The 72,089-nt window shown below is 35.4% G+C and overlaps 2 protein-coding genes across 3 annotated transcripts; one reads left to right on the forward strand and one right to left on the reverse strand.

The window, feature by feature from the left end:
• The first annotated feature begins 2,883 nt into the window (after window positions 1-2,883).
• On the forward strand, window positions 2,884-30,630 carry CLEC2B (C-type lectin domain family 2 member B). Its single transcript, XM_063115756.1, has 4 exons — window positions 2,884-2,962; window positions 26,206-26,360; window positions 29,443-29,546; window positions 30,522-30,630. Exons 1-4 carry the CDS (start codon window positions 2,884-2,886, stop codon window positions 30,628-30,630), a joined length of 447 nt encoding a protein of 148 aa, XP_062971826.1.
• Window positions 30,631-38,920: 8,290 nt separating this feature from the next.
• On the reverse strand, window positions 38,921-59,551 carry LOC134361330 (killer cell lectin-like receptor subfamily F member 1). 2 transcript variants are annotated; one of them, XM_063076366.1, is made up of 6 exons: window positions 59,467-59,551; window positions 52,328-52,426; window positions 51,237-51,389; window positions 41,973-42,112; window positions 41,478-41,590; window positions 38,921-39,029 (listed from the first exon to the last, which is right to left on the reverse strand). In XM_063076366.1, exons 1-6 carry the CDS (start codon window positions 59,549-59,551, stop codon window positions 38,921-38,923), a joined length of 699 nt encoding a protein of 232 aa, XP_062932436.1. The 2 variants fall into 2 exon arrangements, with proteins under 2 accessions (XP_062932436.1, XP_062932437.1); XM_063076367.1 differs by lacking the exon at window positions 51,237-51,389.
• Window positions 59,552-72,089: the final 12,538 nt, after the last annotated feature.

Consider the following 72,089-nt stretch of genomic DNA (forward strand, 5'->3'; position numbering starts at 1 on the left):
CAGTACATGAGTGGAAATAACCTTTTTGGCTATTTATCGATATTGCCTCCAGGACCACTGAGTTTTATCTGACATTTCTATAGCTTCCCGTGCGTCAGTAATCCTTGCTGCCATTATAAATTCAACCCTCCTTACAAAACTTGTGTCCACCTTGTTTCGCGTGGAGCTCTGCCACTTGGCCTCTAGTAGTCCAAGATCTCAACATTCCCAATTCTATCTGTAAATTCAATTCTGTGAGACTATCTCCGACTGTAACCCTTGTCCTGCAGACGAGGAACACGTTCAGCTTCTGAGAGATGCTTATGTCCTTTCACCAGTGCATTCCTTATTGCTTTGGTAAATAAGGTGCCATCTGACATCCCAAGGAACATGGTCATTTCGTGAATTTTCTGTCTTTCTATGTAGTCTATCCACTAAAGCATGCCCACTTCTCGAGTATTTTTATCTTCTCTTCAACTCTGCCACAGCAATTCTGGCTTTTTACTCTGCTCAGCGTGAGCCACTGCTTTCTCCAATATTCTTGGAGTTATTCCAACAGTGTATTAGCACTATCTCACAATACTTCTGCCTAGTTATTAAAGTCTATATCCCAACAGAGGGCTTCAATGTTGATAAAATCTCCCTTCTCCAGCTTTATGTTTCTGTCTTGATCTAGCACTCTCAGAATCCAGTCCCATTGTGTACTCTCCAGGCTATTGTCATTGCACATTGGTTAAGTCCAAGTTCATTCTGTGTATAATCCCTTCTTTCTCTTAAGGTTTAGCACTAAAGCTTAGTTATTGGTCTTATGACCAGGAAGGGAAGAAAAAGATGATTGTAAGGAGGGTGCGTAGTTTCTTTCATGGCAAAGGAACATTTTTTTTTTTTTTAAGTGAAGAGAAAGTATAGACCTTAACAGGGGAGAATATGCCACTTTCTCAGGTTTAGACCATTCAATGTTTAGAAGGTTCTAGGTTGGTTTTTTTTTTTTAATTTTTGAGAAAGATTTTGTGAAAAGAAACTAAGAGTACTAGAGATGGGGTTAAGGAGGGAGGGGGGTTGGGAAGTGATGGGTTGGGCAAAGGACATAAAGAAATACCACAACTTGTAAAAATGAATATGCTAATAATAAATAAAAATTTAAAATTAAAAAAATATTTTGTGAGAAAACACTATACAAATGGTGGAAAGTATTTATAATACATATATCTGACAAAGGAATTTTTCGTATGATTTATATGTGATGGTACAGCCAGTTTTATTTATATATGTACATATCTATGCACACACACACATATATATCTTAAAACTTATAATAAGAAAACAAATAACTCCATAAAATGGGAAAACTATTTAAACAGAGGGGTCACAAAAAAGATAGACAAGTTACCAATGAACACATGAGAAAATGCTCAACATAAAATTAAGAGATGTGTAAATTAAAACCACATTTAGATTCCACTATTTACCTACTAGAATGGTTAAAATTAAAAAGACGGCCATACCAAATATTTCTATTAATGAGGAGCAACTGAAATTGTTCTACATTAATGCTGGGAATGGTACAACCTTTTTGGAAAGCTTTATATGTTTCTAAAATTGAACATATATTTTCTATATAGCATATATATATATAAATATATATACCTATATCTCTATATAGGTATTTCCTCAAAAGATTAAGAAAATACATGTCCACAAAAAGACTTTGGCACAAATGTTTATGTTGACCTTACTCATGAAGGTCAAAAATTGAAAAAGACAAAGCCCAACGGGGTAATGGTTAAACAAATTATTATATATCCATTCAATAAAATATTACTCAATAAAAAGAAACAAACTGCTGACCTGTGCAATAACATGGATGGATGAAATTCAAAAACATTATGCTGAGTGAAAGACAAGAGACCCAAAAGTGTGCACACTATTTTATTTTGCTTATAGAAAATTCAGAAACCAGCAAAGCTCATTTTTATAATACTAAATCAGTGGTTGCCTAGTTCAAAGGGTAGGGGGATGAATTGCAAACCTATATCAGGGCACACTCTGAAGTGATGAAAATATTTTATATTTTGAGTCAAATTTTACATCTGGACTGTTTTTCTCTTAAGAACAAAACTAAATTTCACTCATCCATGATTGCATAATCTCTATATTGTCCTGTATGAACATGCATATCTGATAGTTCTTTGGGTAAAATCTTTTGTTAATCACAAAGGTAGAATACATTCATTTTCTACCAATTGTTTTTGTCTTTTCTCTGTCCCAAAGTGGACATAATTTTTTATCTGTTCTTCTGCATTTTACCTTGCACAATTTCCTTATGGGTAATGACAGAAGTGACCGCCTCTATATGTGAGGCCACCCACATATAGAAATGTTTAAACATATATTTCTTATTCTTTTCACATTTTCTTTATTTTCATTTCTCTGTACTACACTTTCTTCTCTATTCTCATTACCTTTTCTGCTCCCAATTTCTCTGTCAGAACAAATGTGGTGTTAATTCTGAAGCTGCTTGTGGGACATTGTTTGCTTCTCTGGTTTCCTCCCTAATATATTTATTGAGCAAGAATATGAAATCATTGAAAATTCTGATTAGGACAGACTGAAAAGGATCCCTGTTGAGAAAATAAGAACATATGAGTTTGTTCTTCTTCACATTTTAACTTTTAGTTTAACTTCCTTTTTTCTCAGCAAACTTTCCTCCCCCCCCCCCCAAAAAAAATGTGGTAAACCAGAGCATGAGTCACGGGTAGTCAGGTGATTACTTCTTGTGTGAGAAATGCTCAATTTGTTTTATACTTCAAAAGTACCATAACTCTAGTTCAGAGCTGTGCTGTGTAAACTCTAACTCTATTAAAGCTAAATAAAGTTAAACCTTGAAAAGACATTATGGAAGACATGGTGCTCCAGGCCGCTGCCCTAGATGAACTGGAGTCAAGTATTGACATCAGCCTAGGAACTGAGAAAATGAAGCAAGGTAAGGACATTTTCAATTGCTCAGGATGAATGCTATCTATTGAAATTATAAAGCACGTTAAACAAAAGCTTCTGAAGAAAGGAAACTGGTTTTGTTGGTTTCTTTTGTCAAACTATAAAATTCCTTTTTTACAGCACCGATATTTAGATGGTAATTGACTATTTTGTCCAAATAAATTCAGATTTCCTTTATCTTTTTTTAATCGATAACAAAGAGGAGTTAACCATAACTTAAAACCATTCAAGATTTAGTCTCACCTTCACTAAATAGTTCATAAAACAAATGCTGGCAAATATGTTAAACGTGATCCAGATACTCATGTAATGCTCAGAATGTATAGAAAATTTTTTTAAATTAGCCAATTTTTAAAGAGTTTTTAATTTTTTTTATTCAAAATATTTTAGCATTTACTTGTACATGTCTGTGGGGTATAGTGTATTGTTTCAATACATGCACATACTGCACAGTAATTCATTTAGGGTAGATGGCATAGTTTTGTAGCCATTAGTCCAGCATTTCTCCCCAACCCTTCCTTTATTGTGTGGACTCAATATAGACTAGGCTTTAGGAATACTTAACAGGAAGAGCATCTCCCTATCCTACCCTAACCTAAATAATTGCTGATACTCTGATAGCCTGGGAGATGTCTTTAGCAACCCTAAGAAGGATGACAAAAACAAAAAAAGTACAAAGAAAACACACCAAAAACCAAAACGTAAAATAACTAAGTAGCATTGGATGTATTAAATAGCAAGTTTATAGCATGTGATTCAAACTCTAAATCTAACATGAAAATATTTCAGTCATTTCAACAGGGCTCATTTCTAGTCAAAATGTGGTGAAGAGAGGAAAGGATGAAACTAAGATACATTAAATAGAACAATCTATGATTTGGGGAGTATGGTGAGATTTAAGCATTTCTCATTTAATTTAGTTTTAACCTGCCAGTGTATGCTGCAGCCAGAAAAATATTATTGAAGTACATATTAGAATGCATACTTTATTCTCTCCCTCCTCCCTACTTAGTTTAGCCAATTTTATAATTTTTCTGCCTAAAGTTAGTCAAAACAGGGTTGGGGGATATGGGATCGATTATTAGGCAGTCACATGAAAATATCAGCTAACCGAAAGTTTTAAGGATGCTTTCCAGCCATTCATAAAACTAGTGTTATTTAAAACAGTATAAACATATATTTGTGTGTATAAATAAATAACATATAATATATATTACATATGAATATATTATAAAATGACTGACTATTACATATGATGATAATATCAAATATATATTACATATGAATATATTATAAAATGACTGACTATTACATATGATGATAATATCATATATATTACATATGATGATAATATCATATATATCATAAAGGAATTATGAACACCATTTTAATAGTACTAATTTAAGGCAACATGATATAATTCAGTTACTTTTTTGTATACTTTTAAAAATATTTTACTTTGTTTTTCTGCTTATCAGTATTTTATAATTTTTTCTCTAGTTATTAGCTAGAAAAAAATGTTTTATTTGAGTTTAAATTCATTGGTTACCCTGGATCTTTCCTCTTATCTCTACAGAAATGTAGAAAATGGTTAGTTGAGTCAGTGAAGCTTCTCTGTGGGAAAAATAATTGCCATCCTTAGCTGTTGAGATTATAATATATTTGAATACAGAAATATTTTAGGTACGCTGTTAATTAAATAGGTTGCTATTGAACTGCCCTGGGAAGTTGCCCTTTTCTTCCACATCGCTTCTTCAAACATTTATTAGAGCAAGTGGGATTACTTTTCATATATTTTCTATCCATTATTTTAAGTAAGATAGGCCATTTTGATAGCCTTGACTCCAGAAGTATTGTTGTAACAAAATGAAACAAAACAAAACAAAACACAAATCTCCCTGAAATCAATGGCCCTTTCAGGTTTAAAACATCCCAGCTTACTGAAGCGATAGGTCTGAGGGTTGTGGAGGGCTTTCAAAAAGAGGAAATGCCTACGAGGCAAAAGAAAGAAAAAAGAATGTGCACATCCTGACAATATGAGAAGTGATCATTTGCATGTTTGAGTTCAGCAACTTTGAAATTCGTCTTCTGGTATTAGCTTCATAGTGGGAGGCCACTATTTTGCTTTTTGGATATCTCATGTAATTAGTTATATCCCCCTATATAGGTATTTAGGGTCGAATAAGAGAATAAAAATAAAGGAAGGAATAAAAAGATGGGAAATAAAAGCAATTTATACTGAGTGTAGAAAACTACACTTCAGAGCTTAGAAAATAGATTAAATAGAGAATGAACATATAACAGGTATAAATATATACCCACATATTCAGAAGTGCAATAAATGTTCAATTTATTTGTTCCTTAAATAAAATTAAATCCTACTCTAAGTCCTCATCTCGCTGAACAGAGGAGTGACTTACATGTTGACATTTGGTGGTATTGAGGGTGGGGGGTGTTTTGCAGGATATATGAAGTGTCTCAGGTTTTATGAGACACCAAAGCATCAAAATGACCTGACGTCCTCATTTTTCAATGATTTTTTCTAAGAAGACCATGTTGCAAAGTGAATGACCCCTTTCATTACAACAAAACCCTTTCTGTTTCTTTAGCTTTGAATTATACACATCTTCGTTGAAGCTGAGGTAATCTATAAGTAGGATTTAGCATCCCTATGTGCACGACAAAATCTTATGTGCTAAAAACTTGCCAACTTTGCCATGGAAAGGGCAATGACTACCACCAATACATGCACATTATCACTTCTCATATTGCTAGATGTGCACACTCTTCTTTCTTCCTGTTGGCTCATAGATGTGTTCCTCTTTTTGAAATCCCTCTACAACTCTTAGAACCATCACTTCAATAAGCTGGGATGTTTTAAAAACTGAAAGGGCCATTGATTTCAAGGAGGTTCATTTTGTTTTGTTTTGTTGCAACGATCCTTCTGGAGGGAAGGATATCAAAATGGCCTATCTTACTTGAAATAATGGTTAGAAAATATAAAAAACAATTCCACTTGCTATAGCAGTAAATAATCTTCACCTTGTCAACACACACACACACACAATATCGAAAACTAGGACAGCTATAACACAAGAAAAAAGTGACAGCGAAAGCTCCCTTTTATTTAATTCCTGTTATTTCAGATTTACTGAAAACACAGCACATATATATCCTTTAATGAAAACAATAGAGATGGCGCTATTTACTAAATAAAGATATACAGGTTCAAAGGAGGTAAGAAGGTAGAATTATACACTACAAATGTTTGACCAAGATTTTAGAACTGTAATACCTCTAGCACTAATACCCCATTGCACACCATGCCAATTCATGGACAGAAAAATGGAATGTCATAATAATGTATTTTCTTATTTGTTAGCATAAGAAAGAGAACAAGTACTCATATTCTTGATACCTGAGATTTAAAAAAAAATTCATAGAGAATTAAGTAAATAAATAAGGTTATATTAGAAAGGTTATAAAAGCTCATTAGAAAGAGTTTGGACTCAAATTCTAAACTGAGGCATATACAATCCTCAAAAGGATGACAGACATATGTTTTGTTTCTTCTGTTTCTTGACCTTTGCCATGTCGACGGCAGGGTAATTTTGTCCGCCTGAGATCCATCTGTCCGTTTGTGCTTCAGACCACAACCCGAAATTAGTTTTTATTCAGTCGATTATTCCATCCTCCTACCTGCATTGGCCATATAGTCCCTTTACACTGAATCATCCCCAGCAGCATACAAACATTATTATTATAGCTTTTTAGAAGTTCCACACAACCATTCATCTCATTCCAACTCTTCGCTCGCTCACTCCCTGCTCACACGGCAAAATTTCTCTGAGAGTCTGTGCTGACTTCACTCGCCTCTTTCCAAGCAATCTGACTTCTTCTCTGTCACTTTCCGAAACCAAGGACACTAGTGATCTTCATGTGCTCCATTTCATTCCTTCTATTACCACTGCTACCACCCCTGCTGAAGCTAGATTGAGTACAGCTAGAGTATTCTAAAGTCTCTCCACCAAGTAGTCCAGAGAACTTTCAAAGACATAAATTTGGAAATGCCAAACACCTACCTGAAATCATTTTCCATCACACCTAGGAGAAAATCAATTTCCTTCCAGGACTTTCAAGACTCAGCCTCATTTTGCTCCTGTCTAACTGGTCACTGTCCTCAGTACCTCTGATCCAGTCACGCCTGTACTCTGCCATATTCTTTTGAGTTATTTCTGGATTCAACCACTTGCGCTTGCTGATCTTTTGGCTTGAAATGTGATCTCTAGTTTATTTGGCAGAGATGGCCACTGCTCATATTTTAAATCTTAGTTTTAATGTGATTTCTGCAGAGTGGGTCTCATGGCCACCCTTTTTAATCTCTTCTGTCTTACCACTCAGAGCAGCCTGTTCATTGCATTCCTAGCACTTGCTGCAAGCTATCATTTTTAATTAATTTTATCTGTTCATTTTCCATTATTTGTCAGCTCCAAGAGGGCATGAATTGTCTATTTTGTTTACTGTAAAACTAGCATGGAGTAGATGATTAATAAATATGTGTTTGATGATGAACAAACAGATAAATGCAGTGCAGGTTCAAAACTGAAGCAGAGGGCCGAGCCTGTGGCGCACTTGGTAGAGTGCTGCGCTGGGAGCGCGGCGACGCTCCCGCCGCGGGTTCGGATCCTATATAGGACTGACCGGTGCACTCACTGGCTGAGTGCCGGTCACGAAAAAACGACAAAACTGAAGCAGATACTGCAGTTTGTGCCTATTGTGTTTCTTCAAAATTCTACATAGTCCGCAGAAATGCACACTTGATAACGAGATTTAAGAAATTTGGCAGAAACATTACACTGCCTCCCACAGTAGCACACGTGGGGGTGGGAGGTATGTGAATGGGACATATGACTTCCTTGATCCCGGGAGAGACACACACAGGAACCCTGGAGAGTACAGAAACCCAGTACAGCCAAATAGAGTAAGGAAGAAAATTTCCAGCCACCACCAACCCAACTCCCTACTGGACCCAGGAAGAGCCTCTGCATGTAGGAAAGAGGAAAGAGAAACCCTGCTAAGGGGAACCTATTCAAACTGAGGAGCTCCAGTATATCCCCATGTGTCCATCAGGGTCACGAGATGCTAGTGAGGGTGCCAACAATCCAGCCCAGGGTCACTGACTCTAGCCAGTAAGTGACAAGGGACTGAGATGCTTCTCCCAAGAACTTGAGAGTACACCCGTGTCACATCCTCAATGAACTAACACAGGCCACTAACCTCAGCAAGGAATCACTAAGTGTCCCAGTTCCTAGGCCAAGGAGGCACTCACATGAAACTCTGATATTGAATACAGCTGAAATACCCATATGGAGAGTACACTAGTGCTTCTACCTGGAAGTAATACTAAAACACCCTACTCAATGATCAATATAAAACAACTACAGGAGGAAGTCTCCCTCCTCAAAGCCCACTCCAAACTAACAGAAGAAAAACTGCTATATCAGATGACCAGACATCAATGTAAAGATACTATGACACCACAGAAGGAATAAAATAATTTTCAAGTACCAGACCCCATAGAGCAGGAAGCCCTTGAAATGACTGAAAAGGAATTGCAGACAAGAATCTCAAGGAAACTCAAAGAGATATAAGAAGACTCAGTCAGATAGCACAATGAAGTGAGAAAAATGGTCAAGGATATGAAGGAGGAAATCTCTGTAGATTAATACTTTAAAAAAGAATGTAACGGAACTTCCGGAACTGAAGTATTGATTCAACAAAATAAAATGCACAACTGAGAGCCCAAGCAGCAAACTAGAGCAAGCAGAAGAAAAAAAACTCTGATCTTGAAGGCAGTCTTTTTGAAGCAACCCAGGAAGACAAACCAAAGAAAAAGAGTCCAAAAAGTGAAGAAAATCTAAGAGAGCTAGCAGAAAACCTTAAGCATGCAAACATCTGAATCATGGGTGTTTCAGAGGGGAGGAGAAAGGAAAAGACATTGAAAATATATTCAACAAAATAATTTCAGGAAACTACCCAGACATAGGGAGAGACATGGACCTTTAGATGCAGGAGGTTCAAAGATCCCCAATCAGAATCAATTCAAAAGTGTTCTCTCCAAGATAAATTATAGTCAAACTGGCAAAGCTCAAAGACAGAGAAAGAATCCTAAAAACAGCATTAAGTCATGTATTGGGGAGTCCCCATCAGACTAACAACAGACTTCTCAATAGAAACTCTACAAGCCAGAAGAGGATGGGATGATATATTCAAAACACTAAAAGAAAAAATAAAATACCAGCCAAGAATACTACACCTGGCAAGCTATCTTTCAGAAATAAAGGAGAAATACTGTATTTCCCAGACAAACAATAACTGTGGGAGTTCACCACCACATGATGAGCCCTAGAAAAAATCCTTGAGGGAGTCCTGCATGTGAAATCCAAGAAATAATAATTGCTACCATGAATACACAAGAAAGACAAAACCCACTGGTAGAACAAAAAATACAAATGAGAAAAAGAAAGGAACTATATCTTACTGACTCAAAAAACCAACAAACACTGAAGACAAATGATAAAAGAAGAAAGGAACAAAAGATATTTAAAACATCCAAATGAGAATTTATATAATGCCAGGAGTAAGACAATACCTTTCAATAACAACCCTAAATGTAAATGGATAAATTGCCCACCAAAAAGACACAAACAGATTGATTGGGTTAAAAAGCTAGACACAACTATAGGCTATCTTCAAGAGACTCATCTCACTTGTAAAGACACACAGAGACCAATAGCGAAGGGATGGAAAAGCATATACCATGCAAATGAAAACTAAAAATGTGCAGGAGTAGCTATTCTTATATTGCATAATATATACATTAAACCAAAAACCATAAAAAGAGATGAAGAAGGTGATTATATAATAATAAAGTGGTATACAGAGCAAACAGTCATATAATCATAAATATATATGCAACCAACATCAGAGCACACAGATACATACAGCAAATACTATTAGACAAAGCAATAAATGCAAATATGGTAATAGTTAGGGACCTCTCAGCATTGGACAGATTATCTAGGCATCAAATTAACAGAGAAACACAAGATTTAAACTATGCTTTAGTCCAATTGGACTTGGCAGATATTTACAGATCATTTCATCCAACAACTACAGAATTACATTCTTCTCATCAGTACATGAAACATTCTCCAGGATAGAATACATGTTAGGTCACAAATCAAGTCTCGACAAACTTAAAACAATTTCAAGTATCTTTTCAGACTACAAGGCATTAAAACTAGAAATCAAAAACAAATGAAACTCTAGAAACTATACAAATACATGAAAATTAAACAATGTGCTCCTAAATGACCTGTAGGTCAAAGAAAAAATTAAACAGGAAATTAAAAAATGTCTTTAAACTACTGAAAATAAAGATACATCATACCAAAACAAGTGGGATACTGCAAAGGCACTACTAAGAAGTAATTTTCTTGCAACAAATGCTTACATTAAAAGAATAGAAAGATTCTAAATAAACAATCTAATGCTATACCCTAAAGAACTAGGAAAACAAGAACAATCCAATCCCAAAATTAGTAGACAAAAGAAAAATAGTTAAGATCAGAGTAGAAATAAATGAAATAGACACCAAAAAAATTACACAAAAGATTGGTTTTTCAATAAGATAAACAAAATAGACAAACCATTAGCTAGGCCAACTAAAAAAAAGCAGAGAGAAGCCCCAGATAATAAAAATGAAAAATGAGAAAAGAGACATTACAATTGATACCACAGAAATACAAAGCATCATTAGAGACTACTACAAACAACTATATGCTAACAAATTTGAAAACCTGGAAGAAATGGATAAATTTCTGGACACATTCAAAATACCAAGAATGAATCAAAAAAAAAAAAAGAAAGAAAGAAAAGAAAACCCAAACAGACCAATAACAAGCAATGAGAATGAAGCAGTAATCAACAAAGAAAAGCCCAAGACCAGATGGCTTTACTGCTGAATTCTACCAAACATTTAAAGAGGAATTAATACCAATCTTCTTCATACTATTCCAAAAAGTTGAAGCAGAGGTCATTCTTCAAATCTCACTTTATAATGCCAGCATCACCTTAATACCAAAACCAGGCAAAGATACAGGAAAAAAAGAAAACTACAGGCCAATATATTTAGAGGACATAGATGCAAAACTTCTCAACAAAATATTAGCAATCAGAGGAGAGCAACACATCAAAAATTATATGTCATGATCAAGTGGAATTCATCCCAGGAATGCAAGGATGGTTCAACATATGCATGTCAATAAATGTGATACACCCTATCAGCAAAATCAAGGACAAAAACCATATCTTTGTGTCAATAGATGCAGTAAATGCACTGATAAAATTTAACATCCCTTCATGGTAAAGACTGTCAGTAAATTAGGGATAGAAGGAAAGTATCTCAACCCAATAATAGCCATACATGACAAATCCATTGCCAACATTATCCTGAATGTTAAGAACAGGAACCAAACAAGGATGCCCACTCTCATCACTTCTATTTAACATAGTACTGGAGGTACTAGCCAGAGCAATCAGGCAAGAGAAAGAAATAAAGGGCATCCAGATTGGAAATGATGATGTCAAATTGTCTCTGTTTGCAGATGATATGATGCTATAAATAGAAAAACGTAAAAACTCTATTAAAAAAACCCTTAGAGCTGATAAACAATTTCAGTGAGGTTGCAGGATACAAACTCAATATGAAACATCAGTACCATTTTTTACTCCAACAATGAACTGGCAGAAAAAGAAATTGAAAAAAGGATGACCATTTGCAATAGTCACCAAAAGATAAAAAAGAGACAGAATAGCCAGGAATAAATTTAACCAAGGAGGTGAAATATTTCTACAAGAAATATAAATCACTGCTGGAAGAAATTTAAGAGGATACAAAAAGATGGAAAGACATTCCATGTTCATGGATTGGAAAGATTAACATCATGAAAATGTCCATATTACCAAAAGTGATCTACAGATTCAATGCAATCCCCATCAAAATGCCAATAAGCGAGAGAGGCCTGGAGAGCTGCCAGGCCCACGTGCCCTTAGGCACCCACGCTGGAGTAGAAAGGTGCTGCCATGGCACCTCCCCAGCCCAAGCCAATGCACACTGCCCAGAGAGGCCCTAAAGCTGCCAGGCCCACAGGACCCGAGCCACCCACATTGGAACAGGTAGGCATCACTGTGAGAAACCCAGGCCAGTCCCTGTGGCCCAGAGAGGCCCTAGCCTCCTGCCCACAGGCACCAAGGCAGCTGTGCCAAATTGGCAGTCCCAGCAGGATCCTAGCCAGACATGAGGGTTGAAGGAGTGGACCATGAAATCCCCTGCCGCAATGACTAAATACCAAAGGAAAGATACCAGAAATATGAAAGATCAAGATAGTACACCACCAAAGGGTAATAACTCTCAAGCTCTAGATCCTATAGAACAGAAAGTCCTTGAAATGACTGACAAGATATTTTGAGTGATAATTCTAAGGAAACTAAATGAGATACAAGAAAATTCAGTTAAATAACACAATGAAAGGTGAAAAAGTATACAGGACCTGAAAGAAGAAACGTACAAAGAAATCAATGCCCTGAAAAAGAATGTAGCAGAGCTTGTGGAGCTGAAGAATTCATCCAACGAAATAAAAAACACAACAGAGAGTTGAACCAGCAGGCTAGAAAAAGCAGAAGAGAAAATTTCTAACTTGAAGAAGGGCTGTTTGAAATAATACAGGCAGACCAAAAAAAAAAAAAAAAAAAAAAGAATTAAAGAATTAAAAACACTGAAGAAAATCAAAGAGAGATAACAGACAACCTTAAGAGCTCAAATATCCAAATCATGGGTATTCCAGAAGGGGAGGAAAAAAGAAATGGCATTGAAAATTTATTCAATGAAATAATGGCAGAAAACTTCCCAGGAATAGGGAAAGAAACAGATCTTCAGATTCAGGAGGCTCAAAGATCCCCAACATATTCAACCCCAAAAGGTCCTCTCTAAGACATGTTGTAGTCAAATTGGTAAAACTCAAAGACAAAGAGAGAATCTTAAAAGCTGCAAGAGAGAAGCATCAAGTCACCTGTAAGGGAGCCCCAATCAGACTAACATCAGACTTTCATCACAAATTCTAAAAGCCAGAAAGGAATTGGATGATATATTCAAAATACTGAAAGACAGAGATTGCCAGCCAAGAACAGTTTACCCAGCAAGGCTATCCTTCCAAAATGAAGGACAAATAGTGTATTTCTCAGACAAACTAAAACTGCAGGAGCTTACTACCACACGTCCAGCCTTACAAGAAATTCTCAAGGGAGGAATGGGTTGGTACCTGAAAAACAACCACCACTGCCATAAATGATCAAGAAAAAACAAAACACACTAGTAAAATAAAAATGATAACAATAAAGAGAAAAAAGTTTATCTACCACCCCAAGAAATCAACAAATACAGAAGACAAACAGCAAATCAGAAAGAAAGGAACAAAAGATACTTAAGACATCCAAACAAAAATCAATAAAATGCTAGGAGAAAACTAACACTTTTCAATAACAGCTATTAATGTAAAAGGATTAAAATCCCCACCCAAAAGAAGCAGACTGACTGACTGGACTAAAAAGGTAGATCCAACTATATGCTGCCTTCAAGAGACTCAACTCACTGGTAAAGACACACATAGACTATGAGTGAAAGGATGGAAAAAGATATACCATACAAATAGAAATGAAAAACAAGCCAGAGCAGCTATTACTATATTTGATAAAATAGACTTTAAACTAAAAACCATAAAAAGAGATAAAGAAGGCCACTATATAATGATAAAAGGATTTATCCATCAAGAAGACATAACAATCATAAATATATACACAGCCAATGTTAGAGCAGCCAGATTTATAAAGCAAATACTATTAGACCTAAAGAATGAGATAGACACTAATACCATAATAGCAGGGGACCTGAACACCCCACTCTCAATATTGGACAGATCATCGAGGCAAAGAATCAGCAGAGAAACACAAGATCTAAACAGCACTTTAGACCAATTAGACTTAGTAGATATCTACAGAACATTCCATCCAACAGCCTCAGAATATTCATTCTTCTCATCAGCACATGGAACATTCTCCAGGATAGATCACATGTTAGGTCACAAAGTGAGTCTCAACAAATTTTAAAAAAACGGAATTATTCCATGTATTTTTTCAGATCACGATGGATTAAAATTAGAAATAATTAACACTACCTGACTTTAAACTACACTACAAAGCTATTGTAACCAAAACAGCATGGTACTGTCATAAAAACTGACACATGGGTAAATAGAATAAAATAGAGATTCCAGAAATCAACCCACACACCTACAGCCATCTGATCTTTGCCAAAGGCACCAAGTCTACACACTGGGCAAGGGACTGCCTCTTTAGCAAATGGTGCTGGGAAAACTGGATATCAATATGCAGGATAATGAAACTAAACCAATACCTCTCACCATATACCAAAATAAACTCAAAATTGATTAAAGAATTAAATATACACCCTGAAACCATAAAACTACTTAAAGAAAACATAGGGGAAACACTCCAGGAAGTAGGACTGGGCAAAGACTTCATGTACACAACCCCAAAGCACAGGCAACTAAAGGAAAAATAAACAAATGGGATTATATCAAACTAAAAAGCTCTGCACAGCAAAAGAAACAATTAACAGAGTTTAAAGACAACCAACAGTGTGGGAGAAAATATTTGCAAAATATACGTCTGACAAAGGACTAATATCCAGAATGTACAAGAACTCAAGCAACTTTACTGCAAAAAAATAAAGTAACCCAATTAAAAAATGTGCAAAGGAGCTGAATGAGCATTTCTCAAAGGAAGATATACAAATAGCCAACAGACACATAAAAAAATGCTCAACATCACTCAGCATTTGGGAAATGCAAATCAAAACCACACTGAGATACCATCTCACTCCAGTTAGGGTAGCTAATATACAAAAGACTGAAAATGATAAATGCTGGTGAGGTTGTGGAGAAAAATGAACCCTCCTACACTCTTGGTGGGACTGCAAAATGGTGCACCCTTCATGGAAAATGGTATGGAGGTTCCTCAAACAATTGCAGGTAGATCTACCATATGACCCAGCTATCCCACTGCTGGGAATATACCCAGAGGAATGGAAATCATCAGGTCGGAGGGATACCTGTTTGCCAGTGTTTATTGCAGCACTCTTTACAATAGCCAAGAGTTGGAACCAGCCCTAATGTCCGTCATCAGATGAGTGGATATGGAAAATATGGTATATTTACACAATGGAATACTACTCTGCTTTGAAAAAGAATGAAATACTACCATTTGCATCAACATGGATAGACTTGGAAAAAATTATGTTAAGTGAAATAAGTCAGGCACAGAGAGAGAAATACCACATGTTCTCACTTATTTGTGGGAGCTAAAAATAAATACACAAACAAATGGCGGGGTTACAGAAGAAAACACAACAATCACAATTCCTTGAACTTAAGACAAGCAAACAGATATGATGTTGATGGGCAGGAGGAGAAAGAGAAAGGGGGGAGAGAGGATTCAGTAAACTTCTACAAAAATCAACTACATTGTATATTGATAAAATAATAATAATAATAATAATAATAATAATAATAATAAATAAAATTGCACAGGAGACAGAAAAACAACTGGTACCCAGAGCTGGGCAGCTAATAAACAGGTTGAGCAAAAGTTATAACTGCGAAAGAAGCTGTCTCTTAGACTTCACACTAGAGAACACAAGTTTTCTGGCAGGAGGAAATAGTAATAATGCTTAATAGCACCTATCCTAAAAAAAAAAAAAATACCAATGATATTCTTGACAGAAATAGAAAAAACAATCCTCACATTCATACGGAACAACAAAAGACCCTGAACAGCAAAAGCAATCCTAAGCAAAAAAATAAGAGTAAAGTTGAGTCATAACATTACCAGACTTCATATTACATTACGAAACTATAGTAACCAATACAGCATGGTACTGGCATGAAAACAAACACTTGGATCAGTGGAGTAGAATATAGAAACCAGAAATCAACCCACATGCTTACAGCCAACTGATCTTCAACAAAGTCACCAAGAACATACATGGGTAAAGACTGCCTCTGCAATAAACGGTTCTGGGTAAACAACATCCATATGGTAGAAGAATGAAACTAAACCTGTACCTCTAGCCATATGCCCTAATCAAGTCAAAATAGATTAAAGACTTAAATATAAGACCTGAAGCTATGAAACTCCTAAAAGCAAACATAGAGGAAACACTTCAGGATGTAGGTCTGTGCAAAGACTATAAATAAGACCTGGACAGAGTAGTCAAAAAAATGAAAAATAAACAAATGGGATTATATCAAAGTAAAAAGCTTCTGCACAACCAAAGAAACATTTAACAGAGGGAAAAGACAACCTATAGAAAGTGAGAAAATGTTTGAAAACTATGCATTGGACAAGGGATTAATATCCAGATTATACAAAGAAGTGAAACAATTTAAAGTTACACAATTAAAAAATGGGCAAAGGAGCTGAACAGGCGTTTCTCAAAGGAAGATATACAAATGGCCAACAGACACATGAAAAAGTGATCAACATTACTAATTATCATGGAAATGCATATCAAAACCACACTGAGATATCATCTCACCCCAATTATATTGGGTGTTATCAAAAAGACAGAATAACAAATGCAGGCAAGGGTGTGGAGAAAGGGGACCACTTCTGCACTGTTGGTGGGACTGTAATTGGTGCAGTCATTATGAAGAACATTACAGAGTTTCCTCAAACAACTACAGATGGAACTGCCCTATGATCCAGCAATCCCACTGCTGAGTATATAGTCAAAGAAATGGAAATCTTCATGTTGAAGGGATACCTACACTCCCGTGTTTATTGCAGCTCTATTTATAATAGCCAAGAGTTGGAACCAACCCAAATGTCCATCGAGAGATGACTGGATAAGGAAAATGTAGTATATTTACACAATGGAATACTGCTCTGCCATAAAAAAGAATGAAAGTCTGTCAGTCTCATCATCATGAATGAACATAGAAAAAATTATGTTAAGTGAAATAAGCCAGGCAGAGAAAGAGAAATACCACATGTCTTCACTAACAAGTGAGAACTAACAAAATGAACAAAGAAAGATACAATAATCACAATAATTTGTTGAACTTTCAAAAGGAGAGAACAAAACTGAGGTTATCACAGGTGGGGAGGGGGTGGAGGGTTAGTGGGAAATCAGTAAAGGGTCACAAAAATGATTGCATTGTATAATGTTGAATATACTAATTATCCTGATCTGAGCATCACATATTGCACACACGTATTGATATTCAATGCTGTACCCTACAGATATGTACAATCAGTAATGTTTCTTCAACAAAAATAAAATAAAATAAACTTTTTCATTAGTGAGAAAGCAGATATTCTTAGAAACATTCGGTGAGTATTAGGGCATGCCGATGTTTCACCATAAGGAAGGATGCCCTGCGGGGGCAGCTGCAGGCCTGGGGAACTCTACCCTGAAGAGCCATGCAGACTTCTCTGCTTGGATGTGACAGTAGAATACATGGTAACATTTGCAGTGGTTCTAGGAATACCCTGAGAACATTTAATCAAAAGAAAGAAGCAGATTTTTTTTCCATATAACAAAGAGAAAAAGTTTTTTTTGTGTCATCTCCTTGGCAACTATCAGGACAAATTGCCTAAAGAAGTTTGTAAGGTATTGGTTATGAATGCAAATATAGTCTTACTTGTTTCCTAATCCAAATGTATTTATTTTTATTTTTCAGGTTATTTGGACAGATATAAGATTTGTATTTTAGGTGTTATTGTGGTTTTTATTATGATGATGATTACTGCTAGTGCTTGTAGTATTTTAATTTATAAAGGTGAGTAAATTACATCCTTTATTTCTTCACTTTTTTTTTTCTTTTTCAGTTCTTTCTATGGTATGATTCTCTTCTTTTATGTCTTAATCATGATCTTTTCTCAGAATCATTCTCTTCCCATTATTCACGGTATATTTAATGAGTATCAATGAAAGAATTGTTAATAATTGCATGACCGATATAAGGCATCAGGAGATGTAAAAATGATAAAGCAAAATTGTTCACCCTTATAATCCCATATTTCATTCAATACTTCCTTGCCAGTTGTAATCACTATTTTGTCTTCTATTGCCATCGGTTTTATATAAACAAAATTACACAATTTGCATGTATCTTTGCACCTTTTTTCTTTTTTCTTTCAATATAATGCTTGCATGATTTTTGCATGTTATGACATGTAGCAAAAACTCATTAACTTGTTGAAGAAAGAGGATGGAAAAATTTTTATATAAAGTTTCAGAGAGTAAATATTTTAGGCTTCATTAGTCATACAATCTATGGTGCAACTACTCAATGCTGCATTTGTAGTGTAAAAACAGCTATAGAAAATAACTTTAAAAATGAGCATGTTTGTGTTTAAATAAAATTTAACTTGAAAATTTGAATACTATATAATTTTCGTGTATCACAAAATATTGTTTCTCTTTTTCTTTTTTTAAATCTTAGATAGAAAATTTAATTTTATAAAAATGCAAGTTTCACAAAATTAATTTGTGAATGTTTTACTTAGATTGTTCATGTAATTTGATAACACTAATACACATGGAAGAATAAAGGTGCATGAATAGCTAACAAAAAATTAAAGCAGGAGAGTTTACTAGAAGTGGATGGAGAACTGGTTTATTAAACATTACTGATTTCCTGTCTAACACTAGAACAAAAGTGGACTCAAGATTAAATAGATTTTAAGATAAACTGTAAGTAAACTTAAGGTAAAACTATTAATAGAAAAAAAATGCAGGAAAGTGTATTTGTGACCCTTGTCTCTTCTTCCTTTTCTCATTTTGGTTCTTTTCTACTTTCTCTTCCTTTTCATTTTTTTTTTTTTCTTCAAAGAAACATTTTCATTTATTAAAAATATCACATGGCTATCTTATTTATGTCTTCTGGAAGAAGAGCAGATAGTCCCAAATGTTATCTGAAAACTTAATGGTTTTAATGTGCCTCTTTAGATTTTTGGTTTTTTTTTTTAAAGATAATTTATTATACATACATGTGGGATACAACATTGATTTTCAGTAATTGTGTACAACGTGTGACGGTTATATCAGCATAGTTAGCTTATTCGTGATTACGATATGCAATCTTTGTGTCTGTTGTCTAATTCCTCATTAGCCCCAACCTCTCCCCTCCCCTTCCCCTTTCCACCTCTAGTTACCACTATTATTTTCTCTCTTTCTAAAAGTTCAATGTAATACCGTGTCTGTTGTTTCTGTCTGTCTTTCTCTCTTATCTCTCTTTTGCATGATTACTTTTAGTGTTTTTAAATGTATAAATTATTCTTAGCTTGTGGCTGTACAAAGACAGAAAATGGGCTTAATTCGGTCTCAGGCTGGGTTTGCAGAACCTTGCTGTAGTGTGTTTCATACCACCATGTACTAGTCTTTCTACTTGTGATGCACATTTGAATTGTGTCCCATTCTGACTATTGCAAATAGTGTGACTTTGAACATCCTTCTATTTTTAGTCTTTTAATGAATAGTGGATGTCATTTGTGATATACTTATGAGAATTAACAATCCATGGCTCAGCTTTAGCAGATAATACCATAGACAACAGGTAATCCCACCAGAAGGGTATGTGAATGCCAGTTGTTCTGCAACCTTTTCAACATTTTATTGTCAGTTTTATCTATCTTTTGCCATTCTGATGAATGCATGTTGGTACCATGCTGTGGCTCTAATTGACATTTTCCTGATGACCAATATGGTTAAGAACCTTCATATTTACTGTTCGTTTAGGTGCAGTATTCTGTGACAGGCATGTTCAAATATTTTGCCTCTATTTTTGTTTTTTTCTTCTGCTTGATTTATAAGATTTATTTAATATTCTAGATGGGAGTCTTTTGTAGTTTATAGGTATTATAAATATTATCTTCCACTGCAAAGCAAAATTTACCCTTTGCATGATGTTTTTCAATGAACAGAAGTTCTTAATTTTAAGGTAGTGCAATTTATTTTTTATTTTTCTCTATCGTTACAACATTTTGCATACTGGTTAAGAAATTTACTGTACTCCAGAGAAATGAAGAATTACCCTAGTGTTTCTATTATAATCTTTTTATGTTTTTATTTTTCCTCACATTCAGAACTCTATTCCACTTGAAATTTATTTTTATAAATGTTAGGAGATGGGAATTAAAATGCCTTTTTTTACATTCAGATAACATTTCAATATGAAATAATTTATTGGAAAGACCGTACTTTCCCTACTTAACTGCAGTTGGTCCTTAGCCATAAATCAGTTGTGTAAGAAAAAGTCTTTTTTACTGGATTCATACTATATTCTATTGCTTTATTTTATTTATCTTTGTGTTAATATCTTTCGGTCTTAATACTGTAGATTTATAGTAAATCTAGCTATCTGGTAGTTTAAGTCTTTTAACTCTATTTTTCTTCACCAAGTTTGCCTTAGGCATTCTAGATTCTTTAAATTGCAATATAAACTACCTATAATTTTAATTGAGGTAATATTAAATCCATAGTCCATTTTCAGAGAATCATCATCCTAACTACGTTGAATCATACATTTAAAACATTTATTTGGTGCTCTACAATTTCTCTTAGCAATATTTTATAGCTTTCAGAGTAGGTGTCATATATATTCTTCTATGAACTTATTCTTAAATACTCTGCTTTATAATGCAATTGTAAGTGGTATAGTGGTATATTTGTTATATTTATTTTCTATTTAGCTTGTTGCTAGCCTATAGAAGCTATCTATACATATATATGTATGAGGTATCTTCATAAATTTCATGGAAAGTTTCATATTACCTTTTAATTCATTTTTCCATGAACTTTTAAAAGTGACCTCGTGTGTATATATCCATATATCTCACACGTAGCAAACTTGCTATCATTTATGATTTATATTTAATAAATTATCATTATTTTGAACATTCCATGTACACATTCAGATTATCTGCAAATAATCATAGCTTTACTTATTCTCTCGAAAAACTTATGCCTCTTATTTTTTTATTACCTTATTTTAGTGGGTGTAAATTTCAGTACAAGGTTGAATAGAAGCAGTGATAGCTCACATTATTATCTCATTCTTAATATCCTTAAAAATATTTAATATTTCCCCAACAAGTAGGAGTAAAAGGTGACTTAAAATTTTGTGGACAAAAGGAACTAAAAGATAAAAATGAAAAATATAAACTTTATCTCTCAATATAAGCTCTATGAAGTTCAAGACACTTTTGTAAGAGATAATACCAGCCATTTAGTCCATTTATAAAGAACTGAGGGTCCTGGGAATTTACTATGTCAATGAAGTCTTTTTTACATTATTAACTAAAGAAAAATGGGTGCCCTTTAAAGAAATTTTAACATTAGGAAACAAAAAAAAAAAAGGTCAGAAGGAGCCAAGTCAGGACTATATGGTGGACACCTAATGGTTTCCCATCAAAACTCTTGTAAAATTGCCCTTGTTTGATGCAAGGGATAAGCAGGAGGGTTGTAGTGGTGAAGACCTCTCTGGTGAAGTTTTCCCAGGTGTTTTACTACTTCTCCCAAGTGTTCACTACAAAATTTTGGCTAACTTTCATAAAACACTCTCAAAATAAGCAGACGTTGTCATTCTTTGGCCCTCCAGAAAGTCAACAAGCAAAATGCCTTCAGCATCTTAAAAAACTGTTGCCATGACCTTTGCTCTTGACCGATCCACTTTTGCTTGGACTAGACCTCTTCCACCCCTTGGTAGGCATGGCTTTGATCATGCTTTGTTTTCACCATTATATTGGTAAAGACATGTTTCATCCCCTGTCACAAATCTTCAAAGAAATGCTTCAGAATCTTGATCTCATTTGCTTAAAATTTTTATCGAAAGCTCTGTTCTCATCTGCAGCTGATCTGGTCTCAAGTTCTGGCACCCATGGAGCAGAAAGTTTATTCAAGTGAAATTTTTCAGTCACAGTCATGTAACCTGAACCAGTTGAGATGTCTGTGGTGTTGGCTATTGTTTCTGCTGTTAATTGTCAGCCATCTTCAATTAGAGCACAAAGAAAAGTAATTTTTTCCTTACAAATTGATGTAGATGGTCTGTCACCATGGGCTTCAGCTTCACGTCATCTCATCTCTTCTTAAAATGAGTTATCCATTTGTAAACTGCTGATTTCTTTGGGGCATTGTCCCTATAAACATTTTGTAAAGCACCAATGATTTCACCATGTTTTCACTCGAGCTTAACCATAAATTTGATGTTTGTTCTTGCTTCAATTTTAACAGAATTCATGCTGCTCTGAGAGGGGATCTTTTCAAACGGATGTTTTATACTTCTTAGTGCCTCAAACTAAATCCTGTTTGGAAATGTTGTAACAAATCAGTATGGGTTTATTTTGGCACAAAAAAATTTTGCAATCCCTGCATAGTTCTTTTCATAATATGCATTTTCCATAATGTTTTTGAAGACACCCCCCATATTTGTGGACTTTTTTTTTTTTTTTTTTTTTGACCAGTAAGGGGATCGCAACCCTTGGCATGGTGTTGTCCGCACCACGCTCAGCCAGTGAGCACACCGGTCATCCCTACATAGGATCCGAACCCATGGCCTCGGCGCTACCAGCACTGCACTCTCCCGAGTGAGCCATGGGGCCGGCCCAACATTCTTAATCAAATAAAAGGAGCTCCCTTTAATTCCTATATGGCTAAGAAGTTTTCTCCTGAAAGGGGACAAAATGTTATCAAGTGCTTTATTTTGATCTATTGAGATACTTTGTCTCTTTTTTTCTATTAATGTGTTGAATTACACAGATTTTTTAAATGTTAAACTAACCTTTAACTTCTGTGATAGACTCAATTTGATCATAATGCATGGATTTTTTAACATTCTTCAATTAAACGGACCACTATTTTGTTTAAAATATGTACGCATCTGTTCATAAGAGATTGACCTCTAATTTCCCTTTCTTCTAGTACTATTGTCAGGTGGATGTCAAGATTACACTGGTTTCTAAAGCTGACTTGGAAAGTATTCCCTCCTGTTCTATTTTCTGAAAAAAAATTATATCATATTGGTGTTATGTCTTTCCTGAATAATTAGAAGTTTTCATGACTGAAGGACTGGGAGATTTCTTTTTGCAAACTTTTTTAAATTAAGGATTTTTTTTTTTTTTTTTTTTTACTAGATAGAGTATTCAGATATGCTGTTTTTTCTTTGTCAGTCATGCTAACTTATATTCTAGGAATTTGTCTACTTTTTCATTCCTATTATTGCTAATTCATGTTCTTATCTGTCTTTTAATTTTTTTCCTTAGTTTTCCTGGTGGTCTATCTTATTTTAGATTATTCAACAAAAGCCAACTTACGACTTTGTTGAATTTTTCTATTTTACATTAACTTTCTCTTCAGTTGATTTTTGATTTTTTAAAAGTTGTATCATTCTATATTGGTTTTAATTCATCATTCATTAACTTTTTGAAATATGTAATTGTCTTGTTAAAAAGTCTTCCTTCTTTTCTAAGACATAAATTTAGGCCTATAAATGTTCCTCTATGTTTTAAGGGAATGTGCAGCAAATTCAGTTGTATCCCATATGTTTGGATATGGTATATACATATATATATATTTTTTTGTGTTTATATATATATGAACATATGTATATATATATTTCCATACACAAATACAAATATGTACATGAGTATGTGTTTTCAGAAGTGGTATAGATATATAAAATATGAGCATATGATGTGTGTGTGTGTATATATATAAAATATACCAAAAAATATATAACTATTCTTTAGTTCAAAGTATTTTCTACTTCTTATGATGAATTCTTCTTTGACTCACAAGCTATTTAGCATTGCATTGGTTAAATTACAAACTTTGTTGATATTCTAATTTTATTTTTGTTAATGATATATGGTTCAACACTACTGCAGTTAGGTGACATACTCTAAATGTCTTCAATCTTCTAAAATTTGTTGTTACCATTTTATTGTCCTGCATTTTGGTAAATGTTCCATGTGCACTTTAAATGAATGTGTGTTTTTGGCATGCTCCTGTCTTCTGCCAGGCAGGGGGTGCTGCCCACAGCTCCTGCCTACAACCCATGTTGGAAGACTTTTTATTACTGCTTCATCAGTACTTTTGTGTGTGTGTGTGTGACCAGTAAGGGGATCGCAACCCTTGGCTTGGTGTCGTTCGCACCGCGCTCAGCCAGGGAGCGCACCGGCCATCCCTATGTAGGATACGAACCCGCAGCGAGAGCGCGGCTGCACTCCCTGCACCGCACTCTACTGAGTGAGCCATGGGGTCGGCCCTTCATCAGTACTTGTTCCTGATCTGTTTAGGTTTTCTAGTTCTTCATGATTCAACTTAGGTAAATTGCTTATGTCCAGGAATTCATCCATTTCTTGTAGGTTTTCCAGTTTGTTTGCATATAGTTGTTCCTAGTAGTCTCTTATGATCCTTTGTATTTCTGTGGCATCACTTCTAATGTTCCCTTTTTCATTTCTGATTTTATGTATTTGTCTTCTCTCTTCTTTTCTTTCTTAGTCTAGCTGTAGGTTTATTGGTTTCATTTATCTCTTTGAAAAATCAGTTCTCTGTTTCATCAATCTTTTGTATTTTTTAAAATCTCTGATTCATTTACTTCTGCTGTTTCCTTTTCACATCATATAGATCTTTTGCCTTTTTTTGTCCATAATTCTTAACCTTAATATGCCTCAAATACAAGCTGTGAAGGTAATTCCATAATGCCGAGGAGAAATAATTGAGTCTGAGTTGAATTTGAACTGCCTTCCACATTCTTTCTCCTAATGTTTTTGGATAATTATTTATCTATCTTATAAAATAAATAAGTGATATTTTTAATATGTGTGCTTAATTTATTGGAATTTATTGCTTACCATTATTACTATATCAGAAAATTAAAAAATAATCTGTGAAATGCAGGGTATTCACTAAATGAATTCTCATAAATCTTGTTTTACTCTCTTTGTCAATGTTATAAGAAAAAAACTGTGAACCATTTCTCTGAAATATTGTTCTACATGGTTTGTTGTGTTCTTTCTTGACAGGGTTTGGCCACTTCAAATGTAGTTTCTCTATCTCCTCAGGTTTAAAGGATATTTGGAATATAAATTTCAGTATAAATAATTCAATTTATATACTGAACAGTAAGGATAATCACAGTTATGAGGATTGATGCTTACCAATTAGTATGATGCATTTTGTACCCAAAACTAGTTCAGTCTGGGTGGGTTCAGAAAAACAAGCATATAGTACAAGAATAAGGGCGTTAATATAGAAATTAAGGATAGCATGAATATGGGAGAAACTGGGGACCGATGTATACCTGGAAGTTGGGGAATGTGTAGCTGGAGAAAAAAAATAGCCACTAACAATTTTGTCTTAATGCACTAATGTGTTTGGAGAACCTAGGAAGTAGAAGTCCAAGAAGCTAAGACATCTAGTTGCCAAGACTGCAGAAGGGGGATTCATGGAAAGGTCTATGAAGGTCCTATGTTCATGGTTTCCAACGATAATGTCTTTGGCTTTACTTCCACCTTCCATTTCTCATGTTGGTTTTTTTCAACGGCTAACCCAGAACTGTACATTGATGGTGTTTGTAGTTGAAAACATGCAATCCAACATTTTGTCATATATTGTTTTATTATTTTATTGCTTCCTTGGAGATTAAAACAAGTATCCTAGATTTATTACAGTCTAATACGTTAGCATTTTTATTACTCCCGGAATATGCTAGGACTTTATTATATTCTATTTATCCAAAAATGGCAAGGGTGACCTACACAAGCAGAATAATACTGGTTGCTTTAGTGGAAAGTCTGTATATTACTGAGGATGATACATAAGTGCTCTCTTAAATTATGAACTGCTGTCATTTTACCTAACATGACACAGAAAAAATTGTTTCGACCTGTTATGAGATACGAATCTGGTCATCACCATAATCTTTTACATACAATCCTGTCCTTGCCCAATGATCTCAAAATACAGCAGCACATTGTTTTGTCTGGTTCTTAGATTTATATTTGTCTCATTTTCAATTAAATTAGAACTGCATCCTCAGAATTTTTGCCAAGATAAATGGATTGGTTTCCAAAACAAATGCTATTATTTCTCTGAAGATGAGAAAGATTGGAATTCAAGTAGAAACAACTGTTCTGCTCAAAAAGCTGATCTAACTATGATTGACACCCCGGAAGAAATGGTAAGTAATGTAATATACATCTCTTATAAATCATCTTAAGTTGGACCATTAGAAATATTCAAATTCCGTTATAATTTAAAAAACTTTTTACACATGCCTCTCTATACATAATGTTGAAAGTATTCAGAACATGGCATATAAAATACAGTTAAAGTACCTAGGTATATTTTGCTTGAAGTGTGTAAAACTTACATTGAATAGTAGAGTTGATACCTATCTTTATAGTTTAAGGGGTGTAAATAGAAGAGATTGATAGCATTTGGAAACCTCCTAAAATTCAGTACTCCACAAAGAGAGAAGTGTCTTAGAAAGAATGGGATTCTTCATTCTACTCCCTTGGAGGAACTTTCCTCTGACTTCTCAGTCTCGCTTTGGTGCCTGTCTCTGAGGTCCCATGGCAGCCTCCCCCATCAGGGCACTCTATACCAGGAGTACAATAAGCAGTGTACCCCATAGTTTTCCTGAGACTGAAGTATGAGCATCCAGTGAGCAGACACCATGTCTTAACTGTGATTGTATCCTTAGCTGTATTTCACAGTCAGTTACAAATGAAAAGCCTAATGGATCCTTGCTTAATAAATATTGATTTACATGACAAAATTCTTGAGCAGAAAGACTCTCCAAGAACTTTAACAAGGGATTGTAATACTCCATTCCTCTGCATTTGTGGAATTTTTTCTTCCCCAAGTTACTTATATGGTAAGCATATGTGTTTACTCTTGTTTAATCTCTTTAAGAGTGAAAGGATAATATGAGGTAATGTAACTCAATTATTTATTTATTTATTTGCAAATAATGTGCAATTGAGGAGTGTTTCAAATATAAAGCGGAGCAACACAGCAACCAACATTGTTAAAAGAGAATTGCTTGTTACCTCAGCAAATATGCTTTTGGTGAACAAAGTATATTTGTGCAATCTAGTTGAAGATTGGTTCAAATTTAAATGGATGTGAATCAGGCTGAGCCAATTTAAAGATCAGTGCAAGGAAACTAAACTATTTTGGAAGCAACAAAAGATACGGAAATCTTAATAAAATGGGGAAAAACAGATGTGTTAAGAGTAGACACAGCAAATCAAGAAGTAAGGTACGAGATCAATTTAATAGGAGGGCTTCTCTAGTCAATAATATCACTACTAAATTTTGTAAGACTTTTGAAAATGAACATTCTGAGAAATCCTCTGACTGCTCCTTACTGTTCCTCTTGAGGGAAAAAGACTAAATTAGCAGCAAGATGGAAAACTAATGACTGTTAATAAAATGTTTGAAGGATAAAGAAGGGAAAGACAAATATTAAACAAACATTCACTGTAGGAATCTTGTCAGCAAAGAATGACCAAAATGGTGAAGATCAGGGAACATAAAGAACAGAATGCACAAAAATAATTACTTTAAAACTTAAGAGAAATTATTAAACGTATCAGGTAAGAATGAGTGTACTGTTTGGATCAAGAAAAAATACTTTGATCATGTAATATCCTGATATATTTTGAAGATCACAGCTCTTCAAGAATGAGGTAAAGCTGTCTGTGAAGAGTGGAAGCAACAGCGTCTTGAAGAACTTTTAGGGATTGTTTATTTAAAATGATTTAATTAAAGTATTATACATGTTTTTATTGCAAAATTATATTTTCCTTAGTTAAACGTGAGATAAAGTTTGTTTCATGAAATATTTTCAAAATTTATTCCCACTTATTTAAAATTCTTGAATTTTTAACAAGAAGTTACATGGGCATTCATTTGTTGAGCAAATAATGAACACTTTTCACAGGGTGGGCTCCAGGAAACGCAACTCCTAGTTCCCTGTCACCAAGACCACAACTTCTGAGCCTCATCTAAACTTCCCAGTTATTCAATAACATATGGCCTGTTGGTTTCCAATATGTTAATCCTTTCTTACATTCTTTAGAGTTCAAACAAGCTCCTCCCTAACCCTTGAATATGAATTGCCCTTTTCTCCTTTACCCTCTGTATTTACAATGAAATCTTTTCTAGTCTTCGCTCAGAGCACATCCTATGTGCAAGTCTCCCTTAAAGACTCAGATGCTTCTGAGAACCAAAATTTTACTTCGCATTGGTTATACTTCTTAGTTTTTCTTATCTAGTAGAATATTTTCTAACATTATAACAAAATTTTTCTTACTGTAATGAAAACCTTTGAATCCAGGGACAATGTTTTATTAATCTGTTCCTTCATCAATCCAAAGCTTAGCTCAATGACTTTTTTTTTTCAAGTAAATTTATAAATTGCTGCAGAAGATGGTTTATTAAAAACTCACAAGTAATCAGTGTCACTTATCGGATAGGATTTGACCATAGAGTGGTGACTTAGCACAAATCCCTTTTATTTATCATTAAATTGAAACATGGAGCGATACCAGGTCAAGCTTATAGTTTCCCAGGTCTTTAGTAGCAGAGTAGACTCGGAGATTTTCTATATATAGTAATAATTCTAAGACTAAAAAAGGCTCTAAGGTAGCAAAATATTTTGACATTGTATGAGAAGGACAAATACCAAGGAAAAACATTGTATTTATCCCTGAATAATGTGTTTAGAAATTCAAATGTTTGGCAGAAAAATAAATTTAATAATTAAGTTTTAAAGGAATTGAATATATGAAGGGTGTATGTGTGAGTGTGTGTGGGTGTGACTGCATGTAGTATTGGGAGAGAAGTTAAAGTGAAACAAATATTAAACTAAAAATACTAATATTTACTGGGAAGTGGGAAAGCAATATAATAAATATAATGATCAGGAATGCTGGGCAAGAGGTCAGTTGCAAACCCTGGCTTTCCAGAAGCTTGCAGTTTGAAAATCCTGGAGGAACTGATTTTTCAAATGGAACATATCAGTTTAGAGTAAAAAAGTATCTAAAGAAAATTTACCCACATGTTTGTTTTACAAATAAGGAAACTGAAGATCAGAGAAAAAGTACTTTTTCAAAACGCCATAGCTGTTTTCTGATGAAGCCAGGAGTTGAGCAGGTGTTGCCCTGCATCTCACACCTGCAAAGCAAGAGGGACACAATAGGTTGTAATAAAAACTGTCAAGTAAAATTTTTAACTTCATTTTGTCTCTAAAGCATTTTCTTAGCCGCTACAAATGCACTTCTGATCACTGGATTGGCCTGACGATGACAGCAAATCGAGAAGGAAAATGGATAAATGCAACCAAATTTAACAAATGGTAAGTTTCTTTCTATCTAGGACTATTTAAATTTAGATACTGCAACCTTCTCTAGGACCTATGAATTGGCTAAATTTCTCTAGAGCCCGCGATTTTTGTGCATGTTGGAAAGATGAAGTAGATAAGATGGTATCATGTATTGAGATTTGTTTCAACAGCCAATCATAGAGGTTGGAAATCCATGTAGAAAGGTGAAGATCTTCTAGTTGGCTACTTTGGAAACAAAGATTCATATACACAGCTCTCCCACAACCCCAAATCAAACTTTTGCCTGATTTTAAAATATCTTGTTCGATTCTGTATCTCTTCTTCAAGCTGCATGTTACCTTTTTCTGATGTCTTTTACAATTTAAATTCAGCCTGATTTTCATTTTAACCTGATTTTATTTGCAATTGCGCTATCATGCAATTTGTTCTAGACTTCATATCTTTAATTTTACAATATTGAATAATCTGCATAAACACCCCAAATGATGACTTACAGTCACTCAGCCACTTAGTTTATATTAGAGTTTCTCAATAGCAGCACTACTGATATTTTGTACTAAACAATTCTTCATTGTGGAGAAGGGGGCTCTTTCTTGAACACAGCAGAATGTTGGCAGAATCCCTGGTTTCTACCCACTAGGTAATAGTAGCTATACATCCCACCAGTCCCCTGCCTCCAGTTGTGACAATCAAAAATGTCTCCAGCTACTGCCAAGTGTCGTGGGGGGGGTATTGTCCCCAGTTAAGAGGGATTTGAAAGCTCCACTGATTACATGTAACTAAACTAATGTCAGTTTAACAAATTCAAATGGAAAAGAGACTCTTTTGGTTTAACTTGGTATAGGTTTCTCAACCCTAGCAAGAGAGTACTGTTATAGATCACTTTTTCAGGACTTTGGATAGATAAGATTTTTGTTTAAAGGTGGCATTGGACAAAGAAGACATCACAGGATTCCCTAGTACATAATGTTTAATTCTTTATTTCAGGTTTACTGTGAGAGGGAATGAGGAATGTGCTTATCTCAATGGTGACGGTGTAGCAACAGCTAGATGCTACACAGAAAGAAAATGGATTTGCAGGAAAAAAATATACTAAGTTGTTGTTTCTGATTATGGCCTTAACGATCTGTTTTTCTTACCCTCTGTGTAATGTTAACTTTCAACATTATACTGTTTTAATATTATAGCCTAATAATACATCCTGATAATCACTAAAGTGATTTTCCTCAATTCAATTTTCTGCTTTTCAAATGGCCTGGTTAATCCTGAGTAATGTTTCTGCTATTGCAGTTATGTTATTTTATAAGCTTTATAAACGGTTTGGAATAGAGAAAAAAGCATTTGCAAGGTCCTATACAGAATGATAAGTTCCCGGCTGAGTCATCAGTGGATCCATTAAGTCATGAACCAAAGGCACAGCTGCATGCAAACAAGGCACTACTTTGTTCAACTCCCAATAGTCCACAGTCATCCTCCAGGTACCACCAGGCTTTTTTCACTGGCCATCCCAGATCATTAAATGGGCTATGCACCAGTCAAATAATGCCAACTTTCTCCAAATAATGGCACCTATCTCCACATGTCCTCCCAGTAGGCAATACTGCTTCATATTGGCTCCACGTCTTGGCTTGAGCAACACTTGTGTGTCATGTTTAGCATAACCTCATAACACAGGCTTTATTGTCTGTGTTCACAGCTAAAATTCTCCAACTGTTGTTTGCAGGTGCAAACCATAAAGTACATCCACACCCAAGATGTATTCAGCTCCTGGGGATACATACACAGTATATAAACGAGGGGGTAATTGTCCTATGCCCAATGGCAATGACATAGCTTTGACTTCAATAGTTTGTCCTCCAAAGCCATCTACACAAACTGTGGCACCTGGAAACTTATGTTGGGCTGGATCACAGACTCTTCCACAACATCCTGTGCAGGTCCTGAGTTGGGTAGTCAAAAGAAAAACTGAGAAGCCATGGGCAAAGTGGACACGCTTTATCCTTCAGATGCGAGCTTCACTGACTAGTGGTTCAGAGCCACTGCCTTCCATACAGAAGTGAAGTACACAATAGCAGCAACGAGCCAAGTGGTACCTGGGCGCACATGTGCACTGACACTACTCTTATGTAACTTATTTACAATGGATGTGCTGAATCATACCCAGCTGGATATGGGGCAAGAGGGCCTGACTATACTGACTCCACTTTCCTCACAGTCCACCCTTTCAGAGTCCCTCACTGTGCAGTCTACGTGTTTGGAATCTTCTGCAATGTTCCCTTAGTGAGGATGGCTGAGCCTCGCATCCCTATAACCTCTGTACTTACTGTACGTTCAATACACCTTGAGGCTTGTCCCCAGAGCTCTATCCTTTCAACTATTAGCCATGAAAACCCCACCCATACACATGTCCAGTTAGTAGTTGTCATTAGGATGATTTTCCACAGGAATCCTGCAGCCACCGGTAGGAAATTTGGTGCATATTCAGCAAGCTGACACATTGGCCAGTCGACTCTGGTGGCTGCAGCCACAATATTATGGGTGAAAAGACAACAATGTTATTGGCACCAATAGAAGGAGTTCTCATCCCTTTGGCAGAATACATGCCAGCTTACCATCCCGGAAAGAATGGATGCAGGAACAAGTGCTGTGGCTCTATGCAACAGAGCCTCGACTGGAGAGGGCCCACTCTTGTGGGGTCTCTCATTTAAGATCCTGACTGTTGGCCACAACTGATGTGTCCATCCTTCAACAATGCGGGGCTGGCAAACAGCCTTAATTCCCTTTTCAAACGACCATACATGGCCATAAGGCTACTCAGTGCCTTCACATTGCTTACCTGGTCTGGGACACCACAAGGCCATATAAACAGAAGACCAGTAATTCTCTGACTTTGGCAGTGGTCCCACAAAATCCAACTGCCACTATGTCAGGGGCACCCTCACACAGGTTATCTGCCCATCAGGGGCACCCATCTGTTCATCAGGAGCACATCTGCCCATCAGGGGCATTCTGTCTTGGTTTTCTGTGGCACCAAGTGAGCCATCAACCACACCATCTTGCAGCCAAGCATGCTGTATTCTCAGGCTTATGCAGCACCTGGTGGCCATCGACCACACAGTCTTGTAGCCAGCATTCTGCGTTCTCCAGTGTAGACACCCAGCTACATCAGCTGCTGGAGCTCTCTCTAGCCATCTTACTTTAGCCAGTGCATTAGCTTCATCATTGCACGGACTGTCTAAAGGGAAGTGTCCTGCAACACGGAAAAGAGTTACTTCCTTTTTATGTCCTAATTCCCATAACTCTTGCCACATGACTTGTCCCCATGGCGGCTGGTGGCCTACCATCCACCACTGATATTTCCAAATAGATATCCAAATGGTAAGACCCTTATATATGGCCCACTCACATTGTTCCAAATGATCTAGCAGCATTGGAGCCACCCTGGTTAAATCTGCAAGAGAATCAAAGGTTAGCAAGACATCATCTATGTAATGAAACATTGTAACCATGCTGGGCCTACTCAACCTGGTTAGGTCCCCAGCCACTAAACCATGACATATGGTTGAGCTATGCAGATAACCTTGGAGCAACACTTGGAAAGTTCATTGTCTTCCTTCCCAGGCAAAGGCAAACTGTTCTTGGCTATCAGCCAAGAGAAAAAAGCATTTACAAAGTCCAGTAGCACACAATGACAAGTTTTCAGCTGAGTCTTCAGCTGATCCATCATGCCATGAACTGATGGCACAGCCGCATGCAAAGGAGGCACTACCTTGCTCAGTTCTCAATAGTCCACAGCCATTCTCCAAGTACCATCAGTTTTTTCACTGGCCACATCAGAGCATTAAAGGACTATGTGCAGGATGGATGATGCCAACCGTTTCTAACTCCAAGATAGTGGCACTTATCTCCCCATGTCCTCCCAACCAATGATACTGTTTCACATGTCCCTGCAACACAGGCTTTGCTGTCCAGATCTACAGCCAGAATTCTTGAAACATTGTTTGCAGGTGCAAACCATAAAGTACATCTACACCCAAGATGCACTCAGCTACTGGGGACACATACACGGGGGCGGGGGGGCAACTGACTGATGTCCAATGGCAAAAGCAAAGCTTTGACTTTAATAATCTGTCCTCCATAGCCATCAGTATTAACTGTGGTCCCCGGAAACTTATTAGGGTTGCTGTGCATCACGTTATGTTCTGTGCTGGCATCCACCGATGCTAATACACACTGCACATTTGCCATCCACCCCTAGGTCCCACAACAGTAGGGACCAAGCTGCTAAGGGTTCATTTTCTGATGCACAACAGGTTGTGAGAGGAGATGCACAAGTTCTCCCAACACACCCTCAGGGTCATCATTGTCCTCAGCTTGAGAAGCAGAGGTGTCCTGTTGCTGTACTTCAGTGTCCTACAGGTCTGCCTTTTGTGTTGGCTCTCCAAGCCATGCTGTGTCATGGAGTGTCTGGTCCATGTTGGCTCATAGTGCAATGAGGAGTAGCCAGTCCATCTGGCCAGCTACACTCTGGGACTCCTCATCTTTCACCATGGAGCTCAATACCCTGAGAGTGTTCTCCATGCTCTCAGGGATCCATCCACTTGGTTTCAAGTTTCCAGTACAGCCCAAGTCCACAGGAACACTGCCACCAGGTACCACATTCTTGAGGGTGGCCACATAGCCTCCCCCTCCTTTGGGGCCTGTGGCATTCTTACCTGCTTGGATCCTGCCACTGAACTATGCCAATTCTCAGGCCAGATCACAAACCCTTCTACCCTCCTATGCAGGTCCTGAGTCAGGTAGTCAAAAGAAAAACTGAGTAGCCACAGGCAAAGTAGACATGCTTTACTCTTCAGATGCGAGCTCCACTGACCAGTGGTTCAGAGCTGCTGGCTTCCATACCTAAGTGAAATACACAGTAGCGGCAATGAGCCAAGTGGTACCCGGATGCACATGTGCACTAACTCTACTCTCTATGTAACTTGTTTACAACAGATCTGCTGAATCATACCCAGCTGGGTATGAGGCGAGGGGTCCTGACCAAACCAACTCCTCTTTCCTCACACCGTATATCAAGCTACATTCTGCACCAGTATCCACCTACACCAATACACGCGGCACATTTGTCCCTGACCAATGTATTGCCAGTTCAACATGAGGCCTCTGGTCCTCACCTGACCCCCAAAGGCAAGCACCTTGGCCTGCTCCCTAATTGAAATGGAACAGTCCATCCGCATCTGTGGGAGTAACCAAAAAATCCTTTAAATTCACTGGGCGTACCTTGCCACCTGTTTCCAGATGTTTAGTGAAACACTGTTCAGGGCGCAATTGCTCCCACAAGGCAAACAGGACCACATTTGTTTGCCAGTCAATTTTCTTGCTATCAACCCCTGCTGTGAGCAAGTCAGAAAAATGCTTATGGCTGGTCTTGCGTGATCCCCTTGGGATAAAATCCCGAGCATTTCTTGAGGGTTCAGTCTTCACCACGTTTCAGACCCCTTTTGCTTGTCTCCTCTCCTCCACTTCGCCCAGACTGGCCATCATGGTCTTTATTTCATGTATAGGGTGACCAATGTATGGGGCCTGTATGGCCATCAGTGACCCCAAGGATGTTAATGGGGCATTTTGCAGCACTATGTTTCTCACGCCTCCTGTACAATGTTCATCATCCGGACCACGGGTTTTCATATTAAACATGGACTGCCGCATCCCCAGCTCCCAAGCCAACTTGGCATACATTCGAACCAACTCAGCATACGTTTGCCATTTAATCACCATTTGGGGCAGTTCTCCAGTGTGCACCCACACAGTTCAAACAGCTGCATTCAACCAATCCATTAAAGAGTGATTGCCCAGCCCTTGTGCATATCTGCGGCTGTTCTATAGCCTCTGCCACAGGGATGAGTGCATAGTAACGGAGGCTAACTTTTCTATCTCCTCACCAGAGCACATCACACTGTCCACCCCTAGGTCCCATAACCACAGCATCCAGACAGCCAGGGGCTCTCCCTGTTTCTTCTGTCACTGTTTTCCCAACTCAACTAATTCAACCTGGGTATATGGGACATAGGTAGTGAATGGGGTCACCTGTGGATTGCCCACCAGTTGTTCGTCTGGTCCCACAGCCTGCTTTTGCTTCAACTTCTGATGCACAACGGGTCATGCCACGAGATGCACAGTCTCCCCCAACTCACCACTGGGTCTGTCATCGTCTCTGGTGTTGGAAGTAGGGATGACCCGTTGCTGCACTTCATCCTCCAGGACAAGTATCCACACTGACAACAGTCTGCTTTTCCTAGTAATGTTTGTATTACTCTATTCAACTCAGTTCTTTCCATTTCCATAGCTCGCATACTAATCTATCATCTCTTGCCTAGGCTACTGAAATAGGCACCTAAAATAACTCCCCATAGCTACTTCTTTGCGCTCCTTTCCCCATACTGTAGCCAGGGTAATAGCTCCCAAACTCAAATCTGATCAAGTTACTCTGCTAATAAAAGCCTTTCTTTCATTGGCTCCCAATTGCTATTGAAACCAAAATGCAAATACATGTCATATAAAACATCTCATATTTTCCAGCCATACATCACATCCAGCTTATTCTTTCCTGACCTCCACTAGCACTAAACTTCTTTGTATTTTATAAAAAGTGCAACATACTAAAACCAAAAGTTTTGTTTTTTGTTGTTTGTTTGTTTCACATATTGGTGCTTTATCTGGGGACTCTTGGGAGGTTTTATCCTCCTACCTCACATCAGATCTCAGTTCATTTGTCACCTATTTAAAGAAGTATTAGCTGAATCCAGTGACAAGTTCAGATCCCTTTACTTTATATTCTCATAAGTACTACACAACTTTTCTTCATAGTACCTATCAAATTTTAATCAACCAATATTTATTGAGCATCTGTTATGGGTCAGGAATTCCTTTAACTAGTAGGGATACGACAGGTATACAAACAGGTAAAAATCCTTGCCTTCATGGAGCTTAGATTATAGGGGGAGGGGTGAAGTAGATATTAAAATTTTAAAAGATATAAGAAAAAGCAAACTATTCGGAAAAAAGAAACTAAATTTTATTTTTATATTTGTCTAGTTAATTAATGTTTCTGAATCAAGCTAGAACATAACGGCCAATTCGAACATTGTCAAAAATGGTTACTGATATTTTGCTGAGGTTAGTACTACCTTTTTCTTTCTTTTTTCTTTTTTTTTTTTTGACTTTATTTTTTTTTTTTTAATTTTTAATTTTTAATTTTTAATTTTTTTTAATTTTATTTTGTCGATATACATTGTAGCTGATTAATGCTCCCCATCACCAAAACCTCCCTCCCTTCTCCCTCCCCCCCTCCCCCCCAACAATGTCCTTTCTGTTTGTTTGTTGTATCAACTTCAAATAATTGTGGTTGTTATATTTTGACTTTAAAAACAGTGAAAGATCATAGAGATCAAGGATAGAGATGCCACCTTGAAGGGGTTCTCATGACCCAGTTTGAAATAATTTGAACATCAAAATTAGAGATTATAACTTATTGAACAAAATGTGAAAATGGGAGTCCACAAAGATATAAATACAAAATAAATAAATTAAAATTTTGATAGTAAATGAGATATTAAGTAGGTAAAAGTATCTCTTGTTAAGGCAAACACTGCACTGAACAATGTTACACAGGCCAGGAACGTTTTATTCAAGGCTATTGCAATAAGGGAGAGAAGCTAGAATTCAATCTGAACTAAAATCTGCCAAAATGAAGGATGGTAGGGGTTTAAAAAGATGGGGAGAGGGAGAGATTAGATACCATCTGAGTTTGCCAATTGGCTATACCCAAGGAAAATACAACTCCCTCAGATCTCATAACAGGGAGCAGTTTACAAGGTGGAGCAAGTCATCCCACTGAATTTAGAATCCTACCCTCCCACAGCGAGTAGGAGGTAGGGCTCTGTCATCCTTGATGATTACATTTCAAATGGACGACTCCCAGGTCCTTGAGAGAGAAATTCCTGGGATGTGAAACCTGGAGAGGCTTGTAAAAAGATTTATATGCCAATGAGGCAGACAAAGAATTTATAATTACAAGTGTTTTAAAGTAAATGCTCTGAGAAAAGTGAGGTCAGGTGCCATAGAGTAGAAGAAACCTGTCTAGAGTTTAGTCAAATTGAGGTAAATATTAAAGCCATCTTGTTAACTTCCTACAAGATACTAATTAATTACAAAAGGGAAAGTAACTTTATGGTGAAATCAGGCAAACACACCACATTAGTCATCTGAATGAAATAAATATCATCAATAACAGAACAAACGAAATTGTGTCCCACCTGGAAGAACGCAGTGAGAACAAAGCTTCGCTGCATCACTTTTAGGCTGTTCCTACCCAGGAGGCATCCCTGGAATTTAACCACGAGAAACAATCACACAGGTTCAAATTAAAGAACGTTTCACAAAATAACCAATCGGTAGTGTTCAAGTGTTGAGGTCATGAATGTTAAGGACGGCTGAGGAATTCTTCCTGACTGAAGGAAACTAAAGAGATAGAGTAGCTAAATGTAGAAATTGAATCTGACCTGGATCTTTTACTTTAAAGAACACTATTTTGACAAATGGCATAACTTGAGGAAGTCTGAGAATTAGAAGATGGTTTTGTGTTGATGTGAATTTGCTGATTTTGATCATGGTAATGTGGTTAAATAGAAAAAGGTGTTTTTATTTTTTGTAGGTAACACACAAAAAAGTATCCAATTACAAGAAATTTTGTGATGAAATGCATCAATGTGGCAACTAATTCTCGAGAGGTTCCAGAAAAAAATATGTTCTTTCCTCTGTACCTATCTTCTTATAAAGTGTGTGAGTTTCTAAATTCAGGGAAAAAAGTGTAACACATAAAAATCCGATAAAATCTTAAGCAAACAACACATTTAACACTTTTACTCAGAATTTCTACTTTTAGGGTTTTATCATAGAAATAAATGATACTACTGTTTATGAAACTACTCAGGATGTTTATTGCAGCATAGTGTACAGTAGCAAAAACCTGGAAACAAAGTTAATGCTCATCAATAAAAGCAGGAAAAATGAGTAACTGCACAATATAATGCAACCCTTAGAACTATATAAAATTAACCCAAAATAATATTAAGAATTTATACAATGCAATATACAGAAAAACAGATGTAATTTTACCACATTTGGTGTAAAATAAACAATGAATAGCAATCCTGGATATAATTACATAGGCTCACATTGGATTCTATCATCACTAAAAATTTGAAGGATACATTTTAGGTTGTTAACATGGGTTACTCTGAGGCTAGGACCTGAAAATTAATACTAGAACCTAATAGACTAAAAACTTGGATCATCGATTGTTCTACTATCAATTAAAATAAATTCTAATATTGGCAAATCCATTTGAAAACACTGCTGCAGGTTTCAGAGTATACTTTATTTTCCTTGGTGGCAGCACAGCTGTTTTCCTTAGCTGGCCCCTTTATGAAGAATCTGCAAAAGAGAGAATAGATGCATGGTTGTTTATTTTTGCTAAAGACATTAATTTGTGTTTTCAGCTAACACCCTCCCTTAAATAAAAAGTTAATTAAAACTTTCAAAACATTTCCAATTACCTTGACTTATTAACCATTACAATATCTCTGTAAATTAGCTTCGTTATCTGTTATTGACAGATAGTTCCAAGAAAGTATGTTTGCAAATGACAGTTATAAGAATAAATGTGCCTCCATATTCCTGTTCTAGTATTCCTTCTATTGCTCCATGAGGTTCAATTAGATTAAAAAATATGTTTAAGTTTACACAGTTTAGTTAATCTCTCTTGGATCTCATATCTAAATGTACAATGGTGGTGATAATATTTACTTCCTGACATTGTTATAGAGGTAAAATAAATTGATGTTTCTAAAAAACTTAATACACAAATTGACCTATGTAAGCCCTAAAAATTTTGCATATTTACTGTATTATTTATCTATAAATCAACATGTCAAATATGATAATAAAATTATCCTTATGATTCAGTTCTATTAGTGATATATTCTGTGAGGATTTTGTATAAACTCTGGAACATATTCAAAAAAGAACCATGGACACGGTGCACACCATCTTCAGAGTTTTCAAATTGATAGGAGCAAGTCCTGAATTTTCATATTGGAAAATAGACTTTGTCCAAGTTTATATTTGAATTTTGTATTGAATGTATTATGGAAAAAATTCCCTAGGCATAGTCTAGAATTGACACTCAACTCTAAAGATAGTGTCAAGTGGATTTGGCATAAAAAAATAATAAATCAATAAAAAAAGTTAGCAACTTCCTAAGTAGACTGGGTAATATGCAGTGATTCAAATCTACCTTCAGATGACACACTCATACTTTCCTACTTCAAAATTTTCTACTTCCTTCCAAATAATGTTTTTAACTCATGATACAGTTTGGATGTGTTGTCCCCTTCAAAACTCATGTGGAATTTTGATCCCCAATGTGGCAGTGTTGGAAACCAATTGAGTCATGGGGTCGGATCCCTTATGAATGGATTAATGCTCTCCCTGGAGGAGGGGGAATTAATGAGTGAGTTCTCACTCTATTAGTTCCCGCAAGAGATTGTTGTTTAAAAGACACTGGCACCTTCCCTCTCTCTCTCTTGCTTCCTCTTGCCAGGTGATCTGCTTGTACCCACCGGCTGCCTGCCACTTTCCGCCATGAGTAGAAGCAGCCTGAGGCCCATGACAGATGCAGCTGTCCCAGAATCATAAGCCAAATAAACCTCTTTTCCTTGTAAATTACCCAGTTTCAGGTATTTCTGTTATAACAACACAAAATGGACTAAAACAATTCACTTCCTTAGACTGATTGACTTAGCATGGTGAGATAGAAGATAAGTACTATTTAATAATGAAATAAGAATAAAGGAAAAGTAAAACAATGGTATCTTTAAGTTGGTTACCTTAATGTATTAGTTTCCTACATTCCTGTAAAAAATAATTACCATAAACTTAGTGGCCATAAACAACACAAATTTATTATCTTACAGTTCTGGATATCAAAAGTCCAAAATTAGTCTTAGAGAGCTACACGCAAGGTGTCTGTGGAACAGCCTTCTTGGATGCACTAGGGGAGAACCTGCTTTTTATCTTTTGCAGCTTCTAGAGACTGCCTGAATTCCTTGGCTCATGGCCACATCACGTGAATCTCTGCATTTGTCTTCATGTCTCCTTTCTTAACTCTGACCCTACTTCCTCCCTCTTATAAGGACCCTTGTGATTTAATTGGGTCCACCAAGATAATTCAGCATATTTCTATCTCAAAATTCTTAATCATACTTGCAAATTTTCTTTTGCCATGTAAGGTAACATATTTACATGGATTGGGGATTAGAATATGGACATCTTTGGGGATTATTGTTTTTCCTGGTAACATAGTAGTAAAATTTTGAATTTACTTATTTTACTATGTGTGTTTCTAGTTAAATATCTTATTACAAAATGAATAAAGCACACAAGAATGTTGATGAAATTTTTAAAATCATCAATAATCCCATGCAACTGTTGAAATAATTTTGGATTATTTGGTTCTGTCTTGTATTTATTGTTTGCATTTTAACATTATGATAATCATAAAACACAAGAAATTGTACATTGCATTTTTTAATTACTAAAGATTGCTAAAGTAAGCATTGGTAACTTTGGTTCAGTCTACCTTTCTATGTAAAGTGTAATTTTTAAATAATAGCAATGATATTGTTTTCAAATTCTTTTGCTTTGAAACTCAAATCAAAATGCTCATCATTATTTCTGTGAATATTAAGTTAATTTTCATTCTTTCAAATTCTGTAGTACCAAGAGTTATTTCAGAGTTGAATTTGGTGGACAAAGAGGTGCCTTATGAAGACATATTCTACAATGGACAATAAATCAGATTACTTTGTAGGAAAGACTCACATCTTTGGATCTAATGTAGAGCCATCCACCCAAGTCCATTTCTTTTTCAAAGATGTAAAGTTAAGCCCAATCCACACGTAGTTTGATTGTCTTAGGTTTTTCTGTATAAAAGCCTAAAAAGTAGGTGATGAGTAACTAAATAAACAGAATATTTTAATAATTTAGACACACTAAGAAAAATTTAGAATTTTATTGAAAAACTAGGACTCTGCATGAGGATTCTTATACTAATCAATTCATATCTTAATTACACACATATTATATATAGATACAGATATATTATACACACATAACTGCAAATTGAATATAAATATTTGGGCTAGGTCTAGCATGGGTGAAATAAGGTAGTCTCTTAGAGCACAAAATTTAAGAGTGCCACCAAAACTCAGTTATAAAGATAAAGATAATTTCATTCAAGAATGGAAAGATATTTGAGAAAAGTCACTTTTAACTGCAAAGAGGCTAATGCCATAACCATGATGTTGAACCAATTACCATTTCAAGTTGGTCCTGTATTATTAGTAGATGAGATTTTCTTCCCAAACAATACATATAACTGTCACTCCAATTTTTCATCTCATCAGAGAACCAATAACATTTTTCTTGATATCTGAGCCATTCCAATGGGCATAGTACTATAGGGAAATGAATTTTTAAAAAAGCAAAATTAAATTACATATGCATCTCTGAAAATTGACAGGACAGTAAGAATAACACTTAGGTGTTGTATGATCGAATCAATCAAAACAAAGTGTTCAAACGGTGTCCAAAATACAAAGGATAATACATGGTAATTATGACAATTAATATTGTAAGATGAAGAAAAACCTAGAAATAAAGGGATTTTTTTAATGCTAAGATCTAATATATTGTCTGAAATAGAAGATAAAATATTATCTATCCCACTTAGAATTTATCCATATAAAGTTTTAGAATCTCTTCCCTTATAGTTCTGTGTGTGTATCTCCTTCTCCCTTTTGATGATATGGAAATTAATAACAGTTTATTTTCAACATCCTTATAATTGCAAGACCACCAAGTCCTTTAATTTTCTTGAATTAAAATAAATTTAGGCCTTATCAATAGAAAATATTGAGACTTTTCGCATAATACTGAAGAAGAGTGAGGTTTATATAAAAATATATGTGCAGGCCAATATAACTATTTTAACTGGCAGCTCATTATAATCTCTGTCCTTTTTTATTAAGATAAAGTTCACATAACATAAAATTCATTATTTTAACCATTTTAAAATGCAAATGCATTGTTTCTTTAGAACATCCACAATGTTGTACAACTATCACTACTATCTAACTCTGGAACATTTTCATCAATGCAAAATGAAGCTCTGTAAACATTCAGTAGTCACTGCTCATCCCCTAATGACCCAGCCCTAGCAATTACTAACATGGTTTCTCTCTCTATAGAATTGACTGTGATCAACACTTCGTGTAAATGGGATCATACAATATTTGGCCTTTTGTGTCTGGCTTTTTCATCCAGCATAATGTTTTCAAGGCCCATCATACTTGCAGCACGTTCCAGTACTCCATTCCTTTTAAAGACTCTGTAATATTCCACAATGTGTAGGTAGCACATTTTGTTTATCCATTCTTCAGCTGATGGACATTTGGGCTGTTTCTGCTTTTTGGCTATTAGGAATACTGCTGCAATGAACATCCATATACTAATTTTTATTTGAACAAATGTTTTCTGTTCTCTTCGGTATATATTAGAGTCAAATTGTTGGGTCATGTGACAGTTCTGCTTAACTTTTTGAGGAGCTGCTAAACTGTTTCCTGTGCACTATATTTTACATTCCCACTAGCAATGCATGAGCAATTTCTCCACGTGCTCACCAACATTTTTTCTTTTTGTTTGATTATGACCACCCTAGTGGGTGTTAAGTAATTTCCCATTGTGGTTTTCATTTCCTATTTCCTTAAAGACTAACCATATTAAGCATCTTTTCATGTTCTTATTGGCCTATTGTACAGTTTATTTGAAGAAATGTCTATTCATATCCTTTGCCCATTTGTAAATTCTGTTATTTGTCTTTTTATTTTTTAATTATAAAAGTTCTTTATATATTCTGGATACTAGACCCTTATCTGATGTATAATTTGCCGATTTTTTTCCCCATTATTGTGTTGTCTTTCCAACTTCTTGATAATGTCTTTTGATGATCAAACATCTTTAATTTTGATGATATCCATTTTATCTATTATTTTTCTTTTGTTACTGGTGCTTTTGTTATCATACTTAAGAAAACCATTGTCTAATCCAAAGTTATGCGAATTATGCTCATTTTTTCTTTTTTAAGTTTTAAAGTTTGACTCACATTTAGGTCCTAGATCCGTTTTGCATTTTTTATATGGTGCAAGCCAGGTGTCCAATTTATTCTTTGCATGTGGATATCCAGTTGCCTCAGACCCATTGGTGAAAAGACTGTCCTTTCTCTCATTAAATGGTTTTGGCACCCTTGTTGAAAATCATTTAGCCATAGATGTATGGGTTTATTTCTGGACTTTCAATTCTATTTTATTGATCTATATATCTACCTTAAAGCCAATACCACACTGTTTTGAATACTATAACTTTGTAGTAAGTTTTGGCAATCAAAAGTGTGAATCCTCCAAATGGTTCTTTGTTTTTAAAATTTATTTTAATTGACACATAATATTGTATATATTGATGAGGTACAATGTGACATTTATATACATGTATGTAACAAGCAATGATCAAATCATGGTAATTAGCATATCCATTATCTCAAACATTTGTCATTTCTTTGTGTTGAGAATATTCAAAGTCCTGTCTTCTAGCTATTTGAAATCATATAATAAATTGTTGTTAACCATAGTCAACCCACAGTGCTATAGAACACTAGTCCTCATTCCTCCTATCTAGTTGTAATCTTTTATCCCTTGATCAACCTGTCCCCATTCTCCCCTAACCCCTGCTCTTCCCAGTCTCTATTAACCACTATCCTACTCTCTGCTTGTATCAGATCAACTTTTTTATCTTACACATATGACTGAGAATATGAGATATTTATCCTTCTGTGCCTGGCTTATTTCACTTAACATAATGTACTCCAGGCTCATTCATGTTGCCATAAATAACCAGATTTCATTCTTTTTTATGGCTGCATAGTACCTAATAGATGTCAGGGCTCTCCTGTTTGTGAAAACTGGAAATTCTGCTGTGGCCGGTGTGGGAGTGTACACCAGCAGAAATCATAGCCTTGCAGTTGGTAGTCTCATTTTTTGTCAATTTAAATATTATGTATTTATGCCATAAGATTGTGAATGTAATGTAATCAGGATTATAGGCAGCATTTTTGACTACTCTGAGAAACATTGTTCTCATTTTCTGATTAGCCTTTGTTTTCAAAGCCCATTTTTTTCTTTCAATGATAACTGCTGCCAAAGGATAATAGTAGGAGAAAATGCCCACCTAGCAATGTCATTTTGTGATACTAATTGCTGTGTTTGCCTTGTTGGGAAGTGGGAGCTTTGTGACACTTCCAAAGGCTGTAAAAGCTGTTTTGCTAACCCCTCAGTAACGTTAGCATAAGAGGGTGCTTTGCATGGTAAAACAATAGAAGGCCTATGTGGATATTTACCATTCTTAATTCATATTTCATGGCAGAGAGAGGGCCAGTGAAGCTGATTTTCCCGTTCTGATGTACTTCTCTGCAACTTTCTTCTGCCTTGTGGTAAGCTCAAGATCTAGATCTAGATCTAAATCTCTAGCAAGTGATACGGTCCTTAATGGCTTTGTGGAAATGTCTCTCTGTTGGGTCTATTCCTCTATTAATGATTGTTTTTTACAACATATGCCAAAATGCCTGACCTCTTATGCACCAACCAATAGAAGAGGTGGGGTAGCTCATCTCTAAGTTCTGGGGACCCTCCACTTTCAAGACACTTACCTACTTCAGTGGTCTGTTTAGTTCACCAGCCTTGGTATTGCATCACGCCTCTTCTGTGTCTTGTTTTGTATGAACCAAGGTATGGTGCACCAGCATTGGCAGAGAAGGAGTGAATATGGCCATTTTTTCCTACATCTCTTTATTCCAAATATATCAGCCTTGTGCTTCCCAGACCTGATTTTGCCAAAGTGCTGGCCAAGTATTCAGACCATTAGCTATCTACCAGTAGCTGGTGGAATTGTGAACCTCAGGAAATGCTTATCAAGGACATATTCTACTGCTAGAAGTATTGAACACAGATGCTTTCATCTATCCCCCATGTGCATATTGGAGGGATTGAACAAGATTGATAGTCTGTGGCTGTCCATTGTCAGCCTCCCTTATGCCCCATGCTTGCTCCATTAGTAAAAATACCATTGCTTTTCTTGTTTTGAGAATGTTGATTATCCTCCATATTGAGTAAGAGAGGGAGGCACTTTGGAAGTTTTGGAAAGTTAACCTAAATGGAAGGGTATATGACTATTTCCTCACGGAGTTGTGACACTCCAGTAAGGCCAACCCTGTAGATATCCTTATCTCAATCCTTGTAGATACCATTTCCCTTTCCATAAGGCAGCCTCTGTTGCCAGTCTAATTTTACAGAGAGCTTTTTCTATTACCCAAGGCATAATAGTTATCTCAGTCTATAGGATAATAGCTCTGTCCCAATAAGAGCTTCAGTTTCAGTAAGTGCCCAGTATGGGAGGTTGGAGCATTTGGAGCACGTCTTTTTCTGAATTGAGATTACTTTACTCTTCTAAGTTTCAAATGTAGTCAAAAAATTTAAGAGACTGAGAGGGGGCTTGTGCCTTATGTAGGGCAATTGCCAATTTCCTCTTACTGAGAGGTTTTCTAACAGTTGTGATGGCTTATAGAACAGGATCTTGGTCTGGTCTGGATAGAAGAATATCATTGACTGAATGCCAAAGCCAAGTTTCTGGTGTTAGTGTGGGGCAGAGATTTAGCTCCTGTCTTTAAAACCCAAGTGTGATATCGGGGCTATTTAAGTACCCCACAGGAAACTGTCTTTAATCTTCTCAGGCTGCCATAACAAATATCATAGTCTGGGTGGATTACACAATAGAAACATATTTTCTCACAGTTCTGGAGACTGGGAAGTATAAAATCAATGTGCCAGTTGCTTTCGTTACAGGTGAGGGCTTGCTCCTTGCTCTCAAGCAGTCACTTTCTTGCTGTGTTCTCACACGGCAGAGAGAAACAGTGAGGAAGATCTCTGGTGTCTCTTCTTCTTTTTTTTTTTTGTGACTGGTAAGGGGATCACAACCCTTGGCTTGGTGTCCCCCGCACCATGCTCGGCCAGTGAACGCACCAGCCGTCCCTATATAGGATCCGAACCCACAGCAGGAGCGCTGCTGCTGTGCTCCCAGTGCAACACTCTACCGAGTGAGCCATGGGGTCGGCCCTCTGGTGTCTCTTCTTATGAGAACACCTAATCTTATCAAGAAGGCCCCACCCTATGGTAGTTAATTTTACATGCCAACTTGACTGGGCTAAGGGATGCCCAGATAGCTAGTAAAACATTGTTTCTGGGCATGTTTATGATTGTGTTTCTTAAAAATGATTAGCATTGGAATTGGTATACTGTGGAAAGAAAATCACCCCAACAGTGTGGGTGGCTGTGATCCAACCCACTGAATAAAACAAAAGGGTGGAGGAAAAGCAAATTGTATTTTGGAATTACATAACTTGTTTGGTTTTCAGGGTAATAGCGATGAACCTCAGGATAAATCAAAGCTCAAATCTCACCCGTATTTGATTTAGATAATACTTAGACAAGACTTTGAACTTTAGACTTTAGAGTCAGTTCTGGAACAAGTTAAGAAGATTGAGGCTGTTGAGAAGAAATGAATGTATTTCATATGTGAGAGGGACATGAATTTTGGGAGTCCAGGAATGTAATGTTATGAACCGAATGCTTCCAAAATTTGTATGTGGAAATGCTACCTCCCAATGTGATGACATTAGGATGTGGGGCATTTGGGAGGTAATTAGGAATAGATGAGGAATGGAAAGGGGTTAGGACCCTTATAAAAGTCCCAAGAGAGCTTGATTCTCTCTCTGCTATGGGAGGATACAATGAGTTCTCCACCATGTGAGGACACATTGAGAAGTTGGCAGTCTGCAACAGAGAAGGGGGCCCTCCCCAGAACATGACTATGTTGGCACTCTGATGTCAGACTCCCAGCTCCTAGAACTGTGAGGAATAAATTCCCATTTTTTATGAGCCACCTAGTCTGTGTTAATTTGTTATAGCAGCCTGAAATAAGCAAAACACACCCTAACAACCTCATCTAAACCTAATTACCTCTCAAAGACCCCATCTCCAAATACCATCATATTGGAGATTAGGGCTTCAACATATTAGTCTGTGGGGGGGATGCAAACATTCAGTCCATAGCAGCAACCAAGTAAAGGTGAAGGCAAATTGTGGTTGATTCTCTTGCAAAATTTTTGCTGAATAGAACATGTTAGCTAAGTCTACATGCCCAAAGCACTTATCCATGTTGTTGTGAATGTCATTCATTAAGGTGTTGATATCCAATAGAGATGCTCTAAGCAAAGGAATAAGCTTGCTTTGCTCTCTGAAATCTATAGCTAGCCTCCACTCATTAATAGTGCCTTGATTCACACAGTCCATACCAGGAAGTTAAAAGATGAAATGGTGAAGATTAGAACTCCTGACTAAATCAGCTATGACAGACTGTAAACAGGCAGTGCCTTGCCTTAGTCGGTACTGTAGAGTATTTACCACCCACACTGGTAGAGAATGATTAACTGATTCCTACCAGGCAGTGCCCACAAATAATATAAAAGCCTTAGGCTTGTTTTATGGGATTATATGCTGACTGAGAAGGTTCATTCCAGTAATAGGAAAAGGAACAGACTCAGGAGACAAGTAGAACAGAAGCAACTTTTAGCAAAACTGGGCCAATTTTAATAGTTAAGTCCCTTTACTTAATCTTCCTCTCAAGTTGGTCAGTTTCTAGGAGAGTCACTTTAATGTATGACTGCTTTCTGGGATAAGAGAAATTCAGACACCCACATTCAACGGAGCTAGTCTGGGTTGTTTACTTTTTGGAGACTGAACCATAGTTAATGTGATAAAAGGGTGATCGTCCGCTAGAAAAGGCCTGGTTTTATGACCACTGTATCCCTATTTGGGGGCAGGTTCCTGCCACTAGTGAATATAGAGGCAGGTGCAGAAGGAAAGACTGCTTCTGAAGAAAACTGCTTCTGGTTGTCATGTAACTCTAGTAAGTATAGGAATTGCTTCACCAATTTACCAGAGATTATCCAATCTGAGACCCTCTTGGCCCTTCACGTCCAATATAAACTTTTTCATTCTTCTCAGGGTTTACGCTTAAGTAGGGGCCTGGCTGAAGGTGGTCTGTTTGGCCTAGGAAAGGGGTAAACTTGCTATGGGTAGTAATTGTGACTTAGGTCACATGGAGTGTGTCCTTGAATTTGGCAACCAATTCTTAGACGTGACACCAAAAACACAAAGGATGAAAAAACTGAACTTTATCAAAATTAAAGTTTGTCCATCTAAGGATATTACCAAGAAATTGAAGTGACAACACATGAAATGGAAAAATGTATTTGTGAATCATACATCTTATAAGGGTCTCAGTTTCACAATGTATAAAGACTCTTACAACTCAACAACAAAAAACAAAGAACCCTATTAAAATTGGGTAAGTGACTTAAACTGGCATTCATCCTAAGAAGATATATAAATGGCCAATACACACATGAAAAGATGCTCAAAAACATTAGTTATTGGGGAAATGCAAATCAAAACCACAAGGGGATACCACTTCACATCCACGATGGTGGCTGTAATTAAACGAAAAGTAAGTGTTGGCGAGGATGTAGACATCTTCATGCATTACTGATGGGAATGCAAAATGTTGTAGCTGCTGTGAACAGTTTGGTGTTTCCTCAGAAAGAATTATCGTATGACCTAGCAATTCCACTCCTAGTTATATTCCCAAGAGAACTGAAAACTGGTACTCAAATATTTGTACACAAATAGTCATAGCTGCACCATTCACAATAACCAAAAGGTAGAAACAACCCAAATGTCCATCACGATATGGATGGTTAAACAAATTGTGTTGTGTATATGTGTGTGTATGTTTGATTGTGTCTGTGTGTCTATATGTTATATATATATATGCATACTATACATATTATTCAGTTATTAAAAGGAATAAGATACTGATAGATGATACAATGTGGATGAACTTTGAAAACATTATGCTAAGTGAAAGAAGCCGAGCACGAAAGGTCAAATACTGCATGATTTCATTATATGAAAATCCAGAACATGTAAGTCCATACAGACAGAGAGCAGATGGGTGGTTGTCAGAGACTAGGGGAGAGAGAGTGGAGAATAATTTGCTTATTGGGTATGGGGTTTCTTTTTGGAGTAAGGAAAATCTTTTGTGATTATATAGATATGGTAGTTGTGCAACATTTGAATGTTCTAAACACCGTTAAGTTCATTACTTTCAAATGTTTAACTTGGTGAATTTTACCTCAATTAAAAAAAGAATAAAAAATAATCAGAAATAAATATCTTATAATTCAATACATAGTATTTAGACCTGTTTAATGAATGTTTCATGGTATGTATATGATTCCATGTTTACCTACCAGCGCTGCCTTACATTTGAAAAGGTCGCATTACAATGATACCCATCAAAAAGACAGACATTATAGATTGTCAGACAGTAAAACATGCGGTCAAACTCCAGTACTTCAATTGTGTTGGGACTAATAAATGTAAAACAGACAGATAATCCAAAAAAGAAAGTGACAACAAGAAGACCATAAAATACGTGAAATTTTCATATGTGATGGGGGACTGTTGCACACAAACTAGTGGATTAGAAAAATCTTTTGATAAATATTGTAACATAAATTTGTCTGGGTATTCATGTCAGGTATCATACAATAAAATAAATGTCAAAATGCTCAAAGATTTAAGCATTAAAAAATTAAACTAAAAAAAGAAAGTAAAAGGTTTTCAAAATTTTGTATGATTTTCAAAATTCTGCATGATTGGATTTTCTAAGCTTAAAAATCCAAGCTTAAAACTATAATGGATAATTTGCTAAATACAATCACTTTTATCCATTTTGTATTTCAAAATGGAAAAACAAATGACAAACAAGAATTGTAATTTACATACTGCCTTTAATAATAACTAACTTTTCACATTTATATTTGTCAACTTGGTTTTAAATTTCTGGAGAGTGCAGCCTACATATATATATACACGTGTATATATATATATATATATACGTGTATATATATATACGTATATATATAAGTGTGTGTGTGTATATATATATATATATATATTTTTTTTTTTTTTTTTTTTTTTTTTACAGTTTTCTTCCACTACAAAAAATTTAAAATACCTGAATCAAGTTTTGGATGAAAAGTATATATTTGTTAATATAATCTACTGTGGACCTGTTCAGTGGAATATACTGCATGCTATTAAATGGCTAGAAGAGAGGAGATCAAATGTCCACATCACAAAGAAATGCCTAAGTTTTGCAATGATGAATATGCTAATTACCTCAATTTGATCATCACACATGTGTAAGTGCATTGAAATATAAATATGTACCCTACAAATACATTATCAATATGCTTCAATAAAAAAATAAATATTTTTTTAAAAAGTATTTTTCAAATTTAGAGTCCGAAAGGTTAAAACTAGTAGTGAGCAAAGCCTTGAGACGTACCTGTCTGGTGTGCAGCTCCTGAAGCACACTGGCCTGTGCCCTCACCACTATTTCCTCTTGTGCCATTTTTCATGTTCAGATTTCCAATTTCATCATGCTGGGTGATATTAGAATTATTTCCTTTATGGCATTTTAGCAACACTCCCTGAGAAACTTCAATGCAGAATTATTTTAAGGTTAGGTAAATATCTTCTCTATGAAATGTCTCAGAAATAAATTCTTTGGGATGATGCTGATGATTGGAACAAGAAGGAATTGAAGGGATAGCTCCCTTTAAAATTCTTCAAGTCTACTTAGTAAAAATTAATTTCAAATATCACATAATCAATTCATGTATAGAACACATATTTGTTGAGGGTCTATTCTGCTCCAGGCATTGTCCTAAGAACTGTTGATACAATAGTCAGTAAAGCAAAGTTCCTGCTCAAGAAGGTATAAAGGCTCTCTCCACACTTTCTTAATGTTTTACTGAAACCTCTGATACTGTGTTTAGCACATTTCACCATAATCAGTAAACACCTTTTTCCTGCTAGAATATGAGATTCCTCATCATGACTATTTTTTTTTTCAATTTGGGGAATTTGTAATATTTGGAGTATTGTAGTTGCTCGGTAAATATTCATTGAATGAAAGCAAGAGCAAGCAAACTATAATCTGAGATCAAAGATATAAAAAAGTTTTAAAAAAACAGTAAAATTCTATTTACAAGTATCTAACAAAAAAGATTTTAACTATGAGATTACTTTTAAAAATTCATGAAAAGATTTGTATTATCTTCTCATTCTATTTTTTCACAAACTTCCTGAAGTACCCTCATACACCACACACACACACACACACACACACACACACACACACACACAATACCTCTTCCTTCCAATTAGAATATATGCCACTTAAGGAATATATATTTACGTAATTTACATATTAAATATCATACTGTGGAGTATAATATAGAGATTTTTATATAGTAGCTCCTTATTCAATCTTGGTAAAAGTAATAAAGAATAAATGAATGAATATAAAAAAGATTCATAAGAGAAAAGTAAACATATTTTATATCTCGATTTCATTAAGATCTTCTAACTTACCCAACAGGATTAGGCAGATCAAAGTCAAAGCCAGGACACCATTTACTGTTCCAGATATTCCCAATAAGATTTTGTACCAGTGCAATGTCACTGAACAATTTGAGAGATTAATCACATTAATTAGTTCACAAAAGTGGGTTTCCAAGAAATAATAGAAATTTTAATGATAGGATTATATAGGATATTCGTTTTGAGCTTCAGAAGATATTAGGCAATCAAAAAGCATTATGGCTAGGTAAATAGAAAAATACGTACATTTATTTAATGATGATAGAACTCTGAATGGTCATAACTTATAATACATGTTATATAAAATCTTAAGAAATTGCTAATATTCTACATTATTAACCAGTGGAAAAAAGAATTTTAATGTATACACCTAATAATTCTACAAACACACAGACATACACACCCTCATTTAGATACATGTATATTCACATAAACAAACACTTTCTAATTAATCATTAGGTATGATATAATATTCACAAGTCATTCAAAACAGTTTTATTTACAAAGGATGTGTTATAAATTGGAACTGAATATGGCTTCAGATACTCTGGTATTTTAACCTAAAAAATTCCTACAGTCCTTCCCAACCCATGTAATAATGATGTTTTAGCTTCTTATAAGATGCTATCATTAGGAGGTAGACAGTCTCTTCCAGAGCTTCAAGTACATATCTTGTTATTCTTCTCAACTTCATTAAAGAGAATTTATATCTGGTGGGCACTGACTTAGTTATATGAATAATTGGCTTATACTAGCAAATGAACATCTATACTTTGCAAAATAGTTTATGTTCTTATCAAAAACAACTTATGCAAATACATCATAATAATCAATAAGAATCAATCCTCATAACTGTGATTATCCTTACTGTTCAGTGAATAAATTGAATTATTTATACTGAAATCTATATTCCAAATATCTTTTAAACCTGAGGAAATAGAGAAACTACATTTGAAGTGGCCAAACCCTGTCAAGAGAGAACACAACAAACCATGTAGAACAATATTTCAGAGAAATAGTTCACAGCTTTTCTCTTATAATATTGACAAAGAGAGTAAAATAAGATTTATGAGAATTCATTTAGTGAATACCCTGAATTTCACAGATTATTTTTTAACTTTCTGGTATATTAATAATGGTAAGCAATAAATTTCAAGAAATTAAACACACGTATTAAATGTATCATGCACGTATTTTATAAAATAGACAAATAATTATCTGAAAATATTATTAGAAAGAATGTGAAAAGCAGTTCAAACAGCTCAGACTCAATTATTTCTCCTCAGCATGATGGAATTACTTTCACAATTGGAACTTGAGGTATATTAAGGTTCAAAATTATGGAGAGACAAAGGCAAAAGATTTATAGGATCTGAAGAGAAAACAAAGATTAGAGCAGAAATAAATGAATTAGAGATTTTTAAAAATTACAAAAGATTGATGAAGCAAAGTGCTGGTTTTTCAGAGATAAACAAAACCAATAAACCTATAGCTAGACTAACAAAGAAAAAAAGAGAGAAGACTCAAATACAATCAGAAATGAAAAAGGGGACATTGTAGTTGATGCCACAGAACTACAAAGAATCAAAAGAAACTACTAGGAACAACTGTATGCAAACAAACTGGAAAACCTAGAAGAAATAGATGAATTCCTGGACACAAACAACTTACCAAAGTTGAATCATGAAGAACTAGAAAGCCCAAACAGATCAATAACAAGCAATAACATTGAAGCAGTAATAAAAAGTCTTCCAACAAAGAAAACTCCAGAAAAATATGGCTTCACTGCTGAAATTCTACCAAACATTAAAGAGGAACTAACACCAATTCTTCTCAAACTCTTCGAAAAAACTTTAAGAGAAAGAAATACTTCCAAATTCATTTTATGAGGCCAGCATTACCCTCATACCAAAACCAGAAAAATACACAACAAAAAGAGAAAACCACAGACCAATATCCCTAATGAACACTGATGTGAAGATTCTCAACAAAGGACTAGCAAACAGAATCCAGCAACCCATTAAAAAGATCATACTCTATGATCAGAAGGGATTTATTCCAGGGATGCAAGGATGGTTCAACATAGGCAAATCTGTAAATGTGATACATCACATCAATAGAACAAAGGAAAAAAATATTATTTCAATAGATGCAGAAAATTCATTTGATAAAATTCAATACCCCTTCATGATAAAAACACTCAACAAATTAGGAATAGAAAGAATGTACCTCAGCATAGTCATGGTAATATACAACAAACCATAGCTGATATCATACTGAATGGGCAAAAAGTTGGAGGCTTTTCCTGTGAGATTTGGAACAAGACAAGGATGCTCACTCTCCCCACTTTTATTTGGCATAGTACTGGAAGTTATAGCCTGCACAATAAGGCAAGAGAAAGCAAAAAAGGGCATCCAAATAGAAAAAGAGGAAGCCAAATTATTTCTGCTTACAGGTGACATGATGCTGCACATAGAAAACCCTAAAGATCCACCAAAAAATTACTAGAACTAATAAATTAATTCAGTAATGTGGCTGGATATAAAATTAACACACAAAAGTCAGCAGCCTTTTGATATGCCAACAACAAAATAGCCTAAGAAGAAATCGAGAAAGTAATCCCACTCACAATAGCTATCCAAAAAAAAAAAAAAAAGAAAGAAAGAAAGAAAGAAATAACTAGGAGTAAATTTAACCAGGGAGGTGAAAGATCTCTACAATAAAAACTATAAATCATTGGTGAAAAAAATTGAAGAGAACACAAACAAATGGAAAGATATCTCACGTTCTTGAGTTAGGAGAATTTAACATCATCAAAATGTGCGTAATTCCCAGAGCAATCTACACACTCAGTGCAATCTCCATCAAAATACCAATGGCATTCTTTACTGGAATAGAAAAAGCATCTCTAAATTTGTATGGAACCACAAAAGACCTTGTATAGAGAAAGCAATCTTGAACAAAAAGGACAGAGTTGGAGGCTTCATACTTCCTGACTTCAAAACAAACTATACAACTATAATAATCAAAACAGCATGGTACTGGCATACAAACAGACTAACTGACAAATGGAATATAATAGAGACCAAAATAAATCCACACACTTACAGTCAACTGATTTTCAACAAAGGTTCTAAAAATGTGCACTGGGGAAGAAACAGCCCATTCAACAAATAGTGCTGAGAAAACTGAATATCTACATGCAGAAGATTGAAACCAGACCTCTACCACTCACTACACACAAAAATCAACTCAAAATGGATTAAAGACCCAAATTTAAGAAACAGAACTGTGAAACCCTTACAAGAAAACAGGGCAAATGCTACATGAAATGGGAGTGGGCAGTACTTTTTAAAGTAAGACTATGAAGACACATGCAACAAAAGCAAAACTTCATAAATGGGACTACTTCAAACTGAAAAGCTTCTGCACAGCAAGGGACCCTGTAAACAAGTGACGATACAGCTTAGAGTGGGAGAAAGTGTTTGCCAACTACACATCAAACTAGGGGCTAATATCCTACATTGCTGGTGGAAGTGTAAGAAAGTTAAATGCCTCAACAACAACAAAAGCAAATAACCCAATTAAAAAATGGGCAAAGGGCCTGAACAGACATTTATCAAAAGCAGATATACTAATGGCCAATGGGCACATGAAAAAATACTCAACATCATTAATCACCAAGGAAATGCAAATTAAAACCATAATGAGATATCATTTCACTCCAGTTAGAATGGCTATTATCAACAAGACAAAAAATAACAAATGCTGGCAGAGGATGCAGAGAAAAAGGAACTCTCCTACATTGCTAGTGTGGGTGTAAATTAGTACAGCCACTGTGGAAACTGTATGGAGGTTCCTTAGAGAACTAAAAATAGATCTACCTGTGACCCAGCTATTGCATTACTGGGTATATACCCAAAGGAAATGAAATCAATATATCAAAAAGACACCTGCACACCCATGTTCATTGCAATACTATTCACAATAGAGAAGAGGTGGAATCAACGTAAATATCCATCAATGGATGAATGGATAAAAAACTGCGGTATACATACACAATGGAAAAAGATACTCAGCTATTAAAATGATATCCTGTCATTTGCAGCAATGTGGGTGAAACTAGAAACCATTATGTTAAGTGAAGTAAATCAGGTACAAAAAGACAAATGTCGCATATCACTCATGTGTGGAATATAAAAAAAATTTTTTAAGTGGTTCTCATAGAAGTAGAGAGCAGAATAATGGTTACCCGAGGCAGGGGGTGGAAGATGGGGTAGGAGGAAAAATAGTGCACTAATGGGTACGAAACTATGCTATCTGTCCTAAATGAATCGTTGTGCAGTATACTCATGTGTTGAAACAATACACTGTGCCCCACAAATATGTACAAATAAATGTTAAAAACATCTAAGAAGTAAATACTGTGTATATTTTGGATATAAAAAAGTTATGGAGAAAATAACATTTTTATTATACTGTGTTTCCTCCTATAAGAAAGTTGTATAATTTAACTTAAAAAGGTTAAAACACTAGCCTTTAGCCACCAAAAAATAAAAATAATTAAACAAAAATTTTAAAAAGTAAAATCAATTACTCTTATGAATGTCCATACAAAAATGTTAATTATACTACTAGTAACCAAAATATATCATAACCACTTTAAGTTTATACTAGTAGTAAATCCATTAATATCATATTAAAAGTTCTAGGGAAAGACTATTATCTCAACAGATATAAAAATTAAATAGATAAAATTTGAAACTTATGTTTTAACAAAACAGGAATGAATGGATACTTGTTTAACACAATAGTTTTATGTCTAATAAAACTATATCTTAATTGAGAAATACAGAGATTTTTTTACAAAAGTCTAGAAAAAAATTAAAATATCTCAAATGTTCATTACTCTTTAATATTGTTTAGAAGATATTACCTAATACAATCAGATAAGATAACTTAATTATACGTAGAAACTTTAGAAAAGAACAGGTAAAGTTATTTGACGGTAACGTAAGTACATATTTGGCAAAACCAAGAGTTAATCAGGAAAAAATACCATAATCCCACAAATAGTAAAATAATTGATAGCTGCAGTTATGACATGAGCATACTAAAATTAATTTCTTTATATGAAGGTACTTCCTAAACTTCATGGAAGGATTCATATTATCTTTTATTTCCATTTTTTATGAACTTTTTGATGTACTCTCATATATCCAATAACCACTTACAAAATAGATGAAAGGAAGGTATTATTTATGAATAACGAATGAAACAAAAACAAATACAAAGAAAACCACACATAAATTTAACGAATGCCCCAAAGTGATATGAAGAAAACAAACTGAAAACTGAATAACATAAATGCAGACTCGAACAAATGGAGATTCAACCACGTGCTTGAATAAGAAGGCTAAATGTCAAAAAAAAAAAAACGATAAATTCTTCCTAAGTTAATTCTCAAATTAGGAAGTAATCTAGGATATTCCAGTGCTGTAATTATATGTGTGTGTGTGTGTGTGTGTGTGTGTGTGTGTGTGTGTGTGTGTGTGTGTGTGTGTGTGTGTGTGCGCGCGCACATGCTATTTCCATAGTGATTCTGACACTTTTACATATATAGAGAAAGAGAGAGCACACAATTATGGAATGTCTATCGTTAGCAACCAAGATTATCAACATGAGAAAATATATACAAATGCACAATCACAAAATTAAATAAAACTCTATTGATAACCACAAGGTTCGAACTGTCAATCCAGCTCACGTGAATTATGTCTCACTCACCCCAAGCTGCACTAAATATTAGCAAAAGATACAAGGCATGCATATGAGCATGTCCACCTAAATATCTGGAAACTGCATATCTCCACATTTTGGCTTCAGAGAGACATCTACAAACTGAGTGTGAAAAATATCTGCAGAAAGTCACTACATTTTTGTGGCCTTTCAGCTTTAATATCTCTATCTTCCAAGACAAAATGAAAATTGAGTGTAGGAAATGAATGAAAGACTTTTAAAAAGTGGGGATCTGTAAAAATGCACATGAAAGCAGCGATACTTTCTGTATAAATACGTTCCATGTAACTCTAAGGTGAGCCAGCGCTGTGAGTGCTATGACAGAAGGCCATGGGAAGGGATGACAACAGTTTGAACGAATATTTCTCTAAGGAAATTAATGGATTTTTTAATGATGTGCATGATACTTGAGGAAGGACTCGAAAGATAAGTAAGATTTTTATAGGCGGGAAAGTTGGGAAGTGTATTCTTAAGAGTACTACCTCAACAAAAATTCAGAAATAAGATCAAAAGAGAAATGCTTAGAAAGACACAGCCCAGGACAGACAGTCTCTATAACTAGGATTATTAATGTCTTTCATTTCCATTGATATCTCTTCACCACATCATGTTAAGGTGGCAGGACGGATTCACATCACGTAGGAAGGGTATGCTGGAAGCAGTCAATAAAATGTTTGTTATTGTTCATCGAAAAACTGTATTTTCAGTCAGTCTGATGAAGAACTTATTTTAAAGATTTTGACAAATTAAATTAAAAATTAACTTTTAAAAATGCCATGTTTAATGATAGGTAATGAATGATAGGAAGGTAATAACTGGCAGCAAATATTAATTGATTTTAAATTATGAATTTTAATTATGTATATTTCCTCAGAATATCCTTAGAAAATTATGCCACACAAAATACTACTTTAAAAGCAAGTAAATGGTGGTGCCACGTTGATAAACGAGAGAGACAGAAGAGAGAAAGAGACTATCTCAGAGGAATTTTGTAAGATTAAACGAAAGAAGAAAGATGAGGCCCTCTGCACAGTGCCTGCCATGGGTGTTTACTAAATGGTTAGAGTGGCTGTTACTTTGTAATCATTACTGTTATTTAAAGAGAGGGAAGGGGAGAGAGACAGAGAGACTGGGCAGCTCCATCAGTTGAAAAACAAATCTGGGGGCCGAGCCGGTGGCGCACTCGGAAGAGTGCGGCGCTGGGAGCGCAGCAACGCTACTGCCACGGGTTCGGATCCTATATAGGAATGGCCGGTGCGCTCACTGGCTGAGTGCCGGTCACGAAAAAGACAAAAAAAAAAAAAAAAGAAAAACAAATCTGAATTACATACCTTCAAATGGAAGTTGGGACGTTTGGATGGAGCTTCTTTTCCTCGACTGCACGTTCAAGGTCATGTATCTTTCTTCATCTTGCATCTTCAGTGTGAGGGAGTGTGTATGCACATGTGCATGCTTTGCTTTATTAAGTATGATATGTCACAAGAAAAGACTAAAAACCCTGCTGCTAACCAGATTCTCTCCAAATTCTCCTTTCAGGGCACATACAAGTGTTCACACTTTGATATTTGTGAAAACCTCAGAGGAAATGTTTTCTTCTTAAAGTTTATTTTCCATGACCTAGATAACATGTAATTTCTCAGTTCTCCACCACATATTGAATTTAATATTTTACTTGGTGCTTTAAAAAATTTTTCCTGATAGATACCTAAAGTAGGGAAATGGAAATTGTGCCCTTTTTAGAGATAAGATAAAGAATATGTAGCTGCCTTTTGGTTTAGCCTTAATATTTATGTGAACTTCAGATTGTACTCCCTAATATATAAATATTTAATTTAATATAATAACTTGCAATTGCTTTATAATTAAATTATTTTTTATCCGAAAACAGCATTGGTTATAACTCGTGTTAATAATTTAATAATATAATTTGGAAAAGGAAAAGAAATACTGGCAATTTTTTGGCCCTCTAAGACTTATCCTAAGTACAAAAAATAATATAAAATCGGGGCAGAATTTAAGGGAAAAACATATTTCCAGTGACCCTTTTCTGGTATTTAAAGGAGATGTTCAATATCAATGAGGCAGGGAAGAAATTTGAGATTATTTTTTACTCTCAGCTTTAGTGATGCCTAATTTATATACCATAAAATTCACCCATTATAAATATATGTATGATTGGATGATTTTTAGCAAATTTATGGAACTTTTGAACCCTCACCAAAATCCAGTTTTAGAACTTTTCTATTGCTCTAAAAATTTCCTTTGAACTCAAACTAAAAAGAATAATACACTTCTGGAAATACCAATCTTATACATTGAGATAAAGTAGTTTAAAATTTTGTCAAATAAACCCTAAATATCTGGCTATTGTAGCAAATCTAGAGTGGAAACCGAAAGCTTTCAGCCTCTGCCCCATAGACTTCACCGATGTGGCTGAAGACTGAGGAGAGACAGTGAATAGAGAAGGGGTCCTCTCCTGAAGGGGACACAACCAGTCCTGGCCTCACAGACAGCAGCACTGGGCCACTAGCCCTGATCCCGTCTCATTCCTCCACTCCCCTGCTCAGTACCAACCGGCCAAAGGCAAGTAGGAGCCAGAGGGCAAGGTTGTCCCCACAGGTGAGCCTCCTGGGACAAAGAATAAGGTATAGAAAGTGGGCAGCGGAATTGGAGGGCCAAACTAATGACATCTGCACAATCATCCTTTTTTGATTTGGTAGTGATTTAATGACTATATATTCAATATTATTACAGATATAGCAGCATTACTTTGGTTATTGCATACCAGTTACACATCTTCCCACAATGTGTCTTCAAGTTTTTGGTGTATTTATCAATAATCGTGTGGACAAAGTAACCTGTCCTGTGACTGTCAGCCTCTTTTGCCAGGCACCCTGCAGCTTGTTAAATGGGCACCTGTAAAACTGTCTAGGACAGTAAAGATGGAAGCTAATCAGCTGCTCAATAATATGGTCTTTTCTTACCAGGACTGATTCTCCTACGATCTTTGCTGAATTACCAGACCTGTCAAGAGCAGAGACTAAAGCAGAGCACATTTTCCCAGGGAGACCAGCCAGCCACCTGATAGCACATCTATTACTTAAGCCACCTCCATTACAGTCTGGATGGTGCTTTGTCTCATAGAAATAACGACATACTTTAGAAATAGATTTGACTTTTCCTACAGTGCTTCTTCCTGTTAGCATCAATATTTATAGAGTTACAAAACGTCTTATCCATTGTCGTGGTTTCCCACACAATATTGTATTTGACATTTTACAGAAAATAAAGATTGACTATCATCTTATGCCTATGGAAATCGCTTCGCTTACCCATAAATAACTGGCTAAGCAGGATACTGAAATAACTTTCCGAAGGCACACAAATGACAACAGCTGGTAGAAAACACCTTGCAGGTATAGGATTGGTTTCTACAAGATGTGGTATTTACCTTTCCAATAAATGTTGTCTCTGCCATAGCCGCAACATACATGTTTGTGAAGCGGAGCATGGAGTTAGGATTTAAATTTGGAGTGGCGCCCACGACTACACTTGATAATCTACTCGAAGAAAACTGCTTCCTTTTTCCAAGATCTTGGTTTTGTTGTTTTTAGAGATTTTATGCCTAAGAAAAGACTTCTAATAAGTAACATGATCATTACCCTGATGAATTGGAAGCTGAGACATCCCCTTTACGCCTTTGTCTCCTTAGTCACTGAAGCAACCAGCAGAGAATAGGATCACTGAGCAGGCTGAAATCGACTTACTGCTGCACAGTGTGGTAAGGAGGATTATGCCTTGAGCCCAGGAGATTTACAGCAGCATCTTTTAGTTCCCCTTTTCCTGATAGTCCTGGTAAATAGAATGCTGGGCCAACCCCATCATAACACTAACAAGAGCTCAGATCCCTTAGTAATGACAATCTGGGGCCTTACATGAGCCAAACGTCTTATACAATTAACTTGACAGAGAGCAAGAGAAAACAAACATGGAATGGATAGCAGTCTATATATTGTCTCCAGCTACTGGAGTGGTGTCTGTTGACAGAGACACAGAACTTAATGATACAAAAGGACCAGAGAAGTCCATCTGTAGCTCACAAAGAATCATGCTGCATGTAAGTAGCTCCTACATCCCAGAGGCCTGTTGTAAAATCTCTCAGAAGTTAGTGTAGAAATGACAAAATAAACCAAATTCATAGCATGGTAAGAAGTTTCTGTTACTTCCACAAATGATTTTTTTTTAATTCATTGGGATAATTGGCTTTTTATATTTAAATTAGAAATTAGCACATTAGGAAATCTGTAGGATTTGGTTTGCAAGCTAATTAGAATGTACAATTTCTATAATTCTTGTTATTTATCCTTTAGATTTGTAAGAAAAATGTTCTTTTTCACAGTACCATTGAAAGGTTTAAAAGAATCTGAATTGCCACATGGTACATTATTTACAAAAAAATTCTACAAAGTTCACAGAAATAAATTTCTTGTTAGACTTATATGTGGAGCCAGTCAAGCACTTAAAGTGTTAAACAACACTAAACAAATCCAATGGGTAGATAACTAGTTAATTGGACAAGTAGGATCAAACTGTGTGAAAGGACAATATAACAATATTCTTCCTCAAAGATGCTCCTACTTATTATAGGCTTAATTAATTCTTTCCACATTTTAGGTAATTCCCACAACTTTTTATTCTCTCCCAGACAATAAATATGATTTTCTCTATTTAAGGTAGTTTAAACGTCCAATTCATTCTAATACCTAAAGCCCAACTTTAATTTAATACTTCTTCCCTGCCCCAGATTGGGTTGGGTCTGCTTAAGGTTTGGGGCCAATAAGGAAGCCAGAAAGTTTAAAGGGCTCTTCGCAAGCTCCTTTCCCCTCTAATATTTCTTTCTAGCCCCCAACCCTTGTCCCCAGGAATGGGGGAAGGTGAAATAAAGAGAATAAAGATAAATATATGGAAAAAGTGTTACCAGCCTGGACAGTCTTAATTTATCATACATTGACATTGCAAGTGCTCTGTTTCTTTTGGACAGCTTCTATGGGTTTTCTCAGAAATTCCTCTCTCCCTGTGGTTGTCTGATGTGTGCAACGTCTGCTTTGACAACCCTGCCTACAAATCACTCTACCTCATACCACACAACTCCCCATGTCCCACTTTCTGCTTTTACTCTTTATCTGCAGCTTCTTTCCATTGAGATGGACTTGCCTGTAGCAGGAAGCCCACTTAGGTGAGTTTCATTTGGGGGCAGTTTATGGCTTCTTTTCATGAGATCCACACTTGGCCCAAGGGAAACCTTGCCTCAGCATCAGTATTGCTGGAAGAGCTGCTTACTCTGTCACTTGCACTTTTGCTCTACGGTTGTCTGTTCTTCTAACCACACAGCCTCTTACTGATAGTGTCAATCTCTGCATCCTTCAACTCCCAGAGGACACTTTTTCATATGTCAGCGTTCTAGCCCAATTAAAGAAGTTTTGCTTTTCGCCACAGAAAGATGTGGGGAAATGTGAAGCACACAGTGGCAACTCTCTTTATATAAATTCTTACTTTCTAATCTCTGAACACTCATAAGCTCTTAATAAACTTTTGAAGTAGATGATAGGCCAAAATTTGAAAAAACAATTTTGTAAGGTTCTTAGCATGTCCTTTCTAGGCAGTGTAGCACCTATAGAACTGTTCTTGGTATTTATGTTCTCAGATAAAATTGAACAAGAATGATCACATTTTACAATTTTACTAGTTATTCAATATTTATAAAATATTTTCTGAGGACTTATTCCATGGTAAGCACTATTCTGGGATCTATTTCAGGCAAACTGTTTTTAAAGGCAAAGATTTTATAAAAATATAGTTTAAAATTTAATCATATAGTTACTAAGTTTGTGAATCAGACTCATTGTTGGAAGAAATTTAGTCTGTTTAAGTCAATCAAAGGACACATGAAAGATAAGCCATAGAGTTATTCTACCTGCTTATTAACAAAGATCCCTAAGATTTCTAGGAACTTAACCTCTATTCAGGCTCAAAAATTCCGAGTTTGGGAATATACTTGGACCAGGCTGTCAATCTGGAAAGAGTCACAAAAAGTATGATAATTGCATTCATACATGAGTGTACTAACTTCTGGTTACATTGTATAACTCCAAGAATAATGAGACGCAAATAAGAGTCCCTGGAATATATCCAGGCAGGCCTACAAACAGAATTGCTCCTACGGTTTTTAGAAAATCTTTTCTTGTAGAAAAAATTTCTTGTAGAAAATCTGTCCTGACTTTCATTCATTCAGATGGTATCATTCACAACTCTGGGTTCAATGATGAAATTTAGGACCAAGAAGCCTGTTCCTTGCTGATCGATTACTTTTGCTGATTGATATTTACTGCACTCTTTCTTCTGAACACTTTAAATCAATCGATAAATCCTATTTGATTTATTCATGGAGTATCTATGCTTGGTTCTTTCCATAGCTTCAACTGTTATTTGTCAGCACAGTGGTCTTATGTCAGATGAAACTGAATACTCAGGTTTTATTAAAACAGTACCAGATTTATTGATAGAACAATAAGTTTTGAAAGTGGAACTTATTTTTTTAATCTGGTTTTTCTGACTTAATTTTAAATTTAAGTAACCATAAATAGTTTTTCCAAATAACAATAAGGATCCCTCTTTGAATACTACCAAAATAACCACTACCAACTCACTGACATAATCAAGATTAACTGAGGTATGTGGATAGGACTTTAGGCAGTATATCACCTAATATACCTACTAATCAGATGCTTTAAATTGAGCTAAATTTTTCATGAAGCATGTGCAATTAATTCTTAAAAAACCCTTGGTGATGAAAAAGTCACTGATGCTGAAGCATTCTTCTTTCAAGCACTTGTGCCAGTTCTGCCTTTTGGAGCCAGTAACTCAAGTATAACATCCTTTGAATATGACAGCTTTTGTTGCTTTGCCCCCAACAAATTTGTCACACCACTTCCCCTGAGTGACAGAGCTACAAGGGATTATTCAAAGCCCATCTCTTCTGAGCAGTGAGAAGCCCCAAAGTGGTTAACTTCCCTGGAACCCTCAAGTGAGAGGCATCACTTCCTTGGGAAATTAACCCCAAATTGGAGTTCTCTTCTTGCATTTATTTTCCAGACCAGGAAGTTACAGGAAGAGAACATAGGTGGGGTTATAATTTAACAATACAGGCTGGTAACTTTCAATGAAACAAGTCAGATGACATTCCGTTAGACAAGTAAGTGATCTTACAGCAATCTCTTAGTATCTTTACATAACAAGCAGTAACTAGTCTGTCCTTGAGCCAGCAACCTTGCTGTGCCACAAATCTTTATCTTACACCAGAGACTTTATAGCCTGAGGAAAATTTCCAGCCCTCCACAAAGTCAATATTTGAAACTGCAATGCTTTGAAAAACTAGGCCCTATGAAGTACATTTGCTTTAAGAATCCTCTACAAACTTTTAATATGAACAATTAATTGACAGCCTTTTATATGAATGTCCTTTTAATATGAACAATTGAAGTCAACAAGTTCACTCCAGCAAACCCTTTCCTCATTCTCACAAAGAAGCCTCAGTTTCCTGAAATAAACTTAAGTTGTAGTTTCCACTAATTCAACTTCCTCTTTGTTTTTCTCTCAACTCTTAAAAATGGGCATGCATAGACTTGAGTGTATGAGAAGAACAAACAGAAAGTTAACTTGATTTGAAACAATCACATGAAGATTATTTCAAGGTCCTGGGTCAGCCCTGGAGAGTAAAGGGAAACTACCACACCCTTTGTTGCAGGTACTGTCTTTGCGTTGATGTTACCTAAAATTTTATTACTTCACCCTACTCTTATCTTACATTGAAATTGGTCATGGAACTTCTCCTAGTGCTTTTTCATACTTCCATAAATGAAAGTAATTCTCCCCATCCTGTTACTTTTTTACTATATATTTTCATATAAAATTAAAAGATTCATCTTGTTAAATTCCCCATTTTCTCTGAAATTTAGAATGTTTAGAACTTATGATTCTATTACTCAGTGTATTAGCTTTCCAAGTTGCATGTCATGTACAGATTTGATGTATTAATCTAAGCATTTATAAAATGTGGAGCAAGATGGGACCAAAGGCAGAACCTCTAGCATAAAGCAAATGAGCCCTCTCCCAAGTAATGATACCTAATCTGAGTGCATTGCTTTCATACAAATTAGTATTATTGTAGACTGTGTCAAAAGTCTCAAGGAAAACTACATACACTGTATTTTCATTATTTTCCAAAACCATTAGTGTAATAATCCTTTTAATACCAAAAATATGAGATCATACTAGGATGACTTGTGTAATTCCTCTTAGTATACACATAGATATTTACTACGACTTATATTTTTGATCTAAGACTGATATTTACTAAGACTATATTTTTAATAATACACTCTGCCCACTGTTGGTTAAAACTTTCAGCTCTGAAAATATATAATGCATTTTCTCCAACCTCCTGTAGACAACATTTTATCAGATGAATGCCAGCTTTTTTTGATGTTTAAGGTTCCTGACATCTTATTTTTTATTGTCCTTCTGGACTAAATTCTGCCCTGTGTATCAAGATGCTATATTTTCCTCTCAACCAAACATTTTTTCAGAGTTCTATAGAACCACTTCTGGAAGTTGTACACAGACAACTCTAGCTACAGGTGCATGATTAAGCTTTAAGTTGTCCTTCAAGAAATCTTGGAATACCCTTCCTATCTGTGTGTTAAAACCACAATCCTAGGCATAATAAATTTAGCCTTTTCTTTCTTCTGCTTACTGCTTACATTCTTCCCCACCCAAAGAATTCTAGTGTTCTACAGTGTAGTGCATCATGATTTTTGATCTCATTTAATTAAAACTTTAAGCTCTCCCATGCAAAAAAAAAAAAATGCAGTAAAATGCTGAAAGGTGGACTATCAGTAGTGATAAGAAAAATAAAAGATTTGTAATTTTATTTGCAATTTATTTATGACTGCAAACATTTATGAAATAGATGAGCTATTCCAAAAAATCTACTTCTCAGACTCAAAGCTATACTGAAACCAAGGATGCATGATCGCAGCATTTGTTGGTACTTGGGAGAAATTAAAGTTAACATTCACATCTACATTTGTGGAAGATGCAGCTCTTCTTTGAATCTACTGTTTTCTTGTCATCCTATCACTGATCTTTAACTCATTGAACTTTAATTGAATATATTTTCCAACATATCCAGACATATGGATGATGACTATGAATGCTAATTACCTGTTATTACAACTATAGCATAAATTCTAATTATTTGAAATTGCAATTATTCTTAAATGACCAATAAAGCAAATACATTTGACTCAAAAGGGCAAATGAAGTGAAATATTTATTTTAGACCAATTATTCTTTTTTGCTTTTACAAATACATTGGGCGGAAGGTATTAAACCAAGAACAAATACAAAATAATTTTCTGCAATATTGGAAATATTCCACTAATATATCAGAATGGTGATTATATGGATTAATACATGTGTAAAAATTTGTTAATTTAATCTGCTCAATTCAAACTGGTGCATGTTATACAATGAACTGTATGCATGTTTTACTTTAATTTTAAAAAATCAAGTAAACACACACAAAGCACACCAGTATTTCATAACAGAAGCATTATCATTAGAAGTGAAAAATAATTTTTCCTTTTAATTCCCCTAAATACAATACACTTTCTAATAAGAAATTAGTAGTTTAAGTTGAAATGGGCCAAGTCATATCCACTTCCTGTTTTATTGTTGTTCTTGTTAGCTTATACTAGTTAACATGGGGGGATGACGTATTTAATGGGTTAAAAGTAAGAAATATAAAAATAAAAACCAAAAATAACAAAAAAAGTTATTAAGAGTCTTATGACCAGCAACACTATTTATATAATCTACATTGTCTTTCAAAAATGAAGGTAAAATCATCCACCTCCACCCAAAAAACTGAAAAAAGTCATTGCTAACAAAACTGTCTTGCCAGAAATACTAAAAAATGTTCTTGAGGCTGAAAGCAACGGACTCACAATAGTAACTCGAATCAACATGAATAAACAAAGAATATTGGTAATTAATTGTTAGGTAATTATAGAGGGAAGTTTAACACTTATTCCTTTCTTCTCTTAACTTATTAGAAGTCAATTGTATAAAACAATATGCATATAATTGCAATGTTGGGCCTATAACATATAGAAGTGTCATGTATTCGACAAATAGCAACGCAATAAAGGCGGATGAAAGAAAACCTGCACTGGAGTGAGGAAATTATATCAGATGCTTGGAAAAAAGAAGAAATTAAGATGATAGCTTGAAGAAAGGAAGAAATAAAGAGAACCAGGGATAGCAAATAAGAAGTTTAATATAACAAAGTGTATATGTATGTAAATATATACTTGTTATTGTAAGAAAATGAAAACAAACAAACAAAAAGAACCAGTGAACTAAACCTAAAGCAAGCAGAAAGAGGAAAATAGTAAAGATTAAAATGAAAGCAAATAAGGGCCGAGCCCGTGGCGCACTCGGGAGAGTGCAGCGCTGGGAGCGCGGCGACGCTCCCGCCGCGGGTTCGGATCCTATATGGGAATGGCCGGTGCACTCACTGGTTGAATGCAGGTCACGAAAAAGACAAAAAAAAAAAAAAAAAAAAAAATGAAAGCAAATAAAAAAGAGGATAGAAAGCAATGAAGTCAACAAAACAAAAAGTTGGTTCTTTGAAAAGATCAGCAAAATTGACTAAATTTTGGCAAACTAACAAAGAAAACACAAAAAGACTCAAATTACTAAAACTTTGAATGAGAAAGGGCAGCATAATTACCAACCTTATGGATATTAAAAAACGATAAGAAAATAATATGAACAACTGCATGCCACAGAGATAACGCAAATGAAAGAAATTCCTAATGCAAATGTTTAAAGAAGAAATAGAAAAATCAATTAGAAATATAAAACTGAAGAGAGTGGATTAGCGATTTACAAACTTCCCAGAGAAAAGTCCAGACCTAGAGCTCTTCTCGGGTGAATTCTACCAAACATTTAAAGAAGAATTAATATCATTCCTTCACAAAGTCTGCCAAAAAATAGAAAAAAGTGAACATTTCTGCTATGGCTTTAATGCCTGTGTCCACTCCAAATTTCATGTTGATGAGCTGCCCTGTTAGCTCAGTTGGTTAGGGCGTGGTGCCAAGAACGCCAAGGTCCAGGGTTCAATCCCTGTAACAGCCAGCCACTAAAAACAAACAAACAAACAAAAAGCAAAAAAAGAAAAAAAATTAATATTGAAACAACTGTCAAAGCAACAGTATTAGGAGGTGGGGTCTTTATGAGGTGATTATGCCAGGAGAGATCTGCCCTCATGAATGGAATTAGCAACTTTAAAAAAGAGCTGGAGGGAACTAGTTAGGCCCTTTTTTGTCCTTTCATCCCTTTGTCCTTCTGTCCATTCCACCATGTAAGGACACAGTCTTCAAGGCACCATCTTGAAAGCAGAGACTGGGCCATTATCAGATACTGAACCTGCTGGTACCTTGATCTTGGACTTCCCAGTCCACAGTACCATCAGGAACAAATTTCTGCTATTTGTAAATTATCCAGTCTAAGGTATGTTGTTATAGCAGCAGGAACAGACTAAGATAATTTTCCAACTCATTCCATGAGGTCAGCAACACACAGATTCCAATGCTATGTAAAAACATTACAAGAAAGAAAACTACACAGCAATATCTCATGACTATAGATACAAAAATCCTCAACAAAATATTAACAAACTGAATCAAGCAACATAGTGTTGCTTAGTGTTATACACAAGCAAGCATAGTGTTATACACTACGACCAAGTAGAATTTATGTCAAGAATGCAAGATTGGTTGAACATTCAAAAATCAATTAATTTAATATGCCATATCAATAGAACAAAATACCAAAGAAATGTGAACATCTCAGTTGACACACAAATGCACCCTTTCGTGATAAAAACAGTCAACAAGCAAATTATAGAAGGAAATGTCCTCAACCTGATATAGAACATCTACAAAAAAACACAGCTAACATCATACCTAATGGCGAAAGACTCGGTGCTTTTCCCCTAAGATCAGGAAGAAGACAAGGATATCTACTCTCACAACTTCTATCCAACATTCTACTGAAATCCAATCAGGACATTAGGTAAGAAAAAGAATTATAATGCATCCAGATTGGAAGGAAAGAAGTAGAAGAGTTTATATTTGCAGATGGCAAATCTTTCATGTAGAATATACTGAGGAATCCACTAAAAACCTATTAGAAATAATAAATTCAGCAAGCTTGCAGGATGCAATATCAATATACAAAAATCAAGTGAGTTTCTATACAACAGCAATGAATAGTCCAGAAATGAATTTTTTAAATAATCCAATTTACAAGAGCCTCAAAAATAATAAAATAATTAGGAATAAAATACTTAAGAACAAAAGAGTGGAAAACCTGCACACTAAAAACTACAAAACATCATTAATAAAATTAAAGAAGACCTGAATAAATGAAAACACATCATGTATTCATGGACTGGAAGATTTAATACTGTCAAGATGGAAATAGACCCCAAATTGATCTAGAGATTTGACATAATCCCTATCAAATTCCTAGCTGGCTTCCTTTTTCTTTCATAAATTTACAAGCTGATTCTAAGATTTAAGCAGAAATTTGAGGAAACCAGATTAGCTAAAATAATCTTGTAAAATAAGAATAAATTTGGAGATCTCACACTCCCAGATTTAAAAACTTTTTACAAAGTTGCAATAATCAAATAAAGTAATACTGGCATAAAGATAGCCATATAGACCAATGACATAGGACTAAAAGCTCAAAAAGGAATTAAGTTGTGTTTGACAAGATCATTAAGAGAGTTCAATTAAGAAAGAGAAGTATTTCAATAAATAATTCTTGAACAACTGGATATCCATATGCAAAACATAAAGTTGGACCTCTTTCTTATACTATACACAGAAATAAATCAAAGTAGATCAAAGACCTAAAGTAGCAGATAAAACAATAAAACTTTTAGATAGAAAAAATGGGCATGAATCCTCATGATCTTTGTTTAGGAAATAGTTTCTTAGATATGACGCCAATAGCACAAGCAATCAAAGGAAAAATAAATAAACCGGACTTCATCAAAATTAAAAACATTTTTGCTCCAAGTGATACTATCAAGAAAGTAAAAAGACAACCCACGGAATAGGAGGAAACATTTGCATACCATATACCTGATAAGATACTTGTAGCAATGATATATAAAGAACTCTTACAATACATTATTAAAAGGTAAATTACGCAATTAAAATATGGTCAAAGGACCTGAAAAGACATTTCTCCAGAGAAGACACAATATAAACTTCCAATGGCCACATGAAAAATTACCAAGACCATAGTCATTAGAGAAATGCAAGTCAAAACCATAATGAGATATCACTTCATACCCACTAGGATAGCTATAATAAAAAAAGACAGACTTTAAAATTATTGCTAAGAATAGGGAGAAATTTAACCTGGCCTACATTGCTAATGGGAATGTAAAATGATACAGACACTTTGGAAAACAGTTTGGCAATGTCTCAAAATGTTAACTATACAGTTTCTATAAAATCCAGCAATTCCACACCTCACGTATACCCGAGACATAAAAATAGACATACATTCCGTTAGTACAATGAAAATATACAAAAATGCATACAAGAATATTAAGAGAAGAATTATTTAGAATAGCCAAAATATGGAAACAACCCAAATGTCCATCACCTGATGGATGGGTAAATAATATGTGGTGTATTCATACAATGAATTACTATCTAGCAATAAAATTAATGAAGTACTGAAACCTGCTATAACGTGAATGAATCTTGAAAACACTATCTTAGTGTTTAACATGGTAACAGCTTCG

The sequence above is a fragment of the Cynocephalus volans genome, chromosome 12, assembly GCF_027409185.1.
Source record: "Cynocephalus volans isolate mCynVol1 chromosome 12, mCynVol1.pri, whole genome shotgun sequence".
Classification (NCBI taxonomy): Eukaryota; Metazoa; Chordata; class Mammalia; order Dermoptera; family Cynocephalidae; genus Cynocephalus; species Cynocephalus volans.

What these genes read in the sequence shown, in the direction of transcription:
- LOC134361330 (XM_063076366.1), bottom strand. Translation starts at nt 59,551, where the DNA reads ATGCAAGATGAAGAAAGATACATGACCTTGAACGTGCAGTCGAGGAAA. An exon ending in GATCTGCCTAATCCTGTTGG is followed by an intron (nt 51,390 to 52,327) that starts GTAAGTTAGAAG and finishes TCTGCATTGAAG; the next exon opens with TTTCTCAGGGAGTGTTGCTA. An exon ending in TCTACATTAGATCCAAAGAT is followed by an intron (nt 39,030 to 41,477) that starts GTGAGTCTTTCC and finishes TCTCTTTTGCAG; the next exon opens with ATTCTTCATAAAGGGGCCAG.
- CLEC2B (XM_063115756.1), top strand. Translation starts at nt 2,884, where the DNA reads ATGGTGCTCCAGGCCGCTGCCCTAGATGAACTGGAGTCAAGTATTGAC. An exon ending in AACTGAGAAAATGAAGCAAG is followed by an intron (nt 2,963 to 26,205) that starts GTAAGGACATTT and finishes CAATTAAATTAG; the next exon opens with AACTGCATCCTCAGAATTTT. An exon ending in TTGACACCCCGGAAGAAATG is followed by an intron (nt 26,361 to 29,442) that starts GTAAGTAATGTA and finishes TTGTCTCTAAAG; the next exon opens with CATTTTCTTAGCCGCTACAA.